The sequence below is a fragment of the Podarcis tiliguerta genome, assembly GCF_965153285.1.
Source record: "Podarcis tiliguerta genome assembly, chromosome: 1".
Classification (NCBI taxonomy): Eukaryota; Metazoa; Chordata; class Lepidosauria; order Squamata; family Lacertidae; genus Podarcis; species Podarcis tiliguerta.
The window spans coordinates 46881785-46953873 of record NC_139534.1 but is presented as its reverse complement, the minus strand read 5'-3'; the positions used below and the strand labels follow the sequence as shown (position 1 = coordinate 46953873).

The 72089-nt window shown below is 42.3% G+C and overlaps 1 protein-coding gene across 1 annotated transcript; it reads right to left on the bottom strand.

Moving 5' to 3' along the window:
- Positions 1-32668: 32668 nt before the first annotated feature.
- TFCP2L1 (transcription factor CP2 like 1) lies at positions 32669-71828 on the bottom strand. Its single transcript, XM_083430938.1, has 15 exons — positions 71570-71828; positions 61452-61603; positions 52791-52867; positions 50426-50531; positions 49773-49879; positions 48451-48603; positions 48016-48126; positions 45207-45298; positions 43688-43736; positions 43497-43590; positions 42654-42744; positions 41855-41955; positions 39688-39830; positions 37535-37586; positions 32669-36251 (listed from the first exon to the last, which is right to left on the bottom strand). Exons 1-15 carry the CDS (start codon positions 71629-71631, stop codon positions 36214-36216), a joined length of 1428 nt encoding a protein of 475 aa, XP_083287064.1. The 5' UTR covers positions 71632-71828; the 3' UTR covers positions 32669-36213.
- Between the last annotated feature and the right edge of the window lie 261 nt (positions 71829-72089).

Below are 72089 nucleotides of genomic sequence, written 5' to 3'. Positions count from 1 at the left end.
CATAAACAATCATTTACTCAGCACCCAACCTACCATGGTATAAAATGTAATTGTTAGGTCAGCTGTATCATCCTACCAAGTGCTGAGGAGGATTTTACCACACGATGCCTCGCCTGGTTAGAAATCTGGAGACACAGACCAGTAAGGTTCATTTGGTATAATAGCACAAACAAGTGGCTTTCAAAGTAGTCAGGTGAACACAGTGGTCATGCACAACTGGCAAATTGCAAAATACAATTTACTGCACTGGTTTGTAATCTATTTCTGAGCTCTTTTCAAAGTGATGGCACTTACCTGGGTCCCCAGCTATGTGGCACTTTTTAGGCCTTTGAAAGAATGCCTTCTCCCATATTCATCTGCCCATGTATTTCCAGTCATTGGTTGAAGAAGACTTTCAAGTGCCCAAACCATTGGTAGGAAGACAGGTGGCCCTGGTAAACAGGGAGATGGCTTGTTGTTGTTGTTGTTGTTGTTGTTGTTGTTGTTGTGGCGGCACTATAGCTGTAAAACTCTGCTAGGCTCACTGAGGAAACAGGTAGCATCCAAGGAAGTCAAGTCAAAGCAGGTCAAGGCCAATCAAGAAAGACAAGCTCAAGTCACAATAAGCAAGGTCTGGAATAGCTCAGTTGGAAGACTTTTAATCTCAGATTTGTGGGTTCAAAAGATGGACGAAAGATTCCTGCACTGCAGGGTGTTGAGTTAGATGGTCCTTGTGGTCCCTTCCAGTTCTACAATTCTACGATTCTAAACAAGCCAGAAACGTTCTAACAGAGAGAACAGACCAGTACCTTGGATAGTTCCAGGTAGCCCTGCCTGAAGCTTTCTCCCAATGCGAGCTGTAGGAAGCTGTTGTCTTAGCAGGGAGCTAAAATCAACTGTAGGCTGGCAAGCCCTGTAATGTGGTTAGCTCTGCCTCCCTATCGGGGGTGATTTTGTTAACCGCCCTGGAAGGTGAAAGACAGCATATAAATAAATTGAATTACTGAGGTGTTGTGTGCTATGGGTTTGGGGCATAATATTCAGTACAATTCTTGGTTAAAATTATGGATCCAGAATTTAAAATATTCAGCATGTATGGCCTTAAAAGAAAATGTAATGAAAATGATGTATAGGTGGTATTTGACCCCAAAATGTACAGGATGAAAAATAAATTATGTTGGAAGTGTAATGATAAAGATGGAGATTTTTACCATATGTGGGTGGACTTGTGATAGGGTAAAATCATTTTGGGAATTGATCTATAATGAACTAAAAAAGATGTTAAGATATACTTTCCCCCCAAAAAACGGAAGCATTTTTGCTCAAATTGATGGGAGAAGAGATAGCAAAAGTAGATCAAAGACTATTTATGTATGCTACCACTGCAGCAAGAACTTTGTTAGCCCAAAGGTGGAAATACTAGGAATTATCAACGATTGAGGAGTGGCAGATGAAAATGACGGACTATGCGGAGTTGGCCAAACTGACTGTGAGGATCCGGAACCAAAGTGACCAGAAATTCCAAAAAGATTGGAGTAAATTTATTGAGTATTTGAAAGATCATTCTAAGAATGTGAAGACACTAGCAGGATTGATATGAATCCTGCAACTTAACGTAAAATAGTATCTGACCATGGATAATAAAAGGACTTGAAATATATGAAGGACAGAAACTGGCAGCTGAAATGCACATGTACGTAATTTATTAGGAAATAAGAAAAGTTGAAGAGAGGGAGGGAAGTAACGAGCTCGGCGGAGCAAATGCAAGTGATTTGTTATTGTAATATTGTTACATTATATTTTTGGTTTGGTTTGGTTTTTGATTAAAGAAAATAATAAAAATTATATTTTTTTAAAAAGGTTTTACTGAGGTGTTAGAATCACTCAGCAGCCATAGAACCCTCTCCGTCGAGGAGAGACTGCTTTCTTGAAAAAACAAAAGGATTTAGAAAGCATCTCCTAGGCTATGTGTATAGTGGGCAATGTAGCAAATCATGATGAATATCTTTTACTTGTGGTTGCCCACAAATACAGAGTCTGTCTGTGGATGGGATCTTACTATACCACCCGTCCAGAACAGCTGAGGGCATTGCTTGGAAATGTTTAGACAAATAACTGGATCAAACATGTGCCGTTTTTAAGAAAACCATAGAAAACATTTGGAGGATTTAGATCCCGTTCGGACTCTGTCCCTAGACTGATAAGTAGGAAGGCAGGCAGGTTTGCTGAGGGCAGACTGAGTTTGGTGGGGCAGTGCCCCACTGAACCTAATAGGACAGCCTCTAATAGGGACAAGAGTGGGCGCCCAGCATCTGTAACTTCAGTTTGTCCACTACTGCATTAAACCTACTTTATTATTTTTACCCTATAATAAAGATAGTATTTCTAGTAATTCAGTTATTAAAGGGACTCTGTAGAGTGGTTTATATTGTTCAGAGTGACGTGATGACTTACACTTAACATGACTTTTGGGAGGAGTCTTTTGCAGAGGTCAAGGGTGCTTTAGGAACTGAGTTGATGTTAAGATCTGAGAGTGGGCAACAGCTAACCTGAGCAATACATAGGCCGCTTAAAGAGGAGCAATCTGCTCTGCCTTAGGGCCCTCTGGTGGCAAGAAGATTGAAAGCATCTAGTTGTTAGCCACACAGCAAATGAGACAGGACAGCAAATTAAAATCCAGTCTTCTCAAAGCCAATACAAAGTGTTTGTCTCTCCTTCCAGCATAACATTGACATGGATTAGAATTTAACTGGTGGGCACCATTGAACAGAAAGCCTCCCCCATAAGGAACATCTTGCACATGCTGTGGAAATATCACTAAAATAAATCAAAGAGCAAATTTGCAAACTTTAGAATCCTTCCCATGCAGATTTTGAACAATAGCATGGAACTGATTTGTTCACAAACAATACATTCTGGCTGGAAGACACAACAACATTGAGTGGGACAAAATAATCAAAAAGAGGATTGATCCTAGACTGATCTTTCAGTTCAATTGCAGGTGACATTTCAGCAAACATTCCTTATAATATATTTAGTCATTTTACTCTTTGTAGAGGGAAAATGTGAGTCCTATTATCATCAGTTAGTTGTACTATGCTTATCATTATACTAGAAACCATCCAAATGGTAATGGAGACATGTCCCTTCCTCAATAATAAGACATACAAAGAAAAAGGGAAGAGGGAGAATATGCCAAATGTCAGTCAAGAAAAACAAGAAGAGTCGTGTAGATTTCCTACACAAATTGTAGGGAATGTGAATACCACTTTTGGATTATTTTAATAATTATTTTGGCAAGTTATACACACTTGCCAAAGATACAAATGAGGCTCCAACTCACATAATTTGTTGAAGGATATGAATATTGACTCCTTTCCCCTGCTTTAGCTCCCTCTTTTAAGTCTGCATTTGCAACAGCTGCCCTATAGTGCTGTTGTTGGATGGAGTCGAGGAAGAATAATGTAAAATTAGTAATGTGTTAAATAGGATTCTGAGACACATCAAGACAGGAACAGTAGGTGGTGCTGCAGACTAAGGATTGTAAGGATGAGACCCTGGAAGGCAAGATGTTGTTAAACCACATCTGTTTTCAAAGAGTAAAGTTAAAATGGATTGAGTAAGAATTGTCTGCCATATCCAGATATAGTTAAAAAGCATTATACATATATATATGTCACTAAGGGGAGAGATCACATAAAGACAGGGTTGTAAAGGACAATTAACACCGCACAGATTAACCCACACAACCCAGGCCTTAGTCATCAAAATACGTTTCACTAGGTGCCATACAGGTGAATTTCATTCAGGGTCAACACTGACTTTTGGTGAGCATGTGATGGCTGCTTACAAAGCAATACACAACAGCTCAGTTCTCTTTCTCTTCCAGTCACATGTCTCCTCTACCCCTACCATCATCTTTACACCTATATATGGCAAGGTCATCCCAACTGCACATCATCTTGCTGCTGATCATTCTGTTGATTTGGTAATGGAAGCCTGTTGCAATGGCCTATTCTGAGGGATGATAGCATGTAGGAAGAAGCACCATGGAAAATCAAAACAGAAAGAAGAATAGGATCTGGTGCTTACTGTATAAGACTTTTATTTTAGTTCTACGTGCTTCAGAGTGAAATACTCCTTCGGGAGCTTGATACGCTTGCAAATTCAGAAGAGCCACCTTGCTCTGAAGATCTGATCTTAGGATCCGCCTTTGAACAAGTTGCAAGGCAAAGTTTTCTTTACTCCATATATGTCTGCCATATTTTGAGGATCTCTCTTCTCTACAGCCATATTCCTATAAACCTGGGGTGGCCAGGGGCTAATTGTGGCCTCTCTTCCTGGCCCTTGGGACTCTCCACAGCTGCCACACTCCAGTGGGTGCACTCAGGGGCTAAGGTTCCAGCCACAAGCCTCTCACCAGAGTACTCACCAACTTAGGCAGGACTTCTGGAGCAATGCAGACCAAACAAACCAAGGTGAAGGACAGCAAATCAATTTAGGTTCAAACACGATCCAGAAGCAAGGTCAGGAAATGGTCCAAGGTCAGTATCACAGGAAGTTCCACAAGAAACACCACAGCAAAGCCTGGGAACAAGACCATAAGGGGCCAGAGGCCTATGCCATGTCCAGCACCTGGAAGGCTCAAGAGTGAGACCTTATATACCATGGTCTCCTACAACACACCCTAAAACCCCAGCTTCTGTTATTAAAACAGTTAGAGGGATTGCTTACTCCTAAGGACACCCCTTACACATGAGCAGCATGTTCATTCTGGTTCCACAGATACATGTTTTGTGGTCACTCTTCTGGGCTTGAGCATTGGTTTTGAGCTATACACCTCATACAGGTGATGCCAACTGAAGGGAAGGAAGGTCAGCCAACTGAATGACCTCCTAGGTCTTCTTCCATCCCCAGAGACTCTGGAGATTCTCTCACCTGCCCACAAGGCCAATTCAGCTGCTGCTGTTCATGCTGTGTTAGTCACTTCAGACAGCAAGTAGGAACTCACATGACTTCTCCATCCTCCATGGAGTGAGGGTGGCATTCATTCTTTTCAAGTTGGGCCAGCCTTGTACACAAAATGTTTTAAACTGAAACACTTTGTATGCAAAGGTTCTGGAAACAAGACTCTTATTAAGAATCATAGTGTTTACGCTGATTCAAAAGTTTTCAGAACGTGCATTTTCCATTAGGGTTTGTGAGGCAACCATAATTATTTGAGGCTTGAGTAATGCATAAATAAGAACACAGTGCATCATGATGCGAGGTCTGAGGGAGGAAGCAGCCCACCTTTAGGGGGGAAAGCAGATGCTCTTGCTACAAAGTCATTCAACGACCCACTTCACTGTTCCTTTTATGCTGGCAATACAGCACTTTCCCAGAACTGGGTTTCTTCTTTCTTTTTTAATGCTTGAGCTTCTTTTTTTAAAACTCAGGGAAATCTAAAGACAGCCGCAGGCCCCACTTGTACTAAACTCTGCACACTATTTGAGTTACAGTTTAACTCCCACCTGAAAGTAGGGGCCAACAGGTGAAGCGTGCAGGCTGGGGAGCAGCAGTCCCCGTAGATGGAATGCCATTAGCTGCCATGCTACATAAACCACCATTCTTCTCTGAATGAAAGCTTATGACCTCACACACACACACACACAAATGGCAAGTGGTAAATGACATCCCATGGGGATGATAGTACAAAATGTGGTCTCTTAACTCCACATGGAGAGATCCTTGTATTTTGTTTTGTTTCCAGACACTGCTCAGGGGAAGCAGTAGTACTAAGAGTAGCTGATCTGTCAACCTGAGTCAAGGACTGCCAGGATCCTCAAATCAGATGCCGTGTGATTTAAGGTAGTTTAAAGTCAGCCGATATAACCAGGTTGCAATTCTGTGAATGATCCCTTGGAAGCAAGTCCCGCTGAGCAAAGTGGGACTGACTTCTGCAAACACTTTAATAAGCTCAGGCTGCATGTCAATTTATTCCACCTTAACTTTGGAAAGAATCTAGCTGCACCAAATTTCCAATTATTTTTGTTTCCTAATGCTGTATCAGCCCCATGGGGTTGTCAACCCCAGGTAAAATAATGACTGCTAGGGGATTAGGGATGTTATGCTGATGCTAGAAGTCAGGGTCAGGACTGGACCAAACGCCCATTGCAACCTTTAGCACGCGGCAGCCTTTTCCTGGCTTGTTAAGTGATAACAAGTAGCTATTGCACCTCTAAGTGGGAGGGGAAACTACTCTTCCCCACACAGAAAGACTGCAAAGAAGTATTAAATGACCTTTTGTGTGAATTATATGAATGTTTGATCATTTCTTCTCAATTTTAGTAATCACAAATAATATTTATACTATTGTTGTTATTATATTTACACCCTGCTTTTCAGCAAGTTGGGCTACCAAAAGAGCATACCATTTTACAATTTTTAAAAAGCATACAATGAGCTGGATCCAGTTGTTACACACAAAGAAGGCTCACATAAATTAATAAATTTAAATTAGTCATGTCTATTATTTCAGTGTGTATGACTCAGTCAGGCAGAATCCAATGTATTGTTTATGTATGTTTAGCATTTATTTATTCAAGCAGTATAGCTTCATACTCATATTCCTTCATTAGTCCTGAACTATCTTATATAATTGAGAAGTTAATAATATTTTTCTCTGTTTATACCACTTTGATCTTGTAATTTTAGCACATCACCAGGTATTTCTCTGAACCAGATTAAGTTTTAGAGTATCAAAACAATAACAGAATTGAGTGAAGAATAATTTGAAATGCACTAGAGTAGGCTAGAGGCTGTAGCCTCATAGTGGATTCTGAACAACTAGCTGAAAACCAATTAATTTTATGTATTATTTTTACATCGCACCTTTCCTCCAAAGAGTTCAGGGTGGCGTACAGAGCTCCTCCCATCCATTTAATCCTTGCAAGCACCTTGCGAGGTATGTGAGTTAGCCTAAGAGACTATGAGTGGTCCAAGGTCAACCAGTGAGCTTCATGGCCAAGTGGGACTTGAACCCTGTTCTCCCAAATCCTAGTCTGACACTTTCACCATTACACCACGCTGGGTATCCATGATTTAGATCCAAGTGCATCATTTTTCCAAGGGCTGTGAAATTCACTGTGCATGCTAGCTAAGAACTCTGTGTTTCTGATGCAACGTGAAGTTATTTGTTATGAATGTCAGAGGAAAATACTGGAGATGAATGAGATTAACTCCCTGCCCTGCTCAAGATTTTTCCTTTTCTTTTCTGAAAAGTAATGTTAGATGAGAGCAGATATGGTCTAAGGCCTGCACTGCCGCTGAGGGGGACAAAGAGAGGGCATGGCTTCCTGAAGTGCTGATCTATTTTAAGAAAAGAAACCCTGCGGTCAGATTGCCTATCCTCCCTTTCTCTTTTCAGATCTCAAACTTTTCGGCCGCTGTAGGCAAGGGAAAGGAAAGTAGATATAATTAGTACATACCATGACTAATATGAAGATAGATCTCTCTTGAGTTTTATAGGTCATCAAGATACTTTTGATAGTGCTTTGCCCCTGAGTTCAAATACCATAGGAGGATCACACCATACATGCTAAGGTCACCTTCTCAGCAATCACCACGCAACAACCTCTTCCTGAGTTTTAAACCATTTTAAAACAGTTCATTTCATCTAAGATCCCAATTCAACCGCCTTTGACAACCTGGTGCCCTCTAGATGTTTTGGATTACAACTTTTCACTGTGTCATTGGTGCATAGGAGACAGCAAGCTCATCTATAGTGTTGGTATTCATTAATGTGTGGTTCCAATCAAACACATCTATGTCTCAGAAAGGACTGCATTTTTCCCCCATGTGCAAGGTTATCAACTAGAATGGGGAAGAACTCACACAGGAAGGTCCCCCATTTCTACATAAAGATCTGATTGATGTGGAAGAGGTTGCAACCCTGCCAAGATTTCCAATCAGTGTGCACATGCTAGAGTTCATTTAGGCCTGGAATGCAAAAGAACCAGTTACAAGGAGGCACCTGGGGGATATTTTGGTTCCTTGAACCAAGAAATGGCACATGAAAAGGAATGCCATTCACTGGATAGATATCTTTGAACGGGGCTATGGGTACAAACAGGGTAGTTTACAAAACAGATTGCCATGATTTAGGAAGCATATTTAAAAACACACACACACACACTTGTTTTAGGACACATAAATGGGCATGGCTGTTTAGCAGGGGCAGAGGAAGGGGTGCGGCGGGAGCGGTCCTCTCCGGGTCCTCACCACTGAGGGGGTGACAAAATGCCGGACGGCACTCACTGTGGGGCCTGCAATGCGCTCGAGCCATGCATTTCTCCTGGGAGAGACGCGCTGGCTTGTGCGTGCGCAGGCTCTGCGCTGCCCAAACGTTCTGCCCACTGCCTCCCCCTCAGCTGTAGGGTGGCTGAGTGGGAGGAGGCAGGCAGACTCCAGTGGCCCCATGGTGTGCCCTGCCCCTATGAGCGGCTTGCCCTGCCCTCACCCCTATGGGAGGATCGCTCCGCCCCTATGGGCGTGTTGCCCCAGGCGCCCGAGTGGTTTCTTCCACTGCTATTGTTTAGGATGTTTCTTCTCCATCCTGGAGACACAGCCATAGATGCTGATTGCTTGTACATATTTCATCTCCTCATGGATGAAAAACAAGTAACTATCAGCTTATAAGGATAAGCTGTTTATTAATTGCTAAAGGTAGAAAAGGAAAGAAACAAACAAAAATATCTTCCACATGCTTGCAATCAGGAGGGCTGGGTAGAAGGTGAAACATATTGCCCACATGTTATTGACGTATGTTCATGGGGCAGCTGATACTGGCCGGCTAAAACCGCATATGTGCCTGCTGCTAGGTAAATCTGCCAGTGAGGGTCACTAATGGAAAGGCACCAGCAGCAGGTGCTTTGCCCAAGAGTCCCCTTGAGCTTGAAAACTTTTCAGCAGTAACCAGAGGTGATAAGAGTATATATGATCCATTTCTCTATATATGTCACTGCTGACCTCCAGCCAAAGGAGGAACACACCTTGGAGGAACAGTACAGATAGAATGCAACAGGCCTTGCCCAATACCCACTCCAAGAAGTGTCTGGTCAAGCATCTCTCTTCCCTGTAAGGAATTCAACTGTCCTCCATTTTCTTCTCTCCTCTGCCACTTTATCTTCTCCCCTCTCCCTGGCACCGGCAACAAACCATGGCTCATATCTCCACTCACGAGGCATGGACCCTATGTGATATATCAGCAAGATAAAGTTGTGCATGAAAACCAAAATAATGATTATTCCTTTCCATGGTGGGACCATGGCCAGTTGAGCACTGTGATGGATGATATGATAGGGCCTAACCAACTTTTTATAGGAGAACTGGTTTAACCGTAGCTGTAGATCAGCCAGGTGCAAATATAAATCACCTGCTTCAATGTACTTCTGTATATATAAAGGTTTAAAGGTGCATTAAATTCTCATAAAAGGAGGTGCTTTTCAAGTAAACTTTTGCATGTTCTCTAAGCAGTTTGGTTAAGCATGATTGATGGGTTATTTATTTTTTATGGCCTTTGGCTTGGAAGACAATGTTCAGGAACCTTTTTTCACAAGGCAATAGCACTGCAGGAACCTTGGCAATCAATATCCAATGCAAATAAAAGTTTCAAACACCTCCAGAGGACAATTTTCACGGTATTTGTTCTGTGACTGAAACACACTAATGTATAAAGATTCCTGGAAACATTTGCTTCCTGGAATTCATGCTGTTCATCACTTTGCTTATGCACGTGCTCAGTTCTTCTAAAAACTCTTTCTCCAACCTTAGGACTTCATAATTCCCAGCCAGCATGGCCAGGAACAATGAGTGTCGCAGAGTTCTGTAACTCAGGGTTACGGAAGACAACTCCAGAGGCAGATGTCATGGGTGCCATGTTGTCCTGAATTCTAATTTGAACCTAGTAGGGTGTGCTGGGGCTTTACAGCATTTGTTATGAGGCTAGTTACTTTCTACTTTATAATTGGTGCCAGTCAAGAACTTGGTGGGACATAAATTTGTCCTACTTGGTGGGACATAATGTAAGGTTACCAGATTTTTTTCAATGAATCCAGGGCCACTTTTCAACTTCAATGGATTTTGTCAGGGGACTGATTTGTAAATCCGGCGACTGTCCCCAGGAAATGGTAACCTTAGCATAATGTTTCCCTGGGAATGTTAGGAAGCACCTCTAAACTATCAGTTTTTGCTATGGTAGCCTGCACCTGAGAAGGAAGCTTGATTCTGTCCAGGAGAGACTTCATTACAGCGAGTTGGGCAGACCACATCCACATCCCAAGCAAGCTGAGTTGCAATGCCTCCTTATAAATCCTTCTCTCTCTCTCTTCACTGTAAATCTCCGCTGTCCTCCCTTCTCATTTATAAATTTAAAACAAATAAAATAGCATCACATTTCTTCTGGAATTGTGAAACTGAGATATAATCATCAGCTTGTCACTCCTTTCAGTTCATCCCTCCCCATAATTACAATGGCCTGAAGCTCCTTCCATTGGCACCCCAAATATATGATCATCCCTTTCCCTTTTACTCACCAGGGTAAGATCTGTTTTTAGAGGCTAGTTATAGAATATATTAGACAAACTGTTCCTGACTGGCACCGATTATAAAACTTTTAACAACCATTCACTGCCAGGAAGACAACATTTGTGATCTTTGTTTTTATGTTAATTTTCAAGCCCAACTTGAAAATTGTAAGAAGTGTTGCATTTCATCATGCTTATGTTTAGAAAATGCTTAGTAAATTTGCTAATTCCCCTTTTGATATAATCAAAATTACTTTTGATGAATCTCTCTCCCCCCCCCCCCCCGGTCAACCCTTGGGGTGCCAGATTCTGAAGGGTATCCAGGTATCAGTGCCAAAAGAGCCCTAGAACTGCACATGAGAACTACAGGCTTGCCAGCAAACTGCACATGTCAGAACAGAAGCATTTATGCCAAACTGGCAAACACTGATTTCCCCCACCAAGAACATCAGGATTACCAGATCGCCATCTTGCTCAAGCAACATTTAGCAGAAGAAAAGAGGGGATAACTACTCGTCAGTTTACCGCAACCAAGCAGCCAGGTGGCAGCCTTGCACTTTTTAAGATTCGCCTGAAATAAGTCACAAGGTCATTTGTGAGCAGAAGATTTCCCTTAAGTATTTCGTATGAAGCCAGATTCAAAACAACAGGAAACAGTTAATGATTAGAGAAGGGAAAGGCAAGAAGTGGTGGGCCATTGTGCCAAACAGCAGTTCATTTGGACATTTGGCGCCCATAACACCTATACTGTACTGCCTTTTCATTTTGGATCCAAATTAAGGTGCTACTGTTGACCTTAAAAGCCCTAAAAGTTTGTGACCAGGTTATTTGAATAACCACCTCTAGCCATACAAACCTGCCTGGGTCTTAAGACTCAGAGGTCCTTTTCCACAGTCAAGAGCCATTAAATTGGTGTTCACTAGGGGCAGGGCCTTCTCAGCGATGGTCCCCATGCCTGTGGATCTCCTTCCAAAGGGGTGTACAAGGGGTGCCCAGAGTGGCTGGGGCAACCCAGTTAGATGGGTGGGGTACAACTAAATTGTTGTTGTTGTTAGTTAGTTTTCAAATAGACCTTAAAACATTTAAATTTCTAGTGTCTTTTATTAGGTACTCCCAGCCTCATACCCAGCATTACTCAGGAATTCTAAGAAACAAACAAACAAAAATCTGTGCAGTTTTGCAATCATGGGTTAAAATCAGAGCAGTTTTGAAAGGTTCTTGATTCAATATGACATCCAGTTGAAATCATAAATGGTTCCTGCTCTTTAATCTCAGGAACGACCATTCAGCCTTTGGTTACAACATCTTAAGACGTGTCCAAATGCATAGTGAACAAACAGCTCTCCAAAATCTATAGCAGATCATGCGAGCTGGGCTATAAATTGTTTTTACTGGATTTATTATTATTAATATTGGATTGTTTCTATGTATATTTTTAGGACTTGTCCTATGTTTTAAGTGTTTTATGTAAGCTGCCTTGGGAGGGTGTGACTCTGAAAGGCAGCAAGTAAGTATTGCAACAAATAAATATTGTCAGTGATTTTCCAGAGAAGATAAATATTTGTCTTCAAAATCTTCAAAAGACAGCAATTCACTTATATTCATTACATGGTTCAAGGTTTTGAGTCTGACATTCAACAAAAAGAATACTGTTGAGTCAGCACAAAGATGTCATCTGATATTTTTATATGAATCATTTTTTAAAAATCCACTGGCAGCCTATCACCAATAAAGTTTTGAAGAAGATGAAATGATTTCAAACCAAGTGCTGGCTGTATTCAAAATTCTGTGAAAATTCCCATGCCCATACAGTGGTACCTCTGGATGCGAACGGGATCCGTTCTGGAGCCCTGTTCGCATCCAGAAGCGAACGTAACCCGCGTCCACATCATTTTGACCATCTGCGCATGCACAAGCGGTGAAACCCGGAAGTAACACGCTCCATTACTTCCGGGTCGCCGCAGCATGCAACCCGAAAATACTTATCCTGAAGCTACTTCAACCCGAGGTATGACTGTAATTCCATTTTATACATATCATTTTGGCAGCTTTTGCATTGTTGACTTAATGCTTCCTTGTTCTCTAGGAGTTCATCAAACAATTTTATGAGACCACATTTACAAGCTGCATGCACTGTATTTCCTGTGTGACGCACTTTTCCAAACACAACAGATGACCTTAGAAATCATAAGAGTGGTTTTTATCTGCTAATCATTTTGTACATGTAAATTAGGTGAGTGTCTCTCTTCGCAAAATCAACACTCACTCACTTGAGGGAAAGAATGCAAACGTTGGAATACCACAGAAATATTCTTTAGGAATAATAATTGTATGTTCAGACTTGGGCATGGGGAGGGCGGGAGCTGTCATTTTAGTGGCATCATTAAGAGGCAACAGATGGAAGGCAGGAAATGGTGCCTAAATGCTGCAGCAAGACTTTTCAATGTGTTGGTTCTACCTTAGGGTAAGTGAGGCTTCTGATAAACCAAAAGAAACAATTAGGCAAAATTATCTACCCATTCCTGAATTTCGAATCACCATTCCTGCTTACGTGTACACACCAGTGAATCTGACTGGTATAAAGTGACCAGTAAGTGGCTGTGTATACACATCATACACCTGGAGCACATTTAAAGCACATGACTTCCCACAAAGAATCCTGGGAACTATAGTTTACAGCTCACAGAACTTCAATTCCCAGCATCCTCAGCAAACTTCCATTCCCAGAATCCTTTGGGGGATGGGAAGTCGTGTGCTTTAAAGGTATAGTGCATATGAAGCCAGAAAGTTGTACTCTAACTGGGTTCCCGATCACAAGAAGGATTGTAGTTGCATTTAGCCAAGTACACTCCCAACCCCCCTTCAGATCTCTTCCCCAACCCCTGTATGGAAGAATTTAAGAATGCTTGAATAGGGTTTTGCTCACACATGATTTTGCCATACCCTGAGATAATTTTAGATTGAATGTGACAGCAGTAACCTTTGTGTAGATTTGTTGGGGTTTCCTCTTTCCATGCACTCCACTCAATATGGCCAATAGTAAACTAGCTCTTTTAGTGTGGTTCTAAATTGGGCTGTACGGTTTTTTTTACAACATCCCTCAGTCAGCTAAGATGTCTGAAGGATCAGTATGCAGCTTTGAACTCACAAAATAAAGGTTTACACAATGTGATACTGCAGGAAGTAAAGAGCAATTAATAAATTAATATCATTTTTGACCAAAGTAACTCCTACACCTATTTGTTCCAAACCCCATCAACCAAAAATGAACACTGAAGCTGTAAATGAAGATGCTTATAGATTAAATAAACAGGAAAAATCTATTCAGCATGTATCACTGCATCATAATTTGCTTTGCAGCATCTATGGGATGTGCGAGGGATGTCAGCATGCTGTGGGAACCCACTGTCGCAGGGGCAAGGTGGGGCGCCTGCTACATCGTCACCCAAACATTATCTCATTCATCTTTGCAATAACCTTCTGAAATAGGACACCAACATCCCCATTTTGCAAATAAGAAACTGAGCCTGGGAGCTACTGACTTCATTGCTTCTGAGGATGGGTTTGAACTCTAATTTCCTGAACTGAATCACACTGTCCACATATTCAGGCCGGTTCTCCCATTCCCATCTGCCTCCCATGGGGATGTTGCAGTGTTCTGTGCTGCCCTTTGTTTATGCCCTTCACACAACCTTGCATTCTCTGTATAGCATAGCATGCAGAGGCGCATGATGCTCGGGAGCATGTGTGCAAAAGAACAAAAGCCCCACATGGTATATCTGTTGGTGGCCTTATACTTAAATTATAAATTTCCCCCATTCTTTGTTAATCTTAAACAGTTAAAATTGTTAGTAGGATTGGAATAACACATGACGTGCTAATTTTGGATAGGTGCGACATTTAATCCCCAGCCTGGAGCCTGAAAAGGTACCAACCCAACAAAAACGTCACACCAGGCTTCTGCTGGTTTGTTTCAGCTTACACCCAATTATAAATGCAGACCTAGATCTTCTTGGACAGAATTCAGTTTTTCCCTATCCTTTCCCCCTGCTGTGCCCACCCCTCTGTCCCTCCTCCCTTTCTCCCAAGAGCATACCATGCTTTCAAATTAGTAATTATGTTTGTAAGAAAACTGGTCCCATCCAGCCAAAGCTGGTTAAAATACAACTTTTCAATCAGAGCTATCAGCCTTTTGCAGGTGGGGTTGAAGGGAAATGATCCTTGAAAATGTCATTCTGGATGGCTGTGAAAAATATTGTAGTGGTTTCCAGCTCTGCAAAGAGTGACAATGATTAGAAGTTGCTTCTGGATGACCTTGCTCCCCAAAGTAAAATGCTTTACTTGGGCGGGGGACAGAGGGGTGGGTTAGAGTTGCTATGTGTGGACATCACCTATCTTAAAATGCTAAAGGAGACATGTTCTTAACACCTGATGAAGTGTTAAAGTATAATGGTTTATAAGTTTAATTTACATTCATTACAGGCTATTAAAAGTAAAGATAGGATTTCATATGAGGAGATCTCTCTGATCTCTCCCCCACAGCCCACTCCAAATTCTCTCATAGATTTCTATCAGTGCGTTTTTAAATTTGAAAAATAACCCCATAACATGAGTTAGCATTAACAAGGCAGAGGCACAATTCCCTGGGAAAGTCATCTGGAAAGTGGACCCGAAAAGCAAACAGACCAAGTTTGCTGGGCATTGTGCAGATCACGGAAGTGACCTGATCCTTGCCCAGAAAACCTTCAATTAACCTTTACAAGGCACAAATGGGAGAAGAGGTCAATGAGCAGCAGGTTGAAGCAGTTATCGAAACAGGTCAAAACATAAATGACCAGGAGGGTTTGCTAAGAAAAGAAAAGAAAGTGAGTCTTGAAAGAGGAAAAGGAAGCGTCTCAAGGAAAAGAAACTTGCTCCAAGGATTGGAAATAACATGGCAGGAGAAGAAGAGACAGGATGTGAAAGAGGGAGAGACATAAAGGACGAGATTCAGTTTGGGACAAAGAGGTGTAAACTTTTCACAATAAGGTGTTGGCATAGGCTGTGACACATAACTGCTGTAAGGATGAGGATCACTCAGGATGTGCAGAATCTCCCCTCTGACCCCCACCAAGCCAGAATGTCCAAATTTGAGATGGTAATAATGGGAAGTGAACATGAAACTTAGCAAAGTCATTGTGAACTGGATTGGGGCAACCAAGAAAGACTTGGTTATAGACATCTACATGTGACCAGAACTTTAGAGTGTAGGGAGGAAAATATCAAGTAGCAGTTTTTGTGACCCCTTAGATGTGAGAGGTCTGCCATGATATCCTAGCACTATGTCTGTCATAAAGATAATAGCTTGCTGCATTTCCACATTGAATGTGTTTCATAGTACCATGCTGAAGCATCCAATCCTAAACCTACTAAATCTGAGCTGTTAGCCAAACAACAAGAGCTGTCACCAAGCAACAGACTTCACTGTTGTATAACACTCTTCGTGCTAAGAAAGCACATACTGTCCCAGTTCATTAATTCATACCATAAAAACCTTTTCAGTTCATATCCAGAGGGCCTAGAGATAACCCTTTCCATTTTAATCCAATAATGCCAATTTTCCAGCTTGTTTTGAAATTCTGCATTTGAGATAATAACTAGTAAGTAAACAAGGGTCAGTTATGTATGTCTGTAGAGAAACTGCAATGAAGTTTTGGGGTCCCTGATCAGGTCATCAAAATAGCCTTTCCTTCCCTGGTAGTAGCCACCTGGATATGACAAGACTCTAAGCTTAGGAAAGACACTAAATGAAAATAAAAGTTGCACTAGGAATTGCATATGCAGCTAAACAATTTTGATTCCACCTCTCCCAAATTACTGGGAGTCAGCCTGTGAACTCATCAAACTCCAGATAAACTGCTTTCCTCATTAAATTGTCCTGAAAGGCCATTTCAAAGCAATGCAAGGAAAGATTACATATTAAGTTAGATTTCCACATGATGCAATTTTCTACACATTGTCTTTCCCAGACAAAGGTTCTTATTAAAAAACTATTGTCATTTATCTTGATGGAACTATGGGAACAAATGATTACTCTGGCACTAGAAGCTGGCACCTTCTTGAGGGTATATATGCTTGTTCTTGGCCACTCTTCAACATCTGATAAACCCAAGCTTCAAGTTGCCAAACTTTATTCAGGAGAACCCACGCAGCCTCTGGCATCTAGACAAACATTTCATAACAAATACTCTCAGCTGTAGTGGAGAGACACAAATCTTTTCGCCCACTAGCTTTCCTGACAGGGTCTGGGATTTAAATCTATTTTACATGTAATACAAATGTTTTTATCATGCATGCACCAGGAAACTGGTTTGCTGACAGAATCCCTAGTGTAGAAACTGCCAACCTGTAGTCCTATAGTGTTGGACTTTTACTGCTATCATTCCTGACCATTGACCATGCTGACTTGTGGCTGTTGGGAGTTGTAGTCCAGCAACACCTAGAGGATCACAGGTTCCCTATCCCTCCAACACAAGAAACGAGGCTGCTCCTTCCTCCCTTTTTTGCTTTCTTGCCTTATGTTGCTCCGTAAAGTGCCTTGGACACCAGGGCCAGTATATTATGCATAAAAAAACTAATAATAACTTCGACTGCCAAACTATTAAAGAATGTGAAGCTGAATAATCATCTGCCTTTTAACTAAAAGGTTATTTAAATAAACCAATGCTGATCCTTTTTAATGCGACTGAGGAGGATGTGCCCATAGATTTGAAATAATTGCTGAGGATCTTGCTTAAAAAGCAGCAGAGACAGTGCAGGCAAGAAAGTGGCAAAGTCAATGTTCCATCTGACCAGGAGTGGCTGTTAAAAATGTTTAGAACTTGTGGTAAAGGATAAATGAACTGAACTGATTCAAAGGAGAGAAGGCAGGTGGTGGAATGTCCACTTTGCTGAGAGATGGACATGTTTTGTAAACTACCAGAATGAAAGGCATGGGAATGTGAGACTTGTGAGACTGGAATCTATTTCTGTCAATGACCAGAGAGGAAAACGCACTGGAAAGTGTGGGATTATTATCCAGCTTCTCCTCAGACAAATCAGGATTAATGCTCACTAAACAGGTTGTCTGGGAGTACCCAGAGTCATGGAAAATAGATACCATATTTACACTTATATGTTATGATACAGTGGGGAGCCAGAAGGACAAAATAAATGCTAAGTACCGATATTGTGTATCTGAACCTGTTGATCTGGCAGTACACTGCAATCACTTCTCAGGCGCAGAACTGTTCTCAGGTACATTTTGTTAATAAAATTGTGTCCTCTGTCACACTGGCAATTACACCGGAGACTAGAAACACTTTCCCAGCTTAATTGTGGTATTGTCCTCTGACAGTCCCAAGTGCTTTCAATGGCAGTTTGGGGAAAACAAGGAATGCTCCAAGGTGTGGGAATGGAAAGTATAAAGAATACAAACCAGCCTTATCACTCTGTGAGCCACAATAGCTGCTAGTTGAGCAGGGAAGGGGAACCTGGTGCCTGTTGGGGTGGAAAGCACAGGGCCCAACAGTGGGGGAGGCCAGAGCCAATGGCAGGCCCAACCAACATATTAGCAGGAGGAGGATGGGGCCAAACTGAGTACTTCAAGGGCAGCAGTGAGACTAAGGAGGATGAAGCTGACAGTCTGGGTTACTCTCTGGACTGAATTTAAGTAAGAAGGCAAGACAGGCAGGAGGGAGCTGGCTAAGGTTGACAGGACAGTGCCCCCTTTCACTCTAGTGGACCAGCTTCCACTGGCCAGAATCCTTGAGGTACCTTCCCCACCAAATTATGCTTGATTACTCATGATATCTTGACATATTGTTCTCCACTGAGAAGAACAGTTATGAGCAATGACCTAGAAGACTGTATCTCATTTGTACGTCTATTTCCATGTAACTGACAATATTCACATTTTGTACTGCCCCTTCTAAGGTGCCACCATACATCCAATAGTCAACATAAGAGCAGATGAATGTGTTAAAGAGGACCAGTAGTGGATTGAGCACACTATTTATATAATTCTGAATATAGAAATATGCAGGGATGCCAACGCTATGGGGCTGAGGTGTCTTTGCTCCCTCCACCCACCCAATATATGTTGGGAGGAGGCTGGGCTCCCTCAATGTTGAAAGGGCAGAGGAGGCCAAGAGTAGAGCCAAATGCAGCACGGTTTCAATGGTCGGCTCATCCTGAGCATGAGAGAGGAGCCACCAGCCATTGAAGCTGCTCCGCACTCAGCCTCCTCACCAAAGATGTGACGTTGGACATTGTGTGCACAATGTCACATGCAACGGGCATACGACAGCATACACATGTGACACGCACTAGGTTCCCTCAACCTTGGGTGCAAGTCAGCACCCCTGGATAATATGCATGATTCCAAAAAGCCGTGAAAGGCTAGGACTAAGGAAAAAGAATATATATATATATATATTATAAAATTATGGATGACATGGAGAAAGTGGATAGAAAAGGGTTTTGCTCCCTCTCTCATAACTCTCATAACTTGTGGGCAGCCAATTAAACTGAATTCAGCACAGATAAAATAAAGCACTTCTTCACACAGCACTTTGTGAAACTATGGAACTTGTTATGCAATTGATAGAAGTCATAAGTTTTATAAAAGTCCTAAGATTTAACAAGAACTGCCCTCATGTAATAATTTTCAGCCCATGGGTATAAATCGCAGAATGACACTTGGCATACAAGGGCACTTTAATCTGCAGTCAGTCAACAGTTTGTACAACAGTTTCAGGCCTTCTTCCTCTGCTCCAACATCTGACTTTAGGTCATGCCCACAAATTAAAAGTTTCTAAAACAGGATTGATTAGTCACCCAGATCAGGGAATGATTCTAAAATTATGAAGTATCACTTTTGAGGACTTCAGATGATACTCTATCTCAGTTAACAAATCATCCAACCAGGGGGTAAGGGGGGCAGCTGCCCTCCCCCATCAGGTAAATAAATAAAAATAGTTAACTAAAAGTTGAAATAATCAGAATATTTGAAATTGAAATTGCTCACTGAGGTCATTTGGGTGATGTTGTGGTGCATTCTATCAGCACATCTGACAACCCAACTAAGTGATAGGCATGGCTTCTGCCAACTGACCAATCGTATCGCAGGTAGCTCAGTCCTGTCCCCTCCCCCCATAAATCCTGGCTATGCCCAGGAGCCCCAGCCAGCCATGTTGCAGGATAGGGTCCAAGCTACATAGGATCATGGGAAGCTACCTTATATTGTGTCAGGCCATTGGTCCATATAGCTCGATATTGTCTACACCTGAGTAGCAGTAACAGATATTGTTCACACAATGCATGTATGACCCTCAGAATCTATGCACTTGAGCCAATTCAATACATGATTGTCACTCGCCCGCCCACAGTCCCACAAAAAGGCCCTGTGGGACACTGGGACCAATGCAGGCTATACACTGCAGGGGTGGGCAATGGAGTGCCCTCCAGATATTGTTTGACTTAAAATTCTCATCATCCCTAACCGTTGGCCATACTTGCTTGGGCTGATGGGAGTTGCAATCCAGCAACATCTGGTGCTTTTGTGCTTCTTTCGGGTTTGTCTTCCTCACACATTTTTGATACAATAAACCACAGAATATGACAATACAGTATGGCAAAGAATCTTCTGAACAGCATAGGTAGGGATAATTGGAGGGGGGGGCGATCACCAGAAATAGGGAGGAGGCACTTTCTATGGGTGGGTTCCCTTTGTGCTAGGTGACTCTGCCTGATTTGGTGTGATTCTCCCTTTCTTTAGCAGCAGCAGCAGACCCTTCCCAAACCCAAGACTTGGGAGGAGCCCAGGTGGAAGCACAAAGGTGGGCAAGCTGGCAGTGACCCTCCTCCTCCTCCTCCTCCTCCTCCTCCTCCTCCTCACAGTTCTAATGATCTAAGCTAGTAACTTTAAATTGTTCTGCAAGCTCATTTATGAAACTAATTGTTTGGACTATGCTTTAATGAGTATTTTACTACTGTATTTCTTGTAAGAGAGAGATCCTTACTGGACAATTTAGCGCCGTAAGAACACAACCATGAATTGTAAATGCTAGGTTACTTCTTTCACGTGCAGCGCAGTGAAAAAGCACAAGCGTAGCTGGTGCACAAACTAGCACGGCTTCAGCTTTTCTTCTCCTCCCCACTCCCAGCTCTGCTTTGATGGCTGAAGAAATTGAATTTCATATGACTGAGCATATGACCACCTTGTAATAAAGCAAAATGAAGTGGTTTCAATGAATAGACCTACCCGAACGAATCATGATTTGCCATAGACTAACTCTGAAACTGGGTCATTTCATTCCTAACTTATTTGGAGCTTTGCTTACCTTATGCTGTCTTGTCTGTGAGTCTTGGAGGACCTGCTCCCTGCCTTGCAGAGCTTTTTCCATCTGGCCTGGAAGGGTGGGGCCCTGATTGACTCCAGCTGCAAAAGCTGAGGCCCTTGATCAGGCTCTTGTGTGTGTGTGTGTGTGTTGCAGGCTTCTGTTGCTGTTAATACTGTCCTAATTGTTCCATTTTTTTCCAAAAAAAAATGTTAACTGCTTTTTAACTTTTTTTTAGGGGGTTTTGATGGTTTTTTTAATTAAGGGGTGTAATATGTGCCTGGGAATGCTATGGTTTTGTGGTGCAAATAAGGACCAACTCCCAGAACTCTGAACAAACTGCAATTCCCAGGATTCTTTGGTGAAAACCATGACTCTTAAAGTGGTATGATACCGCTTTAAACAAATAGTGCAGATGTGGCCTAATTAATTTCAGGATCACAAGTGGTAGTAGCTCCCACCTTACACAGAAAGCAAAATGAGCCTGTTTGCCTGGAAGCTGGCAAAATTAACCTGGGCAATGTTGCAGTGGGGTTCTTGCCTTTTTATAGTGGTTTACAGCACAAACAGGCCTTCATAGCCACCCTGTCCAAAAATAGCCCTCTTCGAGCCTGAGCTTGTAAAACTAATAAACAAAGTATGTCAGGCACCCACCAGGTCAAGACACAGGGTCAGTTACATTTTAAAGGAAGACAGACAGACAGTTTGCATTTGGAGAGCGACAAGAACAAAATGTACAGATTAAATAACCTACTAAGCAAAAAATGTACCTTAGGCAATTGGTGTTCTATCCTGCTCCAGTACCCTTCAGGTGAACAATGAATGCCTTGCTTGCCAGGAAAGGAAAAAAAATCTGATGTACTGTAATTTCCCTCTTAGGAACAAGAGAGAGAGAGAGAGAGAGAGAGAGAGAGAGAGAGAGAGATGGTAACTTAGAAAATGTTAAAGGCAGTGCTATTTTTCTAGAAAAATAGGTGCCGAAACTCACCATGAACACCTCCCTTTTTCTCTTAGAATGGCAATGGCCTGAGAGGTGCCGGAACTGAGTTCCAGTGAGTTCCCCCTAAACAAAAAGCCCTGGCTAAAGGGGACTCTTTCGTGTTCCTACCAAATAACTAAATATCACTGAAGTTGTCTGGAAACTTCTGAGGTAATTTAAGAAACAAAATAAAATAGGCATTTCAGTATTTTACAATCAAAACAGTATGGAGCTGTAGAAGAGTACTGAAACATCACCTCAGAAAGGTGGTGAGAAATCAGAGATTTCCCCCTGCCCCTAATTTTCAAAATAAGACTGAGGTGCATTCATAATTGTATCAACAAATAAAATATGCATGTTATTTAATTCAGCTAATATTATTTTCATGTTAAAATAAACCTTCCCTCAACCCCATTCTTTTGTGAGTATAGAGGTTACCTCAGAATAATTACATGAGAATGCTAATGTTTGTTTGTTTGTTTGTTTGTTTTACTAAATTTGTACACTGCCCTTCATCCAAAAATCACAGGGCTGTTCAAAACATAAAAATAGAAATGAGAACACAAAATACACAAACCAAGCAATAAGCCCCTTCCCACAAGCACGTGTAAAAGGCCATGGATTTTTTAATCAGCTCAAGGCCTGGTTGAAGAGGAACCTTTCCACCTGGTGCCTTAAGAGATGTAATAAAAGCAAGCCTCTCTAGGGATAGCACTGCACAAACTGGGAGTCACTGCAAAAAAGGCCCATTTTGGTGTTGCCACCCTCAGGACCTCTGATGGAGGAGACACATGAAGAAGGGCCTCAAATGATTATCACAAGGTCTAGGTTGGTTTACATGAGGAGAGGTGGTTCTTGAGGTATTGTGGTCCTGAGCTGTTTTAAGGCTTTATTAGTCAAAACTAGCACTTTGAATTGGGCTTGGAAACCGATTTGCAGCCAGTGCAGTAAGGCCAGCATTGGTGTTATATGTTCAAACCATCTGGCCTCAGTGAACAACCTGACTGCCAAATTTTGCACCACCTGAAGTTTCCAAACCATCTTCAGAGGCAACCTCACATATGACACATTGCACTCATCCAACCTAGAGCATAGACGACAGAAGTTAGGCTGTCCCTGTCCTGATAGGGGCATAGGTAGGCCATCAGCCAAAGCTAATAGGAGGCACTCTGCGTCACCAAAGGCCACTAGAGTGTCAAGCAACAGCAATAGATCCCAAAGTACTCCCAAGCTATGCAGCCACTTTTTCAGAATGGCAAAGGAAGATTTCGGGGAGCGTGACAGGTTTGGTCACATTGAGCACCTCAGGGGTGCCACACAGGATTCCACGACTATTATTTTAAATGGAGGACGAGAGGCGGGGTGCTGGATTTTGGTGTCACTAAAATTTGAGACCCCAAGTTCCAGGAGGAACTGAGAGGAAGTGTAACCCCATCAAGAGCAGGTAACCATCCATTGGGATGGGGCTGTTTCAGCAGCTGGACAATCAAGATCCCTGTTTGTTAACACAACAGAGCCTCAGAGCTTCCATTTAGTTATAATAGCCAATAGTTGTGTCTATTGTTACAGTCACAGACATATTCTCATTGAATTTATCTAATCCCCTTTTCTCTTAAAAGGAACTGAGAAAAGTTAGCATTCCTTGATGGTGTTGTCTCAGTTATCATTGCAATGTCAACCTGTTGAACGGCATGTGTCCTTGTTGACACAAGCCTATGATCAGATATGTTGTAATGACAGAGAAGACTGATTGATGACTATACATTTTTTCTACAAAAATGGTCACAATGAACATCAAGTGTTTTGCATGTGTACAAATAAGCACCACATGTATTTTGCTTTGCTAAAATGTCTATTCAACATGCACAAAACTTCCTCCTGCCCCAAATACAGTGGTACCTCGCAAGACGAAAAGAATCCGTTCCGTGAGTCTCTTCGTCTAGCGGTTTTTTCGTCTTGCGAAGCAAGCCCATTAGCGGATTAGCGCTATTAGCGGTTTAGCGGCTATTAGCGGCTATTAAAGGCTTAAGGGATTAGCGGATTAGCTGCTAAAAGGCTATTAGCAGCTTAGTGCCTTAGAAAAAGGGGGTAGGGAGCGGAAAAAAAACCCCAGGAATCGCAAGACATTTTCGTCTTGCGAAGCACCTCCAAAACGGAAAACCCTTTCGTCTAGCAGGTTTTACGTCTTGCAAGGCATTCGTCTTGCGGGGCACCACTGTAAGTGGTTGTGATTTGAGGACCCGATCCCCACATAGTGGAATGAAAACACAAGGACACATGATATAAGGTTAATGGGCAAGAAAAGGCCACAACTTTATTGATTACAGCAAGTGAAAAGGTATTGGCTTAGGCATTGGATTACGTCAGTTGACTCCACCCCCTCAGAGAGGGGTGAGTCTAAAACAGGGGGGTTTATTCACCAATAGGTGGAGCCTGTTGATGCTAATCCAACTATAAGTTCTCCCCTGATGTCACCGAGGGTCGTGCCATGGCCTCCCGCCACGCAGGAATCGGACAGAATACACAACCGCCGGATTCCTTTAACGGAATACCCAAAATTGAAGGCACAGGCGATGGCCACACCTAGCCCTTCGACACACCACAACACATTATTCCAATGCCTAACCTACCCACCAATACCACGAAAGTTGTGACGATTGCTACAAGGTAGGCAAAAAAACCAAAAAGCCTAATGCCAAATGGAAAAATTCCTACCAGGCCCCCCGGACAACCAGGGCGGCCAACCTAAGGTCCATAGCAAGGCCAAAAGAAAACTGAGACCCTGAGCTCTAAGGGAGTGGAGGGTGGGTGACTCGCGACGGGACGACGAAGAGTGAGTCCGGAAGGCTGGCACCGCAGCAATTTAGGCTGCTAAACACGCCCCCTCGCAGGCACCTGGTTGGGTGCCTGCCCGTGGGCGTGGGCACCAGCCAGGTGAGTGGGAGGCAGGGGGCTAACGCCCCCTGCTTGAGGCGGAGTCCGGCTCCCGACCACAACCACTCCCCTCTCTTGCAGGAGGAGAGTCTTTCCCAAACTCCACCCACGCCCATGTAACACTTGAAAATTGCTGAGGGTCTTGGCAGACCATGTCATGATTTTTATGCCTGTTGTAGCAATTGCATTGTGCTGTGCTGGGTGCTGTATGGCTTTTAATTGTATTCCATGGAATTCAAATTGTAATACAATAAATGCAATAAAAGTAGCAATAAAAATACAATTTGAAATCAATATGCCTATTTAATGTGACAAATCCAAAGACACACCTGAATTAAGTTTGTGGACCACAGGTTGGGAACCATTCATTCTGTCATTATTATTCCATCATGTATACAGTCATACCTCATGTTACGTTTGCTTCGTGTTACATTTTTTCAGGTTGCGTCCCGCGGCGACCTGGAAGTACCAGAAAGGGTTACTTTCGGGTTTCGCCAATCACACTTCACACATGCGCACAAGCGCCAGAACGCACCACACACCTGCACAGATACAGCGCTTCAGGTTGCGGGCTTTTCATGTTGCAAACGGGCCTCCAGAATGGATCCCGTTCGCAACCAGAGGTGCCACTGTACAGTAGATCATAGAAATGCTTCTTCTGGAATGCCTTGGGATAATTTACAATTCCCATTTTCTTTCTCTGGTCTAGTAATTCCATTTGGACACGATGATGTGGATCCAAATTTTTAAGTTTCTTTGTATTTTCTCAGTGATACAAGTTAAAAATATACTTTAGGCTACAGTTCTAAACCGACTTCCTAGAGCGTTAGCCCCATTGAAGGCAGAAAGCATACAGAGGACTGCCCTGTTAATCACCCAGAGTTGTAAAATCCCGAGGAATAAAGGCTGCTTGTAACTGAAATATCTGTAATTCAGAATATTCTCATTTCCACTTCTCTGCATGCCAGTTCTCTGAAGAGCCTCAACCAGCTCTCAGGTAGGAATTTAGCAGGCAAAGCCTTTCCCACTATTTATCACAATGTCAGGAAAAAAGTTTCATTGCTATACTGATGCATGGCAGGCTGCTACTAAAAGCACAGCCTCAAGCCAGCAAAAAAGTTGGCAACCTTAACAGCTCCTCACATTCTGAAGCATTTATGAGGAGACGGAATGTCCCGTGCCAAGACACCACAAACACAATCTGTATTCGATGGAGCGAAAGGTGTTTTCTGTATACCTTGCCCAACCATTCTACCCAACAATTGGTTAGGGGCAGGGTTTATATTATCCAGACATTCCAGAGTATGAAATTACCATGAGAGAGACACCTAGCTATATTTGCCCTCAGGCCTACTGGTTTTCCAGACTGCTGCAGTTGCTTAATCCACACTGGGAGCCTGTGTCATTCTGACCTGAATTTGACTCCTGTGAGGAGGTGAGAAGAGCCATATAAAATCTGCATTGTTGTGGGAGGGGCATAAACCCACCAGCCTCAGGAGGGCATCCCCCCCCCCCAGTCTACTTTTGTCACTTCATTTTCTGAGATTCTGCCATATGTACCTCATTGGTAAATTACTCCCAGTATACCTGAAAGAGCGTCTCCACCCCCACCATTCAGCCCAGACACTGAGATCCAGCGCTGAGGGCCTTCTGCTGGTTCCCTCACTGCGAAAAGTGAGGTTACAGGGAACCAGGCAGAGGGCCTTCTTGGTAGTGGCGCCCGCCCTGTGGAACACTCTCCCATCAGTTGTCAAGGAAATAAACAACTATCTGACTTTTAGAAGACAGCTGAAGGCAACCCTGTTTAGGGAAGTTTTTAATGTGTGATGTTTTATTGTGTTTTTAATATTCTGTTGGGAGCTGCCCAGAGTGGCTGGGGAAACCCAGCCAGATGGGCGGGGTATAAATAATAAATTGATGATGATGGTGTTGTACCTGAACTTAGTGAGGTTGCTTTTTGTGATCTACAGGGTCCCATCACCTTTTGCTGTTGGTTTAAGTTCTCTCTCTCATTCTCTCTCTCATTCTCTCTCTCTCATTCTCTCTCTCTCTCTCTCTCTCTCTCTCTCTCACACACACACACACACACACACACCTTTGCAAAGTAGTCCTAAATTAGAAAATAAACCTTGGCAGAGTGTTTGCAGCAGGTCCAAGTCCAGAATCACTGATCCTATCTAGAAATAACTGGTGAGGAGAGTTGGCACTGCACACCCATCATCCCTGTGTGCACCTAGCCATCCCAGAGGAGGAGGAGCAAGGGAGCAGAGAGGTTGGTGCTGTGTGGCAAGCGTGCCAGATTGGCTCTGCCAGTGTGCCTGCACAGCACTAAACTCCACAGCCCATTGCTTTTATTTTTATAAACAACGTAAGAGATTTATTTATTTACAATCAAGTGTTATATTGTTTTTGTTAAATTAAAAAAAAAACAGTGGCAGTGACTCTGCTGTGGTGAGGCCTGTTTCAGGGCACTGTTTCTCCTCACCAGTTGGTCCTGGCTGGGGTGGAGGATGGGGTATGTGGTAGGTGCGGGCCTCCCCGGGTGTCAACACTGAGGGGGGTGACAAAATGCTGGGCAGCACTCACTGCTGGGCCTGCATTGCACCCGAGCCACGCATCTCTCCTGGGAGAAACGCTGTGGCTTCAGCGCACGCAGACCCCGCACTACCGAAACAGTCTGCCCACTGTCTCCCCCTGTAGGACAGCTGAGTGGGAGGAGGAAGGCAGACTCTGGAGGCGGCATGCCCTGCCCCTGGGTGCACTGCCCCATGCGCCCGAGCGGCTTCCCCCACTGCTGGGTCCTGGCCCTACTTAGCCCCGACTTGGGGCCATACACTGCCCTCCTTAAATGGTGCCCCAGTAGAAGCATGCAACAGGGAGCCAAGGTTCAGCCCAGCTCCTTGATAAATGTAAACAGAATTAAAGGTCTCAAAGGATGCACGTTAACTATTTAAGATGTGTTTGCTTTCACAGTCACATCAGAAGCAGCATGAGAACTCTCTACCAATAACTAAGACTGTGTTTGCATGGTGCCTGATAGAGACATTTCCATCCCTATTACCAATTGTTTAATTTTCTTTATAAAAATATATATTCAGCAAACCTTGGTAGGTTACAGCTGCCACATATTTCTATGAAGCAAGAAACACTTTGAGGTTGTTTCTTTTTTTACAAGCAAGTGGTGTATAAATTGTAAGAAATAAATAAAATAAATGCTCATTCCATATTTGTAAGAAAACAATCTTTTAGTGTGGCAGCACCCATCCTTTTTTGGGGGGGGGCCACACTTATTGATGTTATTAAAAATTTAAGGTATTATATATATATATATATATATATATAATAGATGTTCATAAATGTACCAAGCAAACACATACAAATATGTAAACCACATGTCTGAAACCCACAGAAAAGTCCTGAAACCATTTTCTCTGTCCCAAAATGACCTCAAATATTTCTCTGCAAGGTCAAAGGAAATGGGAAATCTCCCCATTCTCTCTTTCACAAATCCTGTCTTAAGGGCACATTTAAGATATGAATAGGGTGTGAGCCTGTGACCTGGATTCAGGAATTGAGTAGTTATAACAAAAGAGTGGCCAGGATGCCCAGGTAATCCAATCAGGTAACCTTGCAGACAGGAAGAAACAACACACCCAGATTTCCGCCCCTTCTCTGATGTATTAAGGGGGTGGTCTTGGGTCACACCCCTTCTGTGATGTATGCCTGATGTTTCTGGGGGTGGTCTTGGACTCCAGGGCAGGCAATTTAAAATGTCTATGTAAGGGCTTGCGCGCATGGCTCGGGGTCCCTCCCCCCCTCCTGTGTGTGTGTGAGAGGAGCACCCTGTTGCAACAGCTTTAATAAAGATCAGGCTTACTAGCTGCTTTGCTTCTCAATATTCTCTGGTTGGTCTCTGTTATTTTCTCCTACCAATAGAGAACTTACAAAAGGACTCAATACGGGCTCTTGGGTATCCCATAAGGGAAAGGGAGCAGGTTTTTTTCTCATAACATTGACATCTGTCAGGTGCCTTCACTGCATTTTTTTTAGTACCTACTCAAAACCTTTTGTTTAGGCAAGACTTACCCAGATAATGTAGAATGTCGACATATGTTTTTATCTGTTTTTAGCTTATCACTGATTTTATTTTTATATTTTTAATGTTCTAAATAGCTGTTTTTATTGGCAACTATTGTTTTATTCTTTTTGTAAAACTGATTTAAGGTGGTTGTTTTTTTTTACAATCAAGTGGCATAAATGTTTAATGAAATAAATTATACACACACATGGACAAGATTAATAGAAAAGATTAATAATGGTGGACAACTGTCTTTGCCATTAATGATCTTTTCGTTGAGGAATTCCTTGTAAGCTTCTGAGGATAACAAAAGTTTGCAAATCATTTAAGTAAACAAAAGAATGTGGTGCCACAGTATGATAAATTCTTAGGTTGTTACTTACGTTAATTGTGGTGTAAATATTGCGTGCACCTTGCCTTTGTGAAAGAGTATTCATGACTCACATCATGTTGTTGAAACAGTTAGTCTTTCTCCCCCATACTGACCTCAAACAAAACCCATTTTGTGTTTTTGCAGCAAAATCCAGCTGTAGACTGCATTGATTGACTCGAACCTATGACATGTTTACTGCACCCAGAGGTTTTTCAACTTGATACAGATATATTGTTCTCCAAACAAAAATTAAATGAAAGGGACAAATTGTACAAAAATCGAACAACCCTGAACTAGTGCTCAGAAGTAAACTCCACTGAGCTCAATGGGACTTCCTCCCAGGTTGCTGCATATAGGAGATTGATAAGTAAATCCTGTTGAGTTTAATGGGGCTTCCAACCCACATAGGCGGTCTGCAGGATTGCAACCTATGTTAATAAATGGACATGTGGCATGTTAATTACAAGTACATCTCTCAGACACATTGCGAAAGTAGAGTAAGCTGGGGTTACCCCAGAGGAAGAATAAATATGTAGTTAGCCTTGTTTGTAAGGTACATTGGTATGTACTGCTGTGCTGTTCATCAATTACTGTTGGCTGTGTTACTGACCCTTAATGAAAAGCTGTATTATTACAAGGCGAAAAATCAAGTTTAAAACATAGCTTCCTTGCTGTGTAGATTTAAAGCAGATTAGTGGAAAGGTTTGGCCAAGTTGTTCTAACCTCAATATTTCTTTCCTCATTTTATGAAGGATTCTTTATAGTAAGAAAAAAAATCGGTTCAACTTTAATCCAATTATAGCCATTGGCTTCTGGTGGCTTTCTAATCTATCCCCCCCCCCTTAAGTCCGCTGTCAGAGTTTGGCAAGGGCATTTGTTTGCTTCCATGGCATCTTGAACCATTTCTAAACCTCATGGAGCCAAAGAAAGCTGTCAAATGCCCCAACAAAATTGACTTTTACTGCCTGACACTTCTCAGTACTTAATGCTCAGTGAAATCATGGACACTGTATTCTAATAAGTATTTGGAACAAATTAGTTAGCAGCATTGTGAATTTGGGGGGCGGGGAGGGACTTGGATGGCTGCTGTGGATTCTTACTCTTCTTACTATTCCCTGGGTTGTTTTTCAAGTGTTCTTCATATTGCTACAGCTGCTGGCCAACCGTTCCTTGTAACTCTACTCAGGGGATGCTCCTGCCACTGGGAGTGAGGTGTTCATCCAACACAGTGATAAAGAGATGGGTCTTCTGTTGGTTGGAACTCTGTTTTCCAATGAGATGCTTATAAAAGCCAACACTTCTCCAGGTGTGTGTGGGTGGGTGTATACAGAAGAGAGAGATCAAGGGAGGGGGAAATGGGCAGTTTGGAAGGCAGAGACTGTACACTATCAAAGGTTGAAGCACTTTGGGAGGTCATGCTGCCTCCAGAATTTTTCATGACTTGGGGGAGTGAGCATGCAGTGGTACCTTGGGTTACATACGCATCAGGTTACATTCTCTTCAGGTTACAGACTCCGCTAACCCAGAAATAGTGCTTCAGGTTAAGAACTTTGCTTCAGGATGAGAACAGAAAGAGTGCTCCGGCGGCGTGGCAGCACGGGAGGTCCCATTAGCTAAAGTGGTGCTTCAGGATAAGAATAGTTTCAGGTTGAGAACAGACCTCTGGAACGAATTAAGTACTTAACCTGAGGTACCACTGTATAAGAGTATTTCGTAAGCAACCTTTTAAAGCATGGGTCAGCAAACTAAGGCCCACAGGCCGGGTCAGGCCCAATTGCCTTCTCGATCTGACGCGGGAATCGCCGCGTGGATCACCAGCGCGTGTGCTTTCCCTCTCCCTCCCTCTCACTCACACGGCGGCACATCCTCCCTCCCTCCTCCTGGCTTCTCCCCGCCCTGCCAAGAAGAGGAAGGGGGCTGGGCTTTGTTTGTGCCAGAGCTGCCGCCATTTTAAGCAGCCCCTCTCTGGAGCCCTTTCACATGCCGCTCATTGTCCTGCCGCTCGCAAGACACAGATAAGCAGCCACCGGGGCTCGTGGTGCTCTTGCATCATTTTTTTCTCTCCAAAATATAGTCCAGACCCCCAAAATGTCTGAGGGACAGCAGACCGGTCCCCTGCTGAAAAAGTTTGCTGGCCCCTGTTTTAAAGAGTACTGTGAGCCACTACAGAAGTAGAAACATCAAAAACAAATAACAGCTGTGCAGCCCAAACCTGCCTAAATTGAAGCCATTTCTTTTGACTGCATGGGACTAGGGCTACTTGGTGGTGGTGGTGGAGGGGAGAACATTATATGCAACAAAACATGTCTCTCCTGCATCGGTCTCTACAGCCACAGCAGGCACTGTAACCTTCCAACAGCTTGACTTCACTCCCAAATGCTTACTCCTCCATTGTCTCCAACCAGCTGCCTTGTCTTCAGCAGTTAAACCTCATGTGTGCCTTCACCCCAGTCACAAAAAAATTATCTCTATTTTCAGGGCTGAAATTAGTCTCTAGAGGAGGACCCAAGGCCAAGCAAACCATTCCTTATTATGGCTACAATAATAGGGAGTTTTCACAAGGACATAGAATAGATTGGAAATATGGATTATTAAGGACTTTGTATAAGCCAGGGTGGCAATAGGTTTGATTTCGAGGTCTTTGCAGTTTTCAGGCTAAAAACTTTCCTTAGCTGGTACCAGATTCTGAAGAATATGCCAGTCACCATGAACATTTTTTAATGACCTGCTACAGCTCTATGGGATCTTTCCATTTCCTGTTCAGATGTCCCCATTTCCAGAGTGTTGATGAAAGCCAGTAGGGCAAAGGGAACCATAATTTACTTTTTGTGACACCACAGCAACTTAATGAGGCTATACAGAGGTTGTGCATGGAGGTTGTGATCTGGCTAAACTTGTGAATTTGCTCTCTTCCGTCTTACCCGCCCCCTATCATAATTCTAGCACCAATGCATCCCCATCCATAGGAAACCTGAGCAGCAGAGGTTTAGCTTTTAACCAGCCTACTAGTAACACCTTTCAAACTCTCTTCTCCTGAAAGAGGCCCATTTCTGACAAATCCTTTGCATAGCTCTTGCCTGGGAGGACGATATGTGGGTAGAAAACCTTGCAATGAATGGGATGTATTGCTAGAGCTACATTAGATACTAGCTGATATTTACATACCACCTTTTTTGCCAACACACCCAAGGGGGTCTACAATTTCAAACTACTAAAACAAATAATAGTATATGAAATATAAATGTGGTCCTGGAGATGCATGTATGTGTTTAGTGGACTGTCCAACTGGAGCAGGCCCTGATGTTGATGTTGGTTCTGAAGTCGCAAGAGTAAACCCAAACAGGAAGTACTTAAATGTTATACGGTGAAAACACACGATCCATCTACGTAAAAAGTGCAAGGTATTTCTTACAAAGTTTATTTGCATTTTTACTGGAGCACAGAGTCTAAATACAGATGTGTCTTTTCTTCTGTACAACAGTAGAATGGCCAGTGCAAAATATGCAGGTTTCGTTTTTGTTTTTTTTAAAAAAATCTATATATAAAAACCAAGAGAGAATCTGGCAGTATACTCACAACTCTTTATCCTTGACCTCCCTTCCTCCCCCCTTCATTTAAATCACACCCATTTAAATGGTTGCTTCATTACAGGTGAAGAAAACTGAACTCCCATTACCCTTTGAAAGACAGAAATACCTACCCCCAATCAGACAAAAGAAATTTAATTTTTAAGAGAGAGATTTAAGAGCTTTCCCCCCTCCAGAAGATAACAAAGTCGAGTGCAAAACACACAAATATACATTTGACAAGGGGGGTGGGGAGGTACTAATTTAAAGCTTTTCCTGAGACAAGCCTATTAAAAAGTATTAAAGTTAGTCAACTTCCTTGTGCATGCTGAAAACTCCAGTCCCAAAATGAGGTTTACACACCTTATCCCAGACTACAGCGACAGTGAAATGGAATATTGGCAAACAATGTTTTCCTATGTGCGTGTTGAAGTAATCGGCACGTTAATGCTAACTCCACCTAATAAATGTCATCTTCCTTTGGAGGACTATAAAGAATTCTAGTTCAGTGTTTCAGAGGTACAAATAAGCCAGGGAAAATGTGTTGTTATTAACACAGACAGCTCAGCAACAGCTCAGCACTTGTTAACTTAAAATATATCAAGCTTTCTCCAGTCTGTTTCTATGGTTATCTACCCATCTGCTATAAAAAGCTGTGATTATTATTATTATTAATTATTATGTTAAAGAAGTCAGGATTTCCTTTACCAAAAGTACAGTGTTTATACTTCTGTGAAACACAACAAATTACAAATGTGCTAAATGTAATTTTGAACCATGATTTACATTATTCTATGATAGCTGTGCCCATTAGAGCCATTCAGGGAGTGTAAAAATATTTTTTTATGTTTCCCTTCACTCTGTGAGTCAGATAAAGGCAAGTTCTCCTTTATTGAAGGAGCCCCATGCACTGTTGCACACGAGGAATGAGCCATGTGCACTCAACCCAACAGATACCTGTCAAATGTTAGAGGAGGCAGCCATATAAAGTCTTTCCAACCCATCTGGGCGTTGGCCATCTGTTGGCCATTGAATGCACCATCCTACTTCAGTGACCAGCACTGCAGGCAGTGCCCTTAACCAAACAAGGGAGTTACATGTGCGTTACTCTTCTGTATGCATGGTTCCTGATGCAGCAGGGAATCACTGCACAGAAGCCTGCTTCTGCACACCCACTGCACTCAATGGATCAGGGTGCAAGTGTCCAGCTCAATGATAGACTGACCGCATAACCCTGTGCGTGTGTCCGTCCAGCTTAACATTCTTTACAATATTAGTAGAGGAAAGTGTTACTTATACACAAAGATTTTCATAAGATCGCTCACAGCACAATCTGCACACTCCTGTCTACTCAGCAGCTTAGGCCCATTGAGTTCAATGAGACTTTACTTCCAGATAAGCGGGTACAGGATTGCAGCCTCAGTTGCCAAATTAAGCGATAGGGGAACAACAACAAAAACACACATTTTAGAAAAGAGCATCACAAGAAGGCACTCATATCAGCAAAGTAATTAGACTTATTTTGCCACAGAAGTAGCTGTCTGCCTTTATGACAGTATGTCCTGTGACATTAATATCTGAAAATACATTAATACATTAGAATCACTTAGGGGGTAATTTGGGTAAGAGAAAAAAATTATATCCAATTTCTGGATTGGGGCAGAACTGAGAAATCAACAGAGCAAACACCTCCCCAGTTAGACTATGGGACATTTCTTTCTGAATATTTTGCTTCCTATACTTCTTTATGATTACTGTATTGGTACATCCATTTAACTTCTTAAGTATTATGAAAATTTGCAAGATTCCTTAGTTTTACTGACAACTTCAGAGCCATGTTAAAACAGCCCCCAAAATTATGGGACTCTTGCTTTTAAATATTTAAAGTTAAGACCATGAGTGTCTCTATTTATACCTACCTATATACAAGCTTCTATAATGCGTACTCAAAAGGAAGAAGTGGTAGCAGGATGAGGTGTAAAGAGAAAAAGGAAAAAAAAACAGAATTAGGTGCAACTGTTTCTTAAAAACAAATAGAGAATATTCAAATCCATAGATGCAAGTGGAAACAGCACAGACCTTGAAGCTTAACATACAATTGTTGGTGAAGCAGGCATATGATATGCACATACATCTGCCAGGGAAGGGTAGACATGAGGAGAGGAATGCAAAGTTTCCATCTTTCCTCTTTCCCTTAGCGACAACATTGCCTTGAGAGCTTTTGAAGCAAGGAGCCCAAAACCAGAGTGTTCCGAAGAGGAGGAAGAAACGTTGCTCACAGCCATAAGCAAAGTCCAAGGCACGTGAGAGATCTTTGACCAAACCTATAACCTTCTGTCATACAAGTGAATGGAACCAGTTTAGTTTTATAGCAGAAAGGAGACCAGTTTGTGAACACATTACTGGATGAGGGTCAGTGCTTGCTCCATGCCCTGGAGGATAAGTATTTGCTAACCTCTCCCCTCATATATAACTTCTCTCCACACACACACACACACACAGAGAGAGAGAGAGAGAGAGAGAGAGAGAGAGAGAGAGAGAGCCCTAGTGTGCTTTCTTCCAAAGTTAAATCTCTCACGGAGTTCCATGGGGCAACTGCAAACTGGATGTGCAGCAAAACCTGCCCATTTCTCCGGTCAGCCCTTTTCATTTCTCCAACAGATCTCAGTGGTAGCTGTTGAGTTTTACTGGGGGGAAATATCATAGCCACAAATGAGGGGCACAATTCAGCTGAGGGCAAAATTTGCCCTGGTTTGTCCTTTTTTCAATTTGAAGTCCTAAAACAAAGCCACCTAATTAAAATGAGCAAGTAAGAGTTATAAATTAATAATTAAGGGGGGGGTTTGGAAATAGCGCTTCTGCTTGGTCTGTGTCAGATGCAACAACAAAAAAAGCATGCAGGAAAGTAACTACCCTCCTTAGGAATTTAGATGATGATTGCAAATTTGCTTTAAGAAGAAAGAATCCGTAGCTGTCTGGTTATCTATATTACCTAGGAAGAGAAGGAAAAGTAGTACAGTATATACATTTAGCTACATTTGTAACCAGGATGATCAGCCTTTATAATGCTAGTCCCTGGAGGTTTGAGAGAAGTGCTTTTCATATTAAGTTGTTTTTGTTTTAATAAGGCACATGGTTTTGAACAATGAACAAAAATGCATACAGGTAGTTCTAAAAAGGAAAGGCAATTCAAAACAATAATCAGATGAACTCCGAAGACCATGTCTAGTCCCCAACACTCTGAAATTTACACACTTTAATTTTTCTGCTAGGGCATTCAGTTAATAAGAACACTTTTATACAAATGAGTTTTCCATCTTTTCAGTCTGGGTTGCAGTGAGGCATCATAATGTTGTAAGTCCCAACATACATAGAAGAGGGTTATTTCAGAATGATATGGTAGCCATCATTACTTTCAGCTGCAGGAGAGAGAGAGAAAAGAGGGGAGAAACCTTTAATCAGTGCTTTAACTTCAAACTTTGAAATACACACACACACATACACATACCTGACTGAAGATCCTACTAGTCTGCACTTTCTACAGATGCAAATTGTGTGACAAACTAAGAGGCTGTGGACATCCATTTCAAGAAATAATTTATGTATTGTAATCTTAGTACTACATTATGGGATGTGGATTGTTAGAAAATCCAAGTAGTTTTAGTCACATTACAAAAGAAAATAAGTTTGGTATAGTGTGGAAGGAAAGGTGACAGAACACTAGCTAAGAGAAATATATAAATATATGGGCAGAAGCAAAGGACACCCCAATGCATGGAAATGATAGTTTACATGAGGAGCTTCATATATGGAAAAGAATTAGCAAATGTTGAACAACTAAATAGATAGAGCCACTATGCCAACTTCCTGGCAGGTAGGTAGGTAGGTGTACCTTACCAGGAGGGGGAGTGAGAGAGACAAGGCAGCAGGGGAGTTGGTGTGATATAAATGCACTGGCAGAACAGTGCATACTTCGCTTCTTTGCTTTTGGGAACTTTCACGTCTCAAGTTTGAGGCCCCTGAAGGAAAGGGTGACACCACCCCTTTTTCTGTTTTCATAGTATCTGACTATCCTGTTTGGCTGTTTATGCATTTGTCATTTTACGTCTGAGGATTTTGGGACCCCTTAAGTGACTTCCAACACCCTTATTTTGGTGAAGGCAAATCCTACTATTGTGGCAGGAAATATGTGTATATACCGTATTTTTCACTCTATTGGATGCAGTTTTTCCCCTCCAAAAATTGAGAGGAAATGTGTGTGCGTCCTATGGAGCGAATGCAGGCTTGTGCCGGCAGGGAGAGGCTGCACGGGACTATGGCTTCTTTAGCCCCACACAGCTTCTCCCGGGAGGGAGAAGTTGCGTGGGGCTAGAGAGGAAGCCAAAGCAGCCAGCGCGATCCATCCCGCTGGCTGCTTTGGCTTGTTCCATAGCCGTGCACAACCCCTCTGGCAGGGAGAGGCTGCACAGGGCTATGTTTTCTTTAGCTGCATGCAGCCTCTCCCGGCAGGGAGAGATTGCGCAGGGCTAAAGAGGAAGCCAAAGCAGCGAGTGGGATCCTCTCCGGCAGGGAGAGGTTGTGCGCAGCCTGTACGCTGCTCTTTGGGGCTGGGGGGGGTAAGATTTTTTAAATTGATTTCCCCGTCTAAAAACTAGGTGCGCTCTATGGTCCGGTGCGCCCTATGGTGCGAAAAATACGGTACCTTTTAACGTCGTGATGACAAAACAAGATTCATCTTGAAAGTTTTGTACCATCTGGATAAAAAAGACAAATGGAAGAAATCTGCAATTTATTGACACACGCACATATTTTCTTCAGAAAGGAAATATACATTTCCTAATCAACAGGGTGCTATTAGTCTGAAAACAAAGGAACTGTCAGTGTACAGACGCCAGTAGGGCTATTCAAAAAGGATGTGCAACCATGAGGTGCTTCCTAGAGGAATTTTTGCAGCAGCATACATGCAAAAATGGTAGATAATCAAATGGTAGAGATGTGATGAGCTATAAAGCACACCACCCCAAAAAATGGAGGTCAAGGTTCACCTAACCAACTCCATTAGTCATGCCCATTGATTTCAATGGGTCTTCTGTATGTGTGACTTAAGTTGTGCTAGGTGTTATCATAGGTGATAGTCATTGACTTCCGTCTTCATAGGCTCTGCTTTCCTCCACACAACAGCGCTCTTACTCCCCAGTCACCTTCACACAGAAAAATATCCACCAAAATTAAGTCCAGTGCTGCACCCATACACCATATCTAATGATGCATGAAGAACATCCAATTGGTGACTGCTGTTTGCATCACTCTTGCTGCCCTGCCACCCGAACACAAAAATAAGGCAATTGTTGTTGTTAATCAGTAACTCAAGCATGTAATGAAGGGTCTCCTTGCACCCTAGCTGGTTGAGGCAATTCTTCTTCCCAGAGGCTGCCTTAAAACACTTCATGACTATTCAAACACTGAAGGTTTCAGATTCATCAGAGTGAAACGGTAGGGAGACTTTCAGAATAAAAATTGCAGGCTTCATCCACAGTTGCACTGGAAGCCTTGCTCTCTGCTTTAACTGTGTTCTCCAGGGGTCATATGCAATGAAGCTTCTTAAGTGATTCTAGAGCATGCAGCCCACAGCTTAATTAGAAAAGGCTGGGAATATTTGCCATGGAAAATATGCAGCATAGAACAGAATGAGACATTCGTGGGAATGGTTGGAAGCAAGTAAGTGGGATTCTTGCTCCCATTTGCATGACATCTTGTTGCTTGCAAGAAACTTGGATGAGGGCTCAAAAGGTTTTATTGTTTTTGCATAGTATTTTCCATGCTGTATATATATTTCAGCTTTAACATTTTGTTATCCAAGATTCCATGTGCCCTTCTCCCCCACCCCACTAAGTCAAAGTTAAGCAATGCTGCAGATTTTTTGAATGAGATTATAGCAAGCTTAATAAGCCAGCTTCATAGCAGAGATTCTTTAAAAATGAAACTAAATTTGGCAGAAGTCCTTCACCTGGCCATGCATAAGGGGGTTAGCACACAAACCAGATACTTTGCTCAAGCTTGTTGACGCTCACCCACTTTTGAACGCAACCATTAAACTAACTCACTGACAAAGCAATGTCAATGTGAAAGGGGAAATATTGGGTTCTCTGTAATTCTTTCTACTTTCTAGGGGTGAAAGTGATTGCATGTTTCAGTACCATCATTTTATCGGGAATGTGGTTGTACTGCATGCTTAAAATGTAATTTTTTATGTTCCCCAGATACTTCTATATTTCGAATTGCCTTTCAGTATCTGTGGTTTTTAGGCAAGGGAACAAACCTGAAGATGGAGACTAGCAGAAACAAAATGTTACAGAATCTGTAAAGGCAGAAGGAACTGTTCATGGTGCTGAAATCTTACCTATTGGCAACTTGAAATTGTGCCTATTCACTTGAGACAAGCACAACCTCTAAGAGTCAATTTCAAACATTGAGGCCAAGGCTGTGCACTATATGAGCTGAAATGAAGTGGAAGAGAGTCCAGGGAAAAGCAATGAATATGCCTTTCCCATCATTTCATTACCAGCTTTGTCAACAATGCTTGATAAGATGACTACTTCCCTTCATATCCATCCTTACCATAAAGTATTGTATAAACAGAAGAGCAAAATGAGCTTTATAATCAGGTTCTTCATATTGTGATCTTCACTGCTAACGCTGCATATGACATGTTCTAGCATTTTAGAACTCAGAGCCTCCAGAGCAAAACACACAATCCACAGCATTATGAAGGTCAGTCACACTAAGGTCAGAGAACAGGTCTTAAACACATCAATAGCTAGAACCAGATGGATGCATTCCAGTTAAAACTCTTACCTCATTGCTCACCAATACATGGATCCCTGTAGGTCCTTGCCGATAGATTCGGTTTATCTGCTGTGGGGAAATACTGTACAAGTTTGCAATCTTCTCCATCAATTCCACTGTTGTCAGCTCTTCTAAGAAGATAGCATGGTATACTGCAACAGTATTGGAGAAAGAGAAATATTTAGACGTGCACCAATGGATTTGCATATATTTAAGGGAAAATATTCAACTTTTGCAAAACAGCCCTCATTTGCTTTTGTCTTAGCACACACTAGAATATTAACTTAAGAGAAGAAAAGCATTTAGAAGCAACCTTTTAAGTTCACAATGATGACAGAAAGAAGTCGCCACCCAGTCATTACTTTTGCACATCTATGCATTTTTAATTTTGCAGTTCAGATATGAAAAATTCAAAACATGCATGTGATTAAAGATGTGCACTTATGAAAGAGGGAGTAGGTGTCCTTTTCATCACCAAAATAAGCACATGGGGGAGCTAAACTTTTCCCCACCTCACTTTCCCATGTTTGGGTGCCTTTGCCTCCAGCCAGCTTGGGGAAAACTATGAAGTAAGGCACAGAAAACTGTTTCTCTTTCCAGTATGCTCACTGATTTTAATACTACTACAATTTTTCTATTTTTCTTTTTAGCAAACATGTGCTCAGCCAGATTAGCCCCAGGAATGTAACCAAAAGCCTAAGTGTTGCTTTTAAATATGATAATCATTAAAACATTCAGAACATGCGTAGCAGGCAGGTTTAGTGTTTTGGGGAGGGGGCTGGTTTAAACTAACATCCTGACCCAACAAATCATTCATTTTCAACTGGTGGGTCAGGCTCCACAAACAGAACATACTCTAACCTCAAGGTGAGTGCCATTAATAGTAGTGGCACCACTACTATGTTGTGGGGTGGAAAAATTACCACTTCATAAGTTCATGAATGCCAATTGTGATATAATAATATTAGGCAAACTTGGCAGTTTCAAAGTTTTAATTAAGGTTTTTAAGGCGATTATCCTTAGCAAGAATGTCATTCTGCTTTTTCTTAAATTCAAACACTGTTGATTTTCTTGTAAATTTTTACAAGTACTCCAATAAAAAAAAACTATGTACTGTAACATTTAAAGCATATTAAAAGTGCGCTTTAAAATCCTCCCCTCTAAATACTTGAAGTAAAATATTTAAGGTGTATTGGGCCAAAAACATATAACATGGGATACCTTTTTTTAGCTCAGTTTCTTAAACAAATTTGCTAAACTAGACCACTCCCTGGGGCAGCAAGAAATTTCCTGATGCAAATTACCCTGATTTGCATAGGAAAATTTTCTGCTTCAATATTTGCTGGAAACCACTCATAACGGCCACCATCACTGTTTCCCTGTTTGGAAGACAATCACAGACTATAAAAAGAGAGAGAGAGTGTTTTCACAGAGAGGCAAGCAGCGTGACTTTTAACCATTCTGTAGCTGACAGGATTTCAGTGGGTAGAATCCTGTATTTTAAGATGCATCTGCCAAAATGACTCCTGATTTTTTTATATATAATCTGGTGACCCTAAGAAGAGAAGACAGCCACTCTCTCACACACTAAAATTAGCTTGAGGCGATGTCAGCCTAACCCCCAGAACAGTGCACAGGGCAAGGGGGGAGGTTATTCCATCTGGAAAGACAAAATGTTTGCACTGGTGGAATGATCAGGAGATTGTGGTGTTGAATTCCTCCCATTAAATGCAACCCTGTGTCTGTTCATACCTACATATTAGCTATTTGTGGTGTGTGGAGAGGTTATTTAACTTTGGGTTCATTCTGGAAAAGAGGAACTTTTGAAATTGATCATAATAATAGCAATTACATAGATCAGGGGTCAACAAACTTTTCAGCAGGTGGCCGGTCCACTGTCCCGCAGACCTTGGGGGGGGGGCTGGACTATATTTGGGGGGGGGGAGAACGAATTCCTATGCCCCACAAATAACCCAGAGATGCATTTTAAATAAAATCACACATTCTACTCATGTAAAAACACGCCGATTCCTGGACCATCCGCGGGCCGGATTTAGAAGGCGATTGGGCCAGATCCGGCCCCTGGGCCTTAGTTTGCCTACCCAGAGTTTTTCAAAGGATGTAGAGTTTATTACGAAAGGCTGGCAAGCTTTGCCAAAATGATCAAGACACTTACTACACAGATTAGCATCTCCATTCTCTCGTTTTTGATGAAGGTGAGACCGGTTTTGCTCAGGTTCCTGACATACATAAATGGTCATCTTGGGCCTTACGTTCCTACAGGCAAAACAATATTCTTTTCAGTATTGGCATTGTAAGAGGACACAACACTTCCAACTGGGCAAGGCGCTGCTCTGCACATGAAATTGGATAACTGTGTAGAGACCCAATTGTGATGCAAAGCCTAGAACAGGGGTGTGCAGAAGGTAGACTGGAATCTACTGGTAAATCAGCATGGATTCCTTTCTCCCAATTGCTCAGCAATAGAACAGTCTGCTACCATCACCAAATGATATTGTTGGAATGAAAAAAGCTGGGAATATTCAAAAGTATTCTTGGGGTGGAGGCGGCTATGGAATGCTAGTGAACTCAGTTCATTTCTGGTATTCAGAACAAATTCCTGAGCTCAGAAATGTTAAGTGTATGTCTTCTGGATCAGATTCTAGCTGGGCGATCCTGAGGTTTAGTAAAATACCAAGTGGACCCCACAAGCCCGAAGCCTGCCTGGGCTAGAGTGTCAAGACTGACTGGGAAGACTCGAGTTCAAATCTTTGTTCAGCCACAAAGCTTATTGAGTGACCCCTCAATCTCTCTCAGCTGATCAGTGTACCATCCCAAGATGCAGTAAATTTTTATTATTTACTATGTATGTTTACAGGGACACATATGCTTTTAAGGATCTCCCCACCGCACACAAAAAAACACACAAATTCGAAAACGCAGTAACTTGTGCTGTAACAGAAAATGTGACAAACCTTCCTTTAATGGCGTTATAAAGTCGAATGCCATCAGCTGGGCCACAAATCTGAATAAGGTCATCTTTGGACATCTTCAATAAGTCGGCACCTGAACATTTCAAGCAAAAGTCATTTCCCCCCAATAACAAGCTTCTATACAGAATCAAATTTCACAGGCTTGTTAAGACAGGTGCTGGAGGAATACAAGTTCTGATTAGAAAAAGCCAATACTGCAAGCAGTCACTTGACAAAGATATTTTTGTGCAAATCTATTGCATGTGTGGGGAGAGGAGAGATCCAGAAGGAAGTAGCCATTGCCATGGGCAAAATCATGTTACTTCTGGTCTCAGACACAAAAACCTGCTTCCAGCAGCATGTGCAAATTGAGCTCATAGTGTAACTAAACACAGAAGGCAAGGAATCTTTCACATTGTATAACTGACATCTCCTGAACCAACTAAAATGGCTGTCCAAGTGCATGGTCCTCAGGCACTTCTGCACTTTTAAACCCCAAATTGAAGAAACCAAGGAAAGCCCACCAGAATTTGTGTTTTACAAATGATGCTGTGCATGAAAAAATGGATGTACTATTTACTGCGGGGAGCAGGGGAAGGAGAGACGCATCACCTCTCTCCTGCCCCAGATACAGAATGTTGCTTCTGAGTGTTGGGAATATGCAGAATTCCCACCAAAAGAGCATAATCTTGAGGAATGGTGCAGTGTGAAATCAGCGTGCGTTTATTTCCTATTAGGACTATCCATACATATTACTTAAAGTCCATATTACTTAAAGAACAGAGTTACCCCCTTGAAGGAACATTAGGAAGGATAAAGGCACACGGGCCATATTAACACACATACCTGAGAAACTTGAAAAGAGTCTACAGAATGGACTAAACCTATTTCGCTGAAGCCACTGCTGAGCATCTTGAATAGAAGCAGAGGGAAGGAGATGCTACATTGCAAAAAGAATAAGAGGGTCTTGAAATGAACTGTTCACCAGTGTCCTAAAAAAAGAAAAGCACCACATTAACATGATCTCAACTACTTACGTCATTGCTGGGAGGCAGGAGCTCCGCCTGGTGAGTTGGAGAACTGTTGCTAAAAATTGTACAGAATTGGGAAAGAAAAAAGGATTTTTTTTAACGTCTCTCCTCAGTAGTGCTGGTTGTTGTCCCCCACCCCCACCCCCACTTCTCTCCCTCTCTCCCACCACTCCTCAATCTTCCATCCAATTTAGTTAGATTGTCAAAAGTTCAAGCCTAGTTCTCTAAGGTTATTGGTTTCACCTCACCTAAAAATTTCATAGGGCTATACAAGACAAGAACTAAGAATATGAATTCCTAGGTGGACTACAGTGGTACCTCGGGGTACAAACACTTTGGGTTACAGACTCTGCTAACCCCGAAGTAGTACCTCGGGTTAAGAATTTTACCTCAGGATGCAAACAGAAATTGCACGGTGGCTGCGCAGCGACAGCGGGAGGCCCCATTAGCTAAAGTGGTACCTCAGGTTAAGAATGGTTTCAGGTTAAGAACGGACCTCCGGAATGAATTGAGTTTGTAACCAGAGGTACCACTGTATATGAATGAAACACGTTCCAAGTACAAGTTGCCTAATCAGGTGTTCAAAATAACAGCCCATGCAGAGATCTCCTGTTTGTTGTTTCCACTAAGAAAAGTCAAAATTAGGAGGGGAGGGGAGTTTTATTTTAAGACTTAAAGAATTCTTTATTCTTGGCTAATTTAGGATTAAGGAGACCAGAGAGGTGCAATGGTCAAACTAAGATCGGGGAGATGCAAGTTCAAACCTTCATCCAATTACTGGGTACATTGGGAGTCCTTGAGCCAGTCACAATTTTTCAACCTAACCTATCTCCCAGGATTAACGAAAGGATAAAATGGGGAAGGAGAAGCAGAGAACCATGTATGCCACCCTGAACTTCTTGGAAAAATAACAAGATATAAATATTTATTTATTCCATTTATTTTTTTAAGAAACCCACCTCCCTTACACCTGCCAACAGTAGGTATAAGTTTAAAAGGGAATCTCTTCTATTCCATCCATAGGAGTGGGAGAGATGGGACAGGCCATTGCTCATTTCAAGATCTTTCCATTGTAGCTGGTTATTGCAACAACTCTGTAATTAAAACTAAGGCCTGAGCTTGTTTTTTCTCTCCTCCCTCCCAATCCCCTTTTCCTTTTGTTTTGTGCCTCTTAGGTTGCAAACCTGAGGGCAAGAACTGTCTCATCATTGACATTTATTGACATGAGTCATGCTGGGAACCTGCTTTGGCTGAAGAGTGGCATGAAAATGCTTTAAATAATTTAAATATGCAAGTACCTTTCAAGCGAGTGGGAGCAGTAAAAGAGCACAGCAGTATGTCTCGCAATCTCGGCAAATAATATTTAAGTTTGGGTTGAACTGCAGGCTCCAACATAACACTAAATGGGAAGTTAAAACTTCCTTATCTTTTAAACACAGGCGTGTGTTTTTTTTCTTTTTATGAAACAAAAACATGAAACTGGGGCTCCAATGTCAGCTGAAAAGATAAAATATTTATCACGTACCCATCTCCAAGGCTGAAACTGTTTGGAGAGCTGTTGTAACTTGGAGACGGAGCGTTGTTCACTTGATAAGGCACATCTGGCCACGGGGAACACTGTTTAAACAAAACCAAATTAGGAACATTAAGAGCATGCTTCAAAGGGGAGTCAGAAACTGAAGTCCAATTCTCTTTCAAAACTACTTTTTATTGCACCTTCACTAGTGACAACTAATTGTACATCTTTATTAGTGACAGTCTATCATCATCACCCCCCCCCAAAAAACCACCCTTGATTCAAACATTTTTTTCTTTTTCTATTTTGTTCTTTTTCTAGCAGAGGGTTACTAGAAGTCAGCAGCTCTGCATTGGAGCAAGGAGGGGGGCAGCGTGCCAGTGCTTTCTTCCTGGCAACAATATACCAACCAAGACAGGGATGGGGCAGGGAAAGGTGGTACCAAGGCCAGGGGTACTTTGGGTTGGTAGCAAGAGACTAGCCTAACACCCTTCTTTCTGATATGCTAGCTTTGCACAAATTCGAAAGCATTCCAAAAGGTTCTACCCATTCAAGTACAAATAATCATAGTACTTGGTGTTAGCCCAGAAGTGGTGGTACAAAACAGTTAGTAACTTGGGAAAGTTACATCATGGAGAGTGGAGTGATAAATGAATGGAACCAATGCACTTCAGCAGAAAGAACTAGCATTTTGTACAAATATAGCACCAAATATGATCTGTCGTGATTCACTGTTGACAGCTCAAACTGTTGAATGATGTCAAAGGAATCAGCACACAGTATGGGTCTTACAGGAAAGATGGCACAAGGCTATCAAACCAAACAAACAAATGTTTTCCCTAGTGTTTTTTTCTTTGCTGGCGTACGATCAGAATTAAGTCTGTCTAAATAACCTGTTAAGAGCCCAGGAACCTTCTACACAATATGTCTACTGTTTACAATGATAGTAAGGCAATCCATAACATTCCCTAGGATTTCTTTCCTCAGCAAATGCAAACAAACATTAGCAAATATTTAACTCTTTAGTAACAAGGGCCATATGATTTCCTGCTTCAAGGTGCTAAAGGCCATTCCTGTCAACAGCAGGTCACCTTAATCTGGCAGCTCCTTAGAAATAGGTCACTTTCTATGTAAAGGTCTCATGAACTGTGGGTCACATTATATTGCAGCTGACTAAAACATGTACAAATAAAAAGGGTTTTGTGAATGAGAAGCAAATTTGTTTCTGCTCCTCTTTAAAACAAATAAGAAGTGGTGGGCTAAAGTTACTATTTAATCTGGTGTTGCAATGGCGTGAACTTTTAAGATGTCAAAATGCACTGAAGTCTAGCAAGCAAAATGCTACTTAACCTTCCTAGGAGACTCAGAGGAAGCTTATGTCATTGTTGAGCATACAGTTCGAAATTGCTACATTGACTGGCCATAGCTTGTTAGTACATCATGCACAAGACTAGACTGTTTTGTACAGCCTTGGCTTTGGTTGTGTGTGGCTGCTGCCATGCGCAGAATCAGACTTTTATGCCACTACAAAGGCTCCTGGCCAGGATGCCAAAGTGTGCGGTTGCTTCCCAAGTACTTCCGAGCATCAATTATGTGATCAGACTACATGGTGCATTATTTCAATGAGAATAATTAGAGAGGTAAGGTAGGTAGATGAGAGGGAAAAGATACATCTATCTTTCCCTACCTCGCAGAATGGCACACAACAGTTTAAGTCCATTGCTGAATGCAAGGGACTGAAAGTTCACAGAGCATACTGCAGAAACATCTCCTGCAGCAAGTTACAGAAGCAAAACACCCACCAGGGCAGTTTAGATAAATGGCCAGTTAAAACATGCAGGAGCACTGCCAGGATCAGCCTCAGGCTCACCCCAGTTTGCAACCATACAGATACAGTTCCACAGAAACTGGCACCAGCTAAAATACCCATTTTTTCCCTCCAGGTTTTTGTGGATATGGGCAGCAAGAAACTGAGCCACCCTGTATTGTTTTCGTAAACAGATTAAGTGATTCATATTTGAGATTTTATTTATTTATTTTATGTTTCTATCTGAATGTGACCCATCCCAAGATCACTTACAATTAAGGGCAGGGCAGGACATAAATCTTACAAAAAAAATATATGCACAAGCAGCTACATGGGGCTGCTCTGGCACCCATGATCACGGCAGCACTTAGAACTGGGGGAATTGCTGCAATCCTGCATGAGCTTGCTAGCTCACAGAGTCTTATCTCCATGTTGTAGCTTGTGTGCTCAGTCAAAGGTTATGAACTAGCCTCCTAAACATAATCTAAAAACAGTCCACTCTCAAAAATATCCTACCAAAGGGAGCCCCTACTAATGGAAGTATGTATCTCTTTTCAGACACAGATGTTGGTTCCAACCCATGAAGTGAAAGTCTCTTAACACTCTGCACTTGTTCTGATTCTTGTGTTCACTCCTGAAAACCTGGTGAGTTGAGCCTAAACAAATATGGATCCTCACATCTTTGGTAATCTCATGAACACTGCTAGCCTGTTGTGTCAAGATTTGAAAATACGAGACCTGAAAGCAACAAACCTACTTTCAGATCTTTTGTTGGACTATGACATAAGGGAAGGCTCATTAGATGTTTACGGTTGTACTGGAAACCTACACGGGCCAGGTTGAGTAACACTGGTTGAGTGTTTCTAATTTTGAAACAGTCAATCACATATTTATTTATTTTTCTGAAAAGATAAATACTGCTCCTTGCACTGCAAACTTCTAAACTTTGAGAGGGAATCACTGTCTCACACCTGAGTACCATTTGGCATTGCAGCAACAGACCTACCATACCTCTGTCAGAATGGTTGTATCATAGGATGGCTGATATTTCTCCCTTTCTTGAGTAGTTTTCTTCTCCATTTTTTCTCTGTCTGTTTTCTGTTTCCTATCTGCTCCTTTAGGCTATAAAGCACACAGAATAAATAGTTTTAAGCCAACAGATAGTGCAGCTATTTCCCTTGATAGCCAAACAAAAGTGACACTGAGATTTGTGTGGTTTAATGAATGAACACATCCTATCCACATTGAGTAGTATTTGATCATTACGGCCAACAGCCTAGTCTTTGTATTATTTATCTGTACTGTATTGTATTGTGCTCCCTTTAGAAAACTGAGTGTTTTAACCTCATAACAAGCCTGCAAGGCTGAAGAGCGATTTGCTCATGGTCACCAAGTGAATTTCATAACCAAGTGAAAACTGTTCTGAAAATCCCACAACCCTTGTACCTTAAAGACTTTGATCTGGCAGCTTGCAGAATGCAAGTGGTCTGTGTATTCGCCATTCTCATTCTGTTTGAAGGTGTCCATTTGTATCCGGAAGGGTACGCCTTTCTCTCCCCCATGTTTCCTCGGAGTAAATTCTGTACTAATACAATGCACCTAGTGAAAAAGGAATGGTTTGGCTTCAAGTTCCCAGAACAGCGCATTTGGTTTTATTAATAAAGAAGAGCTGACAAGCCCCAAGTAGGACCAGTGCAGACTTCTAGCCTGTCCATTATCTATAGTCTGTGGACACACCATACCTTTAAGCCACATTTGACGCAGATTCTCTCCCTCTACCTCCAAAGAATTCTGGACACTGTAGTTTATTAAAGGGTGCTGGAAATGTTGGGTCGGTGAGGGGTAATTTAGGGCCCCAGAATTCTTTGACAGAAAGAAGGTGTTTCCAAGGTATAATGCATACGCTGCCATAATCAAGAAATCAGCAAAGGCTACAGTGAATGCTCACTCTCACCAGCTCCTTTCTATCAAACACAATTTTCCCCTTAACAACTTTCTTTAAAAAAATAATAAAAGAAAAAGCAACATTGAGGATTACATTTGCACCAATGTTCTTATTCCAACAATCTCTTACAGTTTTGCAAAATATATTAGTAATTTGGCACTGCCAGCTGATTTTATTTACTTCTTTGTTCAGTTGATGGCGCTTATTTTCAAAAATGATATCAGTCTGCACAACTACCTTTCACCATTACAAGCCACAATGCCAGCCAGATGAAAAGTGATGGCTTATTGGACTGAACACATTCCTAATAAGTAATATCCAGAACTACTACTGGGCAATGAAGTTAAGTAAAAGGATTTCTACACCCTGCTTGAACAACCATCAAAATGTTGCTAGTTTGCTTTGGCCTAGCCAGCTAGGGTGGAAAGGTTTTGTTTTCACTTATTACTTGAAAAGGTTTGATCTTTCTCCCCTTAATATGTTGGATATGTTTCGTTATGGTATATTTGTATTATTCTTTCTACTTGTATTCCTATTATCTCTTCAAAATCTACTAGCGCTGTAGGCTTAAAAGAAAATTCAGTTATGTGAAATTGTTTTATTTGAATCTATGTAGCTGTCAGTAAAAAAAATAATAATTAATTGTCCGCATTATATGACAACAAGAAACCAAAGCTAGAGTGGAAATCTCCCATCCATTCTGGTTTGAAATTCTCTGTATATACTCAATGAAATATGTGTCCCAGAAGATTTTAAAAGGAGAATGTGGTGTTTTGTTTTGTTTTTTTAAAAAGGAATAAAAAATAGAATGTTATTTCCTTACCTGAATGAACGCTGATGCTCTCTTAGAGGGATCCCACAAAAATTCTACTGTATTCAGCTGTGTGGGGCTGGCTCTGGGATCTAGGATGCCGACTGACAGTGGGATATCTGTAGAAGAAAACCCCTAAAATTTTAAAAAAATTAAAATTGAAGAGCAGAAACAACATTGCAATATAATCACCAGATGCATTCGAAAAGTCAGAAAGAAACATAACAAACTCCATTTTGCATGAGAATCAATCCCCCCCCCATCTTGCTGTGACTGCAATTGTAATGTCATTTCTAAATAGTATTCTCATATTAAGAACCAAAATGGATGCTTAGGCATGATGTCATTTAAGATGGCTTTTTAACCACAGTGTTTTATGTTGTTGTAATTTTATTGATTATGCAGTGTTCTGTTTTGGTTTTAAGTGTAAATTAGTTTTCAACAAAAAAAGTGGGATATAAATATATTTACAATGCAATACATACCTACATGCTGGGGGCAGTAGAAAAGATACTGTAAAAAAATATAGGATGCTCTGATTCCATGAGGAAGAGCATGACTTGATTTAAAGCTTGCAGTTTTACCACATGAAAGTGCCTTGAAGCAAAATATTGTAGATAACTTCAGGAAGCACCTCAAAGGACAACATAATGAAAAGTTCTCACCTATGTCAAGGATGCGATCTCCTGGCCGACTCCACCTCCAGCCTTCGAGCTGCTGGTGCTCCGTGTACTGCAGACGGCGATCATGGAAAACCACACGAATGATGCTCTGTTGAGAGAGAAGAGGAGGGTTGAAGTTACTGAAGTGATTCAGGTACATCTTTTTTTTTAATGCAGACAAGCTCCACTTTTTTCATGCAGACAAGCAAGGCGATGTAGCTCTCTACAAAGGTCACCCATCACCATATACACCAAATAGACTAGGAAGAATAATGAGAAACTGAGAGATTTTTGTGTCTAAAAACAATCCTATAGATAACAACTTTGCTGCTACTATATCAGCCAGCTTGGCCAAATTAATTTCATGCTGTAATTGACACCTGGGGAATGTTTTTATCCTTCTGTTGAAAATACACCAGTGGCCAGTCACCAGGATCAAGCTGTAAATATGGCTGAAGGCATAGAGCATTTATTCTGTGGGGTACCAATGTCATTTGGCTAGACCTCACTTCCCATTTACAGAAGTCTTGTTTTGGTGACACTATCCAGGAAGGAGATTTGAAATATTTTGAACATAAAACTTGAAAACCTAAAAACAAAAGGATTAGATCATTTCAAAGAAATGTAATAAAATTACAGATGTATATGCTGGATGCTGAGGGGTGGGAACCCAAATCTAAACAAAAAACCAACAACAAAACAACCTGCTTTTGCAATATGCAGTATGAATATCAGATTTTGCAAATGGCCCCTTTCTTTAAAGCAAAGTCATTTCATTGGAACATTTGTTGAAGGGGGAAATTGGTCACTAGAACATCTGTATCCAAATGAAGAACCCATGAAGGAATGGGCGTGAGACTCAAAACTATTCATCCAATGACCTATTTGCATTGATGATCTTCCCTCCTCCCACGTATCTCGGGATCCAGTTGCATTTTGTGAGCAGTGCCTATGACATGAAAGGTGGACCAGGATAAGAGATTCCTTATGTGGATTCTACAGTGGGATCTGTGATGCTTATTGCAGCTTGCTTTACGCAAGGTGGGACTCTACAGTGTTTTGCTAAATGCTTGTTCACATGCTATATTCTTGAGCCCAAAGACTGGGTTTTTAAGCCAAGGAGAAATGTCAAGTTAGTAAACTCTTCATAAAAAGACTGGTTTAAGGCTGTGCTGTATTGACCCCCCTACTCACTACATCTATTGCCACATACAAGCAGGAAAGGAGTAAGCACTGGATGCTGCTGTCAAAGGCCACACCTTGTAGATAAGGATCATGAGTGGTGGCAGCAGCAGTGGTGAAAGGACAGATAGCTAAACACCCTTGACAAGTCATGTATTTACATGCAGAAAGTTATTAAATACCTTTTCCATTTCGCTTTAAATCAAACACAAGATAATACATCTCCCAAATAAGGATCAAACTATATGTTTCACTTTATGTGTAGCATATAGTTACATGTCTTGCTTTACTTTATCTGTGGAGAGGGAGATTTTTTATTGGGATTGCAACATGCAGGTGTGGCTACCCCCAATCTTCCGGGGTGTCAATGGGCCCTTTCTCTCACGCGCGATTTTTACTAAGCCCTGTAGCTGTTGGGGAGGATATTTGGTGAGTTGCATCTAAGGAGAGAAAGGGTAAACCTTATGCTTCCCAACAACAATTCCCCTCCCTTCCATGGCTGGAATAAGAATTAAAGAAAAGCAATATATGTAACTGTGGGAGTACAACATGTAGCATGTGAGCAAGCATTAAGGGTCTATTCTGTATCCAAGACATGGGAATGGGAGGTCGGGGGAAGAGGTCTATATCAGTGGTTTTCAAAGCTATGTACTCAGGAATGCCATGTGCCCTTAAATACTCATTGGGGCATTTTGCCAACAAAAACAAAAAACAAAAACCATGATAATAGACATGATCCCCCAAGTTACAATTTGTCCATTGTGGCCTATGTTTCTCTGCAATGTGAAGCTCTGAGGAATGTTGGACCCTGAAGTCAGCACTGAGGCCTAAAAGGCCAGGCCAGAAAAATGCTGTATACTAAAAAAATAAAACAACACCCTAGAATAGACCCCAGAACTCTTAAAAACACGTTGGGGATTGGTGAGGTAAATGTACTATTTGGTCTTTTATGAATAACAGATGTAAAAATTATTCAAAGAAGACAGGAAAAACAGAAATCCACTGGCATGTACTGGGCTCCAGAACCCAAACTGCCAACTCCTGCTTGAATCGAAAGGAATTCAGATCAGAAAGCCCCTTCCCCCACCCTGAAGTCCTGCCCTCTCCCTAGTCAATTCTCTTCCAATGGTATGACCATCTTATTAGAGTGTGCCTGTATGTAGCAGCAGGAAGAAAATCTCCTTACCTTTACATATTTTGTGTTTAAATCTTGAAACTCTCCCAATTTCCTATTCTCAAGTAGACGGATTTCATAAGACTGACCTAGGAGTTCAAGGAAACATTTCCAAGGTGTTTAAGTATGTTGCAGGTTAAGCATGTTGCAGCAAGAAGAGAAATAGACAGTTGCACTGGCATCAATCATGCTTGGTTGGGAAGGGTGATTTTTTCCCCCTTTTTGCAATATAGCACGTTTCTCCCAGGAAATGGTCAGGCATTATTGTAACCTCTTAAGAGAGGAAGACTGTGCCAGATTATCCATTTGGAAATTTAAAAAACACAGTGTCTTCAAATTCCTTAGCACTTTCTATAAACTTGTCATGTATGGGGGACCTAAAGCATATTTATGGTCTAATTAGCATGTCTGCTTCTGGCAGGAAGGCATCTTCAAGCAGTAGGTTCTGAACCACAGACCACTGGTGGTTTACAAGCCCACATGAAGTGTTCCATAACTGGTTTTGTGTTTGTTGGCTGGCATCTCCTTTTAGCATTGGGATGCACTGTGGAAAAGAGTGCTGTCACAGTCTTGGTTGAATATCTAAACTCTGGATCTTTCCCTCTAGTTGTTTGTGAACAGCTGTATAGACAGGCAGCTTCTGCTGCTGCTCTCAGTCTACAATCCTAAACAAGCTAACGTAGCATCTATGAACGCAGAGGGACTTCTGAGTAAACACACTGTTACATGGTGCCCCAATCTCCGAGAAGTGAGAGATTCCAGGGGTTTCAGGCGCTTACCCAGGGTTCATGTTTCCTTTGGAAATGAGACACAGCAGACTGTGGATATATGGTTTATTTATACATATAGATAACCTGAGCCTACAATGAAAGCATTCACAGCAGTAACACCCCAAAAGGGTTTTGCTTCTGCTATAGCCACAGTGGCTTTGGATTCAAACAGATGCCAGCCATGGCCCTCTTTCTCAGCTTCTAGCTTGCTGCGTTTAACAGACTGCAACCCTAAAAAATGCTCTCCCTTCAAACTCTGGCCTTTGTCCGGCTAACTAACAGAGCTAGAGGAGGGGCCACTCCCAAGGGCCATCTGACAGAGTGCCCTCTCTCTAGCCTTCCAAAAGGCCCATTGCCTTCCCTTTGTTGTTGGTTAAGGGCTGATCGCCCAAGTGATTTCCTGAACATGGGAAGCTGGTCTGGCCTGCATTTTAACATTTTACTGAATCCAGTGTCTGGCAGCCAATTTCAACACTCCCAAGGACTGAGTAAATTCTAACACTTATTAGACTCAGAAATTTAGGGGAATCTGCCCCCCACAAACTGTGGCTTCCACAACTCATAACACAATACATTGCCAACTGCACTGTCAGCATCCTTAGCAACCAGGAAATTAACTGCTGATTGCTCAGAACAGATGATGCCCACCAAGAACCGAGGCAGCATCCTAAATGATTGGCTTAATACAATGGATGCACAAAGCCTTAGAAATATATGTTCTTTACAGAACAGTGATGGTAGAATTGGGTCTACCTCCTGTTCTCTCAGCAGCCAAGTTTATTTACTAACTCCCATAGGATCCCAACTCATAGATTGACAGGCTGACTTCTTAAAATCACTCCCAATAAGCACAGTCTTTTAGCATACAAGTTTTCAATAAGAATATCTGAGGCATTATTTCCAGATGTACAGATCTGTTCTGCTTTGGACTTGCTAAATGTTATTAGAAACACAGCTGTGTCTGCTCAGTAGACTTATCAATATGAGGCAAATGGTCTAGTCATCAACTTTCAACACAAAGCTAGTCTTTTTAGACTACTTATATGTTAAAACAGCCAACAACAATTAGCATCTCTCTCTCTCTCTCTCTCTCTCTATATATATATATTTAAAAAGGTAAAGGTAAAGGACCCCTGGACGGTTATGTCCAGTCAAAGGCGATGATGGGGAGTGGTGCTCATCTCGCTTTCAGGCCAAGGGAGCCAGCATTTGTCCACAGGCAGCTTTCCAGGTCATGTGGCCAGCATTACTAAACTGCTTCTGGAGCAATGGAACACCATGACAGAAGCCAGAACACACAGAACTGCTAGGTTGGCAGGAGCTGGGACAGAGCAACGGGAGCTCACCCCATCGCAGGGATTCGAACCGCCAACCTTCGAAAGCACGCCAGTGCATGTAGCTAAATAGGTACCGCTGCGTCAGGAAGGTAAATGGCGTTTCTGTGTGCTCTGGTTTCTGTCACGGTGTTCTGTTGCACCACAAGCGGTTTAGTCATGCTGGCCACATGAGCTGGAAAGCTGTCTGTGGACAAACGCCAGCTCCCTCAGCCTGAAAGCGAGATGAGCGCCGCAACCCCACAGTCACCTTTGGCTGGACTTAACCGTCCAGGGGTCCTTTACACCCACCCACCCCTGATTGGTGATATAATTTAGTTCTGAATGCAAAAAACCATTGTTTAGTAAACAAATATCAGGAACAAGAGCAAAATGATAAATACAATAAAATCAGGGAGCAGAGCCACAGGAGCTGGTTTTTCAAGTTCCTCCTGCAGCCACCTCCCAACCTTGCACAAGAATGCAGATCAATGTGTAACAAGACAATCTAAAATGGTGATCAGTTTTAAGTTCTGGTTTGACCAGTGGCGGAGTTGACTCTCCAAAGTAAAATGAAATGGCCGGTATATCTCCCTCCTGCAGAGAAAAGAAGAATGCTACTTTTCTGGAACTCACTCCAGGGACAATATTTATTCTGATAGCCTTAAAGTTCTACAGAGGATTGCAACCATGGAAATTATGACATTAGCTGTGGCTGGACAAACAGCTCAGGAATAAAATGGAACTTTGTGCAAAAGAGAGAGGCGGGGGGAATGTAGTAATTTGCAAGCAGAGGGAAGCTGTAACTTAGTCTCATGATTGGCCCTACTATTAGGCAGAAGGAGGTGACAGGATCTCGAGCACCATTAAATGCTGCTATGTTTTCACCAACAGAGAAGAACAGCACCATTTGGTTTTTCAAATACTGTATGACATATCTTCTTGGATCTGCAGTATTATTAGTGCTGGTCATGGCCTGGTCTGAAGGCACATAACACCTTATAAAGTTAAGCAGCTCTGGTTGCAATCAGTGTTTCAATGGCCAAGGGAAACTCCTGGGAAACTCATATATGCCATCTCAAATGCCAGGATGGAAAGGCAGGATAAAAATGTTCTAAATTTAAAAATATTGAATAGAAGGATTTCATTTGTGGATATGGTTAGTAACAGTGAGTGTGTGTGTGTTGGGTGTAAACTTCCTCCTAACCAGTACCAGCCTAAGTCAAGGGTCTCCAACCCTGCACCCACAAAGGCCTTCTTTGGTGTCCCTGAGATGAGCCATAAACCACAGATTCTCAGCTTTCATTTTTTAAAAGAAGTTTCTAGCATTTTTTAGAACCTGAGATGTGAGGCAAAACGTACAAATACCATTCTTCTTTTTTAAAAAAGTGAGAAATTAGCCTACCCACCCTTTCAGTGTTTTACTTTACTCCTTTCCCCCGCCCCGGAAAATATTCCTGCAGATGCCTATTGGTGAGAGAGGTAAAGATACATTTGAGAGAGAGAAGGAAAGATGGCCATGTGATGTGTGTGTTTGCAGAGGGGGAGAAGTGGGAGATTATGTATGTATGTATGTATGTATGTATGTATAGTCTGTGAGAGGGAAAAGGGTGTGGGTCAGAGACAGAGATATCTGTGTGTGTCTGTGACCTGTGGTCAATATGTGTGAGACTGTGTGTGTGTGTGTGTGTGTGAGAGAGAGAGAGAGAGAGAGAGAGAGAGAGATCATGTGTGATCTCTACAATCAGGACCACCAGGACATAGCTGACTTCCTTTAATTGAGATTGAGGTGGGGAAACAACAATTACTGTACTCTCTGTGGGGAAATGATGGTACTCTCTAATTTTGTGTTATGCCTCCACAGCAGCCATTTTGTGTTTGGTGCCCACAACACTTTACCAAAGTTCAAAATGTGACTGCTGATCTAAAAAGGTTGGCAACCCCTGTCCTATGAGGTATTTGTGAATCAGTGGAAAAGACATGACCATCCAGTGGACAATCCTTTGACAAATTATAGGCGGTTACCCAATTGAAATTTTAACACAGAAAGAACTGTGGCAACAAAGGAAGACTTCATTGAGGCACAGAATACAATCTGCTGTCACCTATCCCCATTAGACAAGGTAGTCCCATTATAGCTTTGTTAAAAGAACATCTTATGTACATTTGTAGCTTAAAAGGTGTCACCTCTAAAACTGGCCAGTGTATTTTTAGACTCAGCCACCAGTCTCAGTTTACCTTTCTGCTGCAACTAAGGAGTGTCGAAGGACAGGTTAAATAGATCTGATGAAGTGATAATCAAGGGAAGGCATGTTAGATCTAGAAGCTAAACTGGTCTTTTATCTATGAAAAGACTCCCTTGATGTGACCAATGCGCATTAACTGAATCAACCCAGGCAATGAAATGTTACATTCCTCTTTCAATTCAGCTACACGGTGTTTCTGTGTATGGGCTTGGGGCCAATATGACAGTTAACGATGTTTCATTCTTAATACTTTGGCAGCTTGAGGCACTGCATTCTTTCAAGCAATGCTTTTATTCACTACATTATTAGAGGCTAAAAAAATAAGACATAAAGAACCTTGTACCTACAAAAGACATACAGCAGGAATGGAGTAAGTGATAGTAAAACTATAAAATGAGTATTACATTTTACAGATGCCAATTCCTACAGGATGTAGCGACTGAGATAACCACAAAGTTAAGAGTTTAATCAGGCTACCATTAGTGGCTTACTACTCAGAGGGTGAACCTGCACTGAGGGTCATTGAGAACAACCACCATTCTGCTTTCAGCCACCTCTATCTGTATCTGTGTGTGTATATGTATGTGTGTGTATGCTTTCAAACTGCTAGGTTGGCAGGAGTTTGTTAAGGGTGCTGAGAGTTGTTATAAGACCCCTATTCCCCTCACAAAGCTATTGTTCTCAGAGTAGCTATGCAAAGAGCTCTGAAAATTGTAGCATTAAACTGCTTTAAATGTATAGTGCAGACTGGGCCAAAATTTGGAAGTCAGCAAACTAAACATTTATGTGTTCCCATGACTATTTGGTAGTCCAAGAAAGCAAGTATCATTAACTCCCTTCTCACGAGATCTAGACATAATAAAGATGGTGAGGCAGTACATTTTTAACTAGCCACTACAGAGGACTAGGACAAGATCAGAGGAGGACACCCCTGAAGCAACAGGCATTTACATAATACTTCTAAGAAAGCTGAGTATAATGTATAAAGTGCTGCTCCACAATAAAAGAAAGGTAGTAAAAACAAGCCAGGTTCACAATGTTCCTGGGCTGTATGATGCACAGCAACTCCACCTGTCTTTAGAAGGTGGTTTATGGGCTCTTTGTATTTAATAAGACTATTTTCCTCCTGCAATTTAAGCCATATAAATGTAACAGCACTCCATTTAGGACAAAAGAGATGCCTGCCTGCCAACAGTTGGGGGGGGGGGTGACAGAATCAAATCAAATATTTGAAAGATCTGTCCTTCTGATTAAAGTGTCTGTCTTTTACATTTTTGCTCATGGCAAGCATGCTTCTGCCCTCTGGCAAGTGTGCTGAGCCTCAGCCTGCCTCTCAATCTTAGAACTTGCAGAGATGGGCTGGGATTGTCCTAATAGTTGCACAGCAGCCCCTTACCCCTCCTCTCAACCTCAAGAGCTGGAGGTAGTTCAAGAGCTGCTATGTTGTCAGGTGGCAACCAGCACATCTTGAATATGCAGAGGCCAAACCAACACAAACATCAATTCCAGATCTAAGCTGGTAAGGGGGAGCAGGGAGCTCACACTGCAGTGACATGAGGAGGTGGCCAGGGTTCCTAGCAATCATAATTTTTTCCTTGGTTGCCAAACTTGGCCAACATTTGTTGCTTCTCTGGCTCTTTGCAGTAAGGAAGGGTGAATTAGTGAACTGTACTATTCAAAATGGCTCTTTAGAAGTCTATTTCTGCTCAGGGGAACCAAACTGTATGTTCTGCTCCCACACTATTTTGCACTGTTTGCTGCTTTTTCTCTCTGAAATGCTTGAAACCAGTTATTTTCACATAGAAAAGAGCAACCATTCTAGTCCCATCTCCATCACTCCTTTGTGTTCAAACACCTTGCATAGCTGAGGTATTGCACTTACGATGGCACCCACCCATTTATCCTTCCTAGGATCCAAACTATTACCTTACGATTAGGAATCCAATCATTATTTGTGGTTGTCTAGACCCCCTGCCAGGTCATCTGATATACGCATGAAGGACTTGCGGGAAAAGGGAAGTTGTCTTGCATTCTTTCTAGCACAGCCTGCACAGATTCATGTCTGCTGAGAATATTGTATGCTGATTGCATCTGAAGCATCTTGTCCCTTTCTAGAGGAAAATAGAGGGATGCAGCTATATCTGTAAAGGGTACACTAGGGCCCACAGGCTCCAGTGGGGCTGGGTTTCCATTGCTGTGTTAATATGGGGATTTGCTGGATTTTGTTTTTTAAAAAAGATCCAGTATGATTAAATGGGTCCTCTTGAAATGGCATGACTTTTATTCCCTTCAGTTGCCACCAATTACATCTGCCTCCACAGAATCCTCAGACTCAGCGTCTTCACTACTGCTATGGTAAAAACAAGGCAACCACAGATCTTTATGAATCCTCATGAGTTTTACAAGGGATCCCCCAAAAGTCACCATCATAGGTAAGCTCTGTTTCCACAGATGTAAGAAAGGGATGGAGGGTTTTTGGTATCTTATGTTGCTCTAGACCCATTATTTTTATAGTTTAGTCCAGGGCTGTCCAGTTTATATAGTTTAGTCCAGATCGATCGCAATCTACCAGTCGATCACGGGATGCCCCTGGTTGATGGCAGGATCCTCCCCCTATAACTAAATACCTAGAACTAAAAGGTAACCACGCTTGCTACGTTGTGTTGTGAGGAAATGGAATCACTGGCCAAACAAAACTTATGGGTTCTCAAATTTAAAGTCTTCCTAGATCAAGAAACTAAGAATGCAAAAGGGAGCCTTTAGCAAAATTAAAAATACAAACACCATAGCAGCAGCTCTTTTAAAGTAATACATTATTTAAGATACCAATTGTGTAACATTCCTAATGAAGAACATTTACTTGAGCAATCACCATAGCACTCAGAAGCCACTGTCTGTCTTTCCCATCACCATGTCTCCTACACATAATCACATCTCATCATGGAACATATCCCATTCCAGAACAGGACTTTAAATCACTTCATCAGTAGTAATTAGAACTACTTTTGGAAGCATACAGTGAACTGTGTTCAAAAACAAAACTTTTTTTAAAAAAACCACATTACAGAGAAAACTGTGCAATAAGGATACAGGAACTGATTATACAAGAAGGCACAATCCGCCCCCCCCCCCCCCGGTGCTTTGTTGCAGGTCCATTTCTGAAATTATATGAAGCTTGGAAAGCTGTATATTCTCTGACCACATTGTGTGCTCTGAGATAAGTTATTACTTTTCCTGCTGATATAGAGGTGGAGGTGTAGGATAAAATAACTAAAGTCATGCACTTAAAAAAAATGATTTAAAGAGAATTTTTTCGGTACCAAGTACTGTAAGCTTCCTGCATGCCCAAAACCCAGAGCAACACTGGCTCACAACTTAGGTATATCTATGCACCACATTATTCCCATTTTTTGCAACTACATTTTCTAAAATATCTGCAATTCAGATAGACCTTATTAAAAGGAAAAAAGAAAATTGAAATGCTTTAGGTAGGACTAATTCATATATTACTGGAGCAGCCTCCGAGCTGCTTTCTTGTGGTTACATCTAATGCTAATCTAGTAACATCTGTCAAGAGGAAACATTGAGAGTTGGACAAAATTATAGAGGGACACAAAGTGGTATGGGAAGGATCCATATTACTCATTGAACCCATAAAATTCCTCTCTGCAGAGACTTGCCAAGGTGGCTGATCATGGGAAAGTGGCTCCCATGTCAACACAGTAACACATGACAGGCCTGTGCCATTGGTGTGAGACGGGTAGGAATGAAGAGAACCAACTCACAACACACACAACTTCATTATTCCTTCAAACATTAAAAAAACCACCCAAAGCAAAACCCTGACCAACTAGAAATAAGTATCTGTGTAATGACAGTGCCCACCTCATTTGCAGGGTAGATAAAGGGAGAATAATGGTGAGTGCTGCAGCAGATCTTGGAAGAGGTTAGTCCCTGTTGCCCTTCTAAGCCAATATTTTCACCACTCAGCAATGAGCTGGTCTTCAATCTTACTGGAGCAGACCACTAAGGTGTTACCAGAAGTCAAGTACCACATTTCAAAGGACAACAAAGAAGAACTGCTCATCAGAACCATATATACTTTGTTGGCTATATGTCAACTCTCAGCTTCACAGAAATATTAATCTGGTGTTTAAAGACCTGACCTCTACACTTCTATTCCATTCTCTTTCATGTAATGTTCTCTGAGCTTGCTGCATGCACTGACCAGAGTGTCACACATGTGGTTTTGGCAACTGTCAGGCCAAAAAGAACTGAAGAATTGCTGTATTTAGTCTGGCAAATTCTGGAGTGCAATTTTCTATTTAATTGTGTTAGTCTTACCTTGGTTTAGATAAGTCAGTGTCTCCTCATGAAGCTTCACAGCAGGGGATGTGGCCGCACAGAGCACATACTGAAATGGAGGGAGTTTTGTGTCATTCTCAGGGGAGAGTTGAGGCTCCTCCTGTTTAAAGATTGGGAGTGCGAGGACATCACTGAAACAACACAATGCATACCCAATTAGCAACACTGCATTACAACTCTGATCATACAGAAGTCCTGGCGCAATAACAAAGGTTGAAGGCAGGATCTGTAGGACCCATATCCCACAACTTTGTTTTTACCAGAAAGCCAATACGACAAATTCATTAATGAAACATTTGCAATATGTGCAGATATAGTTAAGCGGTGTAAGGGTAGAAAAGTCTACTCCAACAAAACCATTCTGGCTTCACTTACTTACACCACCAATGTTCACCCATAAATACACATTCCTGCCATTATTCCCACAACATGCAATGTAGCAAATATGTTGGAAAGCACTGAGGGCTAACACACACACACACACACACACACAGAGAGAGAGAGAGGGAGAGAGAGAGAGCGCACACATTGTGAAAGGAAGATGCCAACACATCTGAGTTGGATTTTTACAGTGTAGCATTTACTCTTAAAAGAGAAGGATTAAGATTTTGCTGGGAAATGGTCTTGAGCAGGCATAGGCAAACTTGGCCTTCCAGATGTTTTGAGACTACAACTCCCATCATCCCTGACCACAGGTCCTGTTAGCTAGGGATGATGGGAGTTGTAGTCCCAAAACATCTGGAGGGGAGGGCCAAGTTTGCCTATGCCTGGTCTTGAGCTAAATAATGAGGCACTCTTTCTGAAAGCCAAACAGTTGAATCCAAGGACAAGTAAACAAGACAAGAAATTCAGTTTCTGCAACCTTCCTTGTACCTAACAGCTCCCATGTAGCACTATGAAATGCCTCCTCTCAGTTTAATGTCCCAAAAAGTACCCCTTCAAAGAAATAATTTAGAACCTCAAACCAGCATCTGTTTCCAACCCACAACAGTTCAATCAACATCTCCCTCACCAGAAATTGCACATAAATAGGTGTGTAAGAGCCCCCACCCCCAGCAACACCAATATGTCAGGTTTACCATCCAAAGTAGGCATTTCTTCAGTGTTGGGCAATGAGTTTAATCAAGACTAAGCAATGGACATTGTGTGAAAATGGCAATCTGGATTCCTATCAGATTGCTGCGCTGTATACTTATCACATTAAATGGACCTCGAAATACTTGTTTCTGAACGAGAACATTTTGCTTATAAAGTTGGCAGCTGAAGACATGAGCTGCTGGTCAGAATATATTTTCAAGATCTAATGATCAGCCCAATTAAAGAAGTGCTTAGAAGACAGCTGAAAATAACTACATTTATTCTACATTAGAAAGACAGATCTCTTAAGATTTTGCTTTGTGATGCAAGAAATGGGTTTTCAAAGGGGAAGAACTAAAGAGAGACTGGAATTAGAAGGGTTAGTAAGGTAAAGGATGCCTGGATGGTTAAGTCCAGTCAAAGGCATCTATGGGGTGTGGTGCTCATCTTGCTTTTCAGGCCGAGGGAGCCGGCATTTGTCCACAGACAGCTTTCTGAGTCACGTGGCCAGCATGACTAAACTGCTACTGGCACATGGAGGACTGTGACGAGTGCCAGAGCACATGGAAATGCTGTTTATCTTCGCACCACAGAGGTATCGATTTATCTACTTGCACTGGTATGCTTTTGAACTGCTAGGTTGGCAGAAGCTGGGGCAGAGCAGAGGGAGCACACCCCATTGCATGGATTCAGCGCCACCACTGAGCTTCTTGGGATTGCTGATCAGAAGGTTGGCAGTTTGAATCTGCCAATGGCATGAGCTCCTGTTGCTCTGTCCCAGCTTCTGCCAACCTAGAAGGGTTAGTACAATAGGCAAAGAGCTATACAGACAATTGGAGCCCCATCCTAAGCGGCAAAAGCATCAAGGTAGGAATAGAAACCCTTTCCATCTACTACTCCAACAAAAAATGCTAGCCAAGGTAGTTACCTTAAGGCTATTCCCACTCAGAGAACAATGTGCAAAAGCTTATACAAAGCACATACGAATTCCATACCCTATGCATTAGATAAATGGAGATGGGTGCACAACACTTCCCTGGGTGACATTTCCTCTTGTGGTAGATATTCACATTTATGCTATGTTTAGACTGCAGACTTGCGTCTATAAGTTTCTGAACATGTTAGGCCACATTCTAAGGCTGCTGAACTAGTCACAAGACTGAAAACCTATGCAAAAGTGTCATGAGTTCGCCTCTTTGAAAAGTGTATCAAGTAGTACATTAGTGCACTGTACATACAGCATAAGGTGCCTAGTTTTAACGAGATAGAAAAAATCTACTTCCCATCATTTTGCATCAGTACTTGGTTCAAGTCCAAACCAATGCCATTTTGTAACTGATTACATTACAATACCAGTATCTGAGCTGAAAGAGTAGTAACATGCTTCCCAGCTTCTCTAATCAAATCAAATTAGTTTTGTTCCCTCGGTCTGATCATTATGTTTTGGTTATCCAAAATATGCAGCACAATCTTCTTTATAAGTTAAAAGGAAATTGGAAAATGTTTATTGAATGTATGGGGGGGGATGTGTACACTTGAAAATGCTGGCAGCATTAAGATAAATTCAACAGTATAAATAAGTTTTGATGGTTGTAATAATGGAATACTGAATGGTTTAGTTTATGTAAAATATGCATGGATTTATGGTTTGCAAAATGAACCATGTAAGGAGAAGAAGGGAAGTCACTGATACTGTAAGGATGTTTAAATGAGTATTTAAAATTGTAGAACAGAAAATCTAATTATATTCCAGGTTTCGGCAGCCACGCATGCACAGAGTGCTAAATTGCACTTTGCGCATGCACAGAAGTGCCGAATTGCAATCCGCATGTGCGCAGACATGGCGCTGTGGGTTGCGAAAGCTGCAGGTTGCAAACGTGCCTCCCGCACGGATCACGTTCACAAGCCGAGCGTCCACTGTATATATACGCGCAACACAGATGCCCATCATTTTGGTCCAATGGTCATCATGAAACCTCTTGGCATTTCAGTTAGGGGACCAATTTTCATGAAATTTAATGCCAAGGATACCTATATGCATGAAGGCAAGAATGGGGAATCTGGCTTCTGAGCCCATTGAACAAAACATACTAATTTGGCAATATTTTGTGACAAAAAGTCCTTAACTGAGAGAAGTTGACATTTTATCTGATGGAGAAAAAAGGACACATCAACCATAGTGTTAAGCATGTGACTAAATTACTTACTTCACTGCATTTAAGATGCTTTTCGTAACCTTGCACCCAAACAACATGTGATGCTCAGTCACATGTAGTTTCTTTCATTTTGCAAAAAACGTAGGCATGCGTGGAAGCTGTAATCTGCATGAAAAATGTTGTTTGTGGAGCAGGCCAAGGCAGTGGCACTTCTTACTTCCTCACCTCTACTGTGGTCTTCACACTAATGTCTTTCCCTGCCAGTTTAGAGAATGTGATTTTTGGCAGGAGGGGAAAAGTTATAGGTACTTTACACATCTGGTTGTAAAAAGTTGGTCCAGCATAGTGGCAACCTCAGTTCGAACCTCACTTTAATCATTAACTCAGTGAATGGCCTTAGGTAAACTACTATCTCTCAGAATCGGATCTGCTGTATGCAGGCAATATTGCTTCGACTCACAGGTTTACTACAAATAAGGTACTGAGAGGGTGTGGGAAATGCTTAGAACATCAGGGGAAGCGCTACGCATTTAATGACAGATATTATTATTATTATCAAAACCCTGAGCAGTAGTGAGTGTTATGAATACATTAGTGTTAACCAACCCCTCCTTTATTAAGCAAGGTAGTGAGCCAGTGCATACTTACTCAGAACCTTCCAAGTTCAACAGAACTCCCACTGTTCTAGGAGCATTTTCCGACAGGGAATTTCATTAGCACGAGCAGTTTCTAAGCTCTGGGCACAGTACTGAGCCTAAGATTTCAGATTAAAACTGCAGAGTGAAAGGAAAGGAGGACCTTTTTCTGCCTCCCCAATTCCAGCTACCCTCTAAAGACTGGAGAAGAGACCCTCTTAAGAATATTAAGGGGTGGGCAGGGAAAGGACTAGATCACGTGAAAAATGAACTTATTTTAGCTGTAGTTCATTCATTTTCAGCTTTGTACTCTTGTTATTAAAAAAGCGTGCCTAGAGATTCTGCTGTTGCACCCATAAGCTGAGTTTAAGGTGCCATTTAGCTCTGAGCTTTCATATCTCAGTTTCTAATGCTGAGTGTGAATAAGACCTTTGCTTCAGTTAGGGAAGTGTCATGTGCTAGGATAGCCCTAACCTGCTGTCCTTCAGATGTTTCTGGACTCCAACTCCCTTCAACCCTGTCTGGCCATGCTGCTCAGAGTCCAACATCTGGCACCAGATTGGTTGCCCTTATGTTAGGGGCTCTGGCTTAACAGCAGCGTAGTGGGACAGAGCAGCAACAGAGCACTCATTGAAAATACAAGAGCCATCTTCATTAACTCTGGGAAGTCATGAGCACTTTCCCTATTAGGGAAGCTAATGGAGATGGAGCACAGGTATTATATAACTAATATCTCCTGGGTAGGGACAATGAAAAATAATTAGAATGCTTTAAAGACGCACCCCAGAGGTATACCTACCTTACCGCACAGCTCAGGGTTAAGCAGAGAAGGTTGGTCCACAACAATGGTTTTGCATCTCTTATAGCAAGGACTATTTACAGCATGCCAATTTATTTGTTTTAGAGCCACTTACATTTATCGCCTCACCCCATGCCACAGAATAGGCTTGTCATAGTTATGCAATTCAAAAGGCTTGCCATCTTAACATTACAAGAAGGACAAAGCAAGGTTAACAAAAGGAGGAAAAGAAATCCTTAAAGAATACTGACCTACCCCTTCCAGAATTACTCCACCAAAATCTTTGCAGTTCAGTTCTACCAGCTGCCTAAATTTAGGCACGTCCACACCTAGTTGTGAAACTCTATAAAGTACTCATGCAGTGGTTCACTCTCTCATCAGCTGACCTGGGAGAATCTCCCTTGTTTTATATTTTGCACTATTTGTTTGTTTTAGTATATTGAAATTGTAAAACACTTAGGGTAAGAGGGGGGAAATAGACAAATAGAACCGATCCAATAGAAAAAGCAACCTAACCTTCCATTTTACAAATTCAAAACAGGAGCAAAAAACCTCAAATATTTTGTCTGTTACAGGATGCACTGGATATGTTGCTCACTACTCTGAGTGAGAAAAATAGATAAACTGCTTCTGTAGCTGACTACATGGGCAGATATTTAGTACAGTGCTACTCAAAGTGTTGATCCACAAATTGGTCCTGTTCCACGGGCGATGAGCTGCCAGTCCACAGTGACTCCACCAGAGCTTCAGGGACCAAATATGGTACTGGTCCCTGGCACCTGGAGGTGGGCAATGCCAGTCCACTGCATCAAATATTTTGAGAAACACTGGCTTAATATACAGGTGCTGGGTCCAGAATAAGGATTGAAGAGACAAAGTACTTTCATTCACACCAATAATAATCTCTGCTCCATACCACTGGTAAAATGATACACAATGTATTCAAGCAAACTCTTACATAATCAAGATTTGTTACTTTTAATAATAATAATAATAATACCTTTATTGTCGATGTACAATTTGTGTATAATTAAATTTTACTGCAGATTGTATGAGAAGCTAACTTATTGTTTCTACACTTTCCCTAATAAATAATCTTCCACACTTTCCCCCCCTTTCCCACATTTTTTTAAACTAAGGAGATAGTAAAATAAAAGTTGCTTTTTTTCGTCCAATACAGTGGATGCTCGAGTTGCGAATGTGATCCGTGCGGGAGGCACGTTTGCAACCCGCAGCATTCCCAACCTGCAGTGCCGTGTCTGCGCATGCGCACGCTGTGATTCGGCGCTTCTGCGAATGCGCAAAGAGCAATTTAGCACTTCTGCGCATGCGCCCAAACCCGGAAGTAACCTGTTCCGGTACTTCCGGGTTCGGCGTGGTGCGCAACCCGAAAATACGCAACCTGAAGCGTCTGTAACCCGAGGTATGACTGTACAAAGAAACACCCTCTTGGTTGTAAAGAACACAAGCGTAGTCCTCTGTGCACCTTATATACACCTTACAGAAAAGTTATTATCAATAGTAGCTTCTGATGCACAAAAAGAAAATGGCAAGAAGTTGCAAAAAGAAAAGTTGGTAACAGCTGTCAATATTGTTGTTATGGTGCATGAATATAAATCAAGCCAACATTAACAGTTTCAGTTCAACCACATGTAGAAATTGATTGCAGAGTTTACCTTGCATTAACTGCCACTGAACCTGCTTGAATTTCAGTGGGAGGGGTGGTGGAGGTGGTGAGAGAGATGAAGTAAAAATATCCTCAAAAAACAGAGCATAAAGCAAGGTTAATGTTCTGTCACAAATCTGAAATAGGTAAGAGTTGCCCCGAGAGACTTTTGTGCCTTTTAAAAAGTTGAAACAGAACTGTTTCACCAAGGGTAGAATTTCCTATCAAAGGGCAAAAGGATGGGGGAAGGTGCAGCTAGCAGCAGACAGGTGTCTTCTTCAGAGTTTGGGTACAAGAATGGTCCCGCGTGAGAGATCCCACAAAACAGCAACAGCAACATTACCCTTGAACAGTACTGAGACCAGGACAAGACTCACGTCAACACATACACACAAGTTCATACCATGGAACCAGCACCACACTGTGCCAGCGAAGGGTGTAGGAAGAACACAAGAGCCTGTACCAACAGCACATTCAAACCATTAGTGCATCACGTGTTGCTCTATATGGCTTGCCTTTGCCTGCTTGTTGGTGTCTAGACTGCCAAACAAGTTATAACATGGAAAACCGTTAGGCACGAAACCTAAGCGATTGCAATTTAAGTTTGCCATTTGCTCCTACACTCCATTTTTTAAACCAGCTAAATGCAAACTTTATGGCTTCAGTATCAAACCAGCTTTCTCTCCCCCTCACACCCCAATTTGTGTTCACCATCCAGTCTGATGCATTTGTCATCTTAAAAGCTTCTTCACAGTTTTCTGACATTTTTGTTGGTCCTACCAAAGGCATTGCTTGACTATGGATTTTGAAATAGCATTCTAGACACAGCTCAAAAGCACAGATAAAAATCACACTATTAAAATAAAAACACAACTGTACAAGTATAGCTTTCTGTTGGGAAGGGCTGGAATGTAGGTTTTCCATTTGCTATCTTTTACATTACCCACTGCCCCTTTTGCTAAATAAATAAAATGTGACCGATGTGGAAATAAGGCAGGAAAAAACTGGATTAAACAAGCCCAGTAAAGTGAATGAAAAGGATCTAGTCGTCGTCATTCAAACGAGGGGAGGAGATAAGAATGAGAGAAAGCTGGTTTGGAAAGCTACTGCCTCTATCTGCAAGACATTTGCCAGTGCTTGCAAGACACTTGCTCAGTTCTCAAAGACCACTTTGCTAAATCTTCCCAGACCCGCATTCATAGAGGGATTAATTTAAGGGATAGATCTATGGGCTCTACTCAAAAAAAAGCCCATGCCGTACTAAATTTGCTACTGTTTAAGGTGCTGTAAGGCTTGGTTACCCCATCGTTTAAGGATGGCTGGAAGTGCTAGTCTGTTCCAGCAATCAATCTCTTGTGATACCTTAAAGATGAACCATTTTATTATGCCATACATTGTCATGGACTAGAGTCCACTTCATCAAAACACATGAAGTGTTAGATAGTACTTAACTGGCAAATTCAGTACAATTATATGCATGACTGTACAGTACTGTATGCACATATATAGAGTTGAAGAGGTGCATATGTATATACTTGCCATTCCAGGATTACACTTCATCCATCTGATGAAATGGACAGCAGTCCAGGAAAGCTTATGGCACAATAAAATTGATAGTCTTTAAGATACCATAAGAATATTTGTTGCTTTTGTGGCAAACGATGTTGCAGTGGCTACTCTTCTAGAAATAGTTACAAAGCTTTTTCTTATACCACAGTTAACGGATTCACAGTCATGAACACCAAGTGTGATCCTTACTCTCTCATAAAACGCACTGGGAGAGAAAAGTCTGAGCAATCTATAAGTGCACAAACACAACGCAGGACTCTGTGTTAACTAATCCAAACTAAATAACTACTAGGGCACCAGAGCTTCCACCTCACTCACAGCTGTGCAGCTTTTCAGTGACAAATTACTGGAAAGGCATTAAGAGGTAATCGGCATTATCTGACCTGGGCTAGAAGCTGCAGTCACCAGGCTCCTTTAAGTTTTCTGGAATTTCCACTTGTTCAAACCCACATCATACTTCCCCCCACCCCCCAAAAAAGTGGGAAATGTACAAACAAGTTCAAACCATTAAGAGAACCCACAGAGAGGGCAGCTCTCCCTAGCTATCACAGGTGAGCATGATAACCGCAGCTGCCTCACTCTCTCCTCCTGCTCCAGAGAATGGCGCCCATCCAGCTCCCTGAAACAGACTAGCCCATCTCAGCTGCCACTGCTCAGCAAACCATCCCTGACCACAAGATTCACACACACAGATGAGGTCTAAATGAAGTCCACTTTCACAAATCCACATCTTTCCGAGATGGCGCCTATCCTTGCCGGTGGCGCAGCTACATAAAGATCCATTATTTTTACCAGAATCCTCATAACTTCAGAAACTGCACACGCACACCACACACGTGTCTTTTCCTCTCTCTCCCTCTCCTCAGAACCAAACACCTATTTAGATTAGGGTTACCAGACGTCCCCGTTTCCCGGGGACAGTCCCCGGATTTGCAAATCTGTCCCCGGGAAATGTGGCAGCGGCAGCCTCAGCAGCCCAGAGCCAGCCTGGTAGTGCAGTTGGCTCTGGCTGGCTTCAGGATCTGCCCGCTGCCATGGCGCCTGCCATTTTTCCTGCGCCATGGCAGCGAGCAGCTCCTGAAGCCAGCCAGAGCCAACTGCACTACCAGGCTGGCCCCTCCTGGGCAACGGCCGGCTGCCCGTGACTCCCGAGCCTCCCCTGATCTGTCAAAACAAAGGGGGAAGGAGATCAGGGAAGGCTCAGGAGCCACGGGCAGGCAGCACGCCGTTGCCCAGTTTTTTAAAAAAATGCACATTTATGTTTCACAGGGTGTGAAAGAAGGGCTTTGCATGTGTGCTTTGGCCCAGGGTCTTTTGCCACACCATCCCCACTACAGTGGTACCTTGGGTCACATACGCTTCAGGTTACAGACTCCGCTAACCCAGTAATAGTGCTTCAGGTTAAGAACTTTGCTTCCGGATGAGAAGAGAAATCATGTTCCAGCGGTGCAGCAGGAGGCCCCATTAGCTGCAGTGGTGCTTCAGGTTAAGAACAGTTTCAGGTTAAGAACGGACCTCTGGAACGAATTAAGTACTTAACCCGAGGTACCACTGTACTGACTTCCTGTTGCTACTCACCTTAAAAAAAAAAGTGTCCCCGATTCATTGGAAAAAAATCTGGTAACAATAATTTAGATTGCCTATAATATTCCGCAACGCGCTGTCGACTGATGGTGTTGTGTAAATGAGCCCAGTCAACCACAACCTCTTAAAATCGTTCGCCCCCGAAATTAAACAAACAAACCCAATTTGGCTCCACTCATTCCTGCTCAGTATGCTTCTAGCTCTCTCTCTCTCCAGCACCACGCCGCCTGGGTCCCGCTCCCCGTCCTTCCCGCATCCCTGACAGGGCAGACATGGACCCTCAAAGGCTGCAACCATATGCACGCTTTTCCTAGCAGCAAGCGCCGCTGAGCGCAGAGGGTCTTGCTTCTGAGCAAACACGCAAAAATAAGAGCGGCAGCTTGCGCTGTACGTCCCTAATGTGGAGCCCAGCAAGGAGACCCCTCGCTCCAGAGACCTTCCTTCTGCTCTGCAGCTTAACCAAGAGCCCCAACCGCAAAGCCATTGCCCTGCTCCTGTCTGCCCGCATTTTAGCCGCAAGACAGTCCGTCGATAAGTCAGTCGGTCGACGTCCCGCCGAACCTTGCGCCCTTTTCCCGCCTTACGGCCGCTCGCTCCCCGGGCTCACTCACCGCAGGTAGCTGCCTGTCGAGTGCTGGTTGTAATGCTCCGGCTGCGTGTGCCAAAACAGCATCTTCTTCGACGGCTGCTGCTACCGCTGCTGCTAAGCTTCGCCCGCCCGGTAGCCCTAAACCCAAAATCCCCTACACGTCGAGGCGGGCTACGAACCCCGAAACCCGAAGCCAGCCCAAGCCCAAACTGCGCGCACTCGGCAGCCGGCGCCTCTCCGCGCGCTTTTATTGAGCAGCCGCGTGATCCGCTGCTTGGCCGCTCCCAGGCGCTGAGGTCAGCCGCCGGCCTCTCCTCTCCGCCGCGCGCTCTCCCCGCCTCCCGCCGCCGCCGCCGCCGGCCCGCTCCCCGCCACTCCTGGCCGCCCGACTGGGCGCCAATCCCCAGTCGGCTGCTGTCCGCGGCGCAGGTGGAGAAGCCGAGGCGGAGCTACGGGAGTGGAGTTGGGGAAGATGACCTCACGGAAATGGAGGAGCCGCACAGACTGCCTTCTTCCGAGGTATATAACTATGTATAAATAGT

Bases quoted from the DNA above. Each gene is read 5' to 3' on its own strand.
- TFCP2L1 (XM_083430938.1), bottom strand. From the start codon at position 71,631: ATGCTGTTTTGGCACACGCAGCCGGAGCATTACAACCAGCACTCGACA. The intron at 61,604-71,569 runs GTGAGTGAGCCC...GTGTTGTTTCAG, and splicing joins TCGACAGGCAGCTACCTGCG to TGATGTCCTCGCACTCCCAA. The intron at 49,880-50,425 runs GTGAGAACTTTT...TTTCTTCTACAG, and splicing joins AGATCGCATCCTTGACATAG to ATATCCCACTGTCAGTCGGC.